Consider the following 72,089-nt stretch of genomic DNA (forward strand, 5'->3'; position numbering starts at 1 on the left):
ACAGCCGTGATTTCCGGCGATATAGTCGCGATTTCCGATCGATTTGTTGAACCCTAAAATCGATTTCCTTAACCCTAAATGGAATTTGTGCGATTTCCGGCGATACAGCCCACATTTCTGATCGAAACTGCAAACTTTGACACCAAATTCAATCCAAAACCATGGCTGACACTCACAATAAGGAGGAAAACCCAACGCCACTTCGAATCCTAGATTCCGGTGGTGCAAGCAGTTTAATGGCTACTCCGGTGGATCATTTGATTAGTGAAGGTGGTACACACGCAGAGGAGATGCCGGTGGCACAAGAACAGAGGAAAAAACCGACAAACGGTTCTAAAGACGAGGTTTCAGGCGAGAATTCAGGCCAAGAGGAGGATTCCAGCGAGAATTCAGGCTAGGAGGAGGATTCTTGCTAGAATTCAGGCCAGGAGGAGTCGTCTGAGGATTCAGGCGACGAGGAGGAGGCCGACGAAGAAAGGATACGTTGTTTGGGAATATTGCTTGTTTTGTCGCTTAAGCGATTAATCTGTTATACTCATGATCGCACTCATGATCGCTTAAGCGATCATAAGTGTTTACTCTTGGTCGCTTAAGCGATTTCAGATCGCTTAAGCGATCTTGTCGAGGCAGAATCACATATAGTAAGCGATCTTTTGAATTTCTTAAGAGATTCTCAATTTACTCTTGGTCGCTTAAGCGATCTTGCACGAGGCAGAGTAAGATCTCTTAAGCGATCCGAAATCGCTTAAGCGACTACAGTGGTAATTTTTTGTTGCTGATATTAGTTGTTTTGGTTTATTTTTGTTGCTGACATTTTGTTTATATCGATTGTGCAGATTCTGCTGACCGTAAACTGTAGAGACTACGAGTTGGAGCCTATAAGTGAGAAGGTACCCTACTTCCCTGCAAGGGTAACAGTGAGGTCGAGTTGAGATGTTTTTGACAGAATAAGGGTCATTTTAGTTGGAATGAGGCGTGGTGAAAAAGATTTTGGTCGCACTTGTTTCGGTCAGTTTTTAAGAATGGGAACAAATTGGAAAAAAGGCATTTTGGGGGCAGGGAGTGCATTACATGTTGATGCACTCAGTGAAATGCAACAAAAAAAATGAAATGTGGTTCTTGGTGGATGGAAAGCAACTATAGTTTGGGATGATGGAGTATGCCTTGGTGACAGGCTTAGGATGTGGGGAAGTGCCAAATAAGGCAGAGGCAGACGCAATAAGGATGAGTCTAGGAGCCATAAGGTTTCGTAAGAAGGTTTTGCAGGGGGCAAAGTCTATTACAGGACACATTTTGGAGGAGAGGCTACAAATAGTTCGGTTTAATGATGGAGAGAAGATAAAAGTGTGCTTGCTATTGTTTTTACATTCTATCTTATTGGCTGCTGACTCAACAAAAGCTGTTGAGAAAGATTGGTTGTTGTTTGCAAGCGACTTTGAGTTCTTTAATTATTATCCATAGGGACGGATATCATTTGAGCGAACCATCAAGAGCCTGAAAAAACCAGACATGGCATTAAAACATGCTGAATGGGGCGGGAAGGCTAAACCAAGCACATATAATTTGTTTAGCTTCCCATGGGCCATGCAGGTAAATATTAATAGCTCTCTGTTATATTTTTTTATAATATATATGTTTGAATTATGATATGGACTGTTTTTTTACAATGTAGGCTTGGATGTACGAGGTCATCCCTGTTTTCGCTAAGGCGGGGGAAGGCAACAGTTTGGATGTACAACAACAATTTCCTAGGATGTTGCGGTGGCATGTCCAGAACTGTAACCATTCGGATTACGGCCAAATAGAGATTGAGATTCAAGCGGCTAGGTTAAGATTAAAGGATTAAGTTTTTGCATATGTAGTTGCTTTTTGATTTTGCTTCAATTTGATTGATTTTGTTTCTTATTGCAGGGAGTCGTCCGTCCCTTTCTCACCGCTATTGGGGATGAAGCGGAAGATGACTATATCACATCTTTCAAAGCAATGGCTGATGGAAGGGATGAACGGATAGACCGCTTGATGTGGGACCTAAAAGGGGTCATGCATGTGACAGCAGTTACAAGGCCATTGCTTGACAACATCGTTGATGCCGAGGAGGATTATGAAGCTCCAATTGGCGGGAGGCCCGAGGATGAGGAGGAGAAGAGGGAGGAAGAGGTTCGTATGCCTCTACAAACCGGTACAACAAGTACCGCTTTGCCGAGACATCGGCGTCGGGAGAATGAGGTTGATGACCTCATAAACGGCCTGTTTGAGAGTTTTACAACAGCCGTTTATGCAAGGTTTGACAAGATGGAAGAGTGCATAAAAAAGGTGGAGGAGAAAGTGGATAAGCTAGGAGGGAAAGTTGGTACAGTGGATGAGGAAGTTGGTACAATGGAGGAGGAAGTTGTTGGAGAATTAAAGGCGGTTGAAGTGCAAACTGGCTTGAAAAGAGAGAGCCAAAAGAGCAAGTTTGTGAAATCGCCTTACATGGTAGTGACATAGGTAAAGAAGAAGAAAATTAAGAAACAAATGGAGGAAGAACCAGAAATGGAGGAGGTTGAGGAGGTTGGTGGAGGAAGTGGGGCTGTGATAATGGAGGAGGGCGAGGTGGGGGCGAAGGAAGTGGGGATGTAAAAATGGAGGAACCGGGAGGAAGTGGGCAAGGGAAATTGGACTCAAATGTTGATTTGTATAGGCCAATAGAGGAAAAGAAAAAACTCTTCTATGCCTATTACAATGGATCAGGAAGTAATAGCCATATAAAGTGTAAGACAGGGGATTATCCCTGAATGGTTTCAGAAGTTGTTGACGATAGGCACGTGGCTTGAGGACTCGGTGAGTTATTTTCGCTTAATTTTCCTTATTTTTGCCTATGTTTTCCATACTTATCTTGTTGTTTTTATTTGATGCAGCACATCGATAAGATATTGGCACTGATGAGGCTACGACAAACTACTGATGGTGATCTGTTGTATCCCAACTGTGCCGTTACCGATGTGGCGTTTGGCCAAACGCTTGTTTCGGCATATCGCACTTTAATTAAAAATGTCGTTGCTAGTGGTGCAGCAAAAAGACCGAAGCGAAAAAGATTGGCCTTAGTACAATTGGACTGCATCCTTGATGATTTTCATTTTGATGATAGAATTATGCAGTATATATGGGGGGATCGGCCCAAATATGGCCACGGTTGGGCCTTTGTTAAAAGAGTGTACTGCACCATCCTCGTCAAACAAATGCACTGGATAGCAGTCGTTGTGCATCTAAAGGAGGGGTTGCTAAAGGTCCTTGACTGCAACCCCACTATTTTTCGAGACAAGCAGTTGGAAGTGGAGTTACATAATACAATTGTTCTATAAGTTTATTCTAATGCTAATGTCTTCTTCCTATTGTAGTGCTGAATGTAGGGCATATGCCCTGAAATTTATTGAGTTCGACATGACCAATAGCCCGATGGACGGGTTGAATGATGAAACAATGAGAGACTGTCGGGAGGGCTGGGCTGTCGATTGCTTCCATGGGCAGATAGATTCATTTTGAGTGAGCAGAACCCAATAAAAAGGTATGAAAGTTGGACTTTGAATTTTGTAGTTTATGTGATGTTGATGTTGATACTTGGGTTGTGGTGCCAAACAATGATCCGAGACAGGTTGTTGGCAAACAGAATTCGAAAACTTCTCAAAGACTGGTTGGCAGGAGGAGGCATCTATAATAAAGGGATTGTGCAAAGGTGTTAGTGACATTAAACTCTTTGGCATCAAAAAGTAAATTAAAGGCAGTGTATAGGAAAGTGTAAAGAATTTACTATGTATGGTGTGATCATTGTAAAGAATTGGATTTGACATTTGGGAGATATTTTTGTTTGTCCATATAAGATATCTCATTAGCAGTTTGAATTTACTATGTATGGTGTGATCATTTGCTGCAACCAAGTTGGATAATGGTTTTTCAGCATTTTGTTTCATTTTTGTGTATCACTACAACGTGTGATGTACTGGTGTGATTATTTGATTCACCACAGTTGGGGGTAATGGTTAGCTTGTCCAAATATTTTGATATTTGCCGCATCCCATGCCTATTTTTTATTTTGTGTTTCGATAAACAAGTTACATTGATGTCTCTTATATTTTGATTTGTGATGAATTAGATTGATATAAATTACTTAATTTTGTGATACAAATTCTTTTCAGATTTGGGAGGGAAATAAGTTATGTACAAATGTTTCCCAATCACAGTCATTTCGAAATTAACTTAAAGACAGGCATGGTACCAAACAATTACGTATATGACCGACCACATATATCTCTTAAACGACCAAGACTTTTCCAGAAATGATCATTTAAGCGATCTCAAATCGCTTAAGCGACCAAGAGTCTATTACGAAGCATCGCTTAAGCGATACATATGATCACTTAAGCGATTACCCATCTGGGCAGATGTTCATTCTGCCTCGAAAAATATTGCTTAAGCGATCCCAAATCGCTTAAGCGACAGAGACTCGTTTAGGAAGAATCACTTAAGCGATACATAAGATCGCTTAAGCGATAATAGATCTGGGCATATATTCATTCTGCCTCGGATAAGATCGCTTAAGCGACCAAGAGTATTTTAATCGACCAAATCTATTTTACGCGATCTGCCTCGGATAAGATCGCTTAAGCGACCAAGAGTACTTTAATCGACCAGATCTATTTTACGCGATCTGCCTCGGATAAGATCACTTACGCGATCTAAGATTGCTTAAGCGACCAGGAGTAAAAGCAAAGAATCGCTTAAGCAATACAGAATGATCGTTAATCAACCAGAGTAAAAGCAAAGAATCGCTTAAGCGATACAGACGGATCTCTTAACCAACTATGTAAATACAGAGGATCGCTTAAGTGATACTATGTATTCAGATATTATTTATTGTATTTCAGAGCATCGGTTAACCGATTAACGCTATGCTAAACATATAGGGTTTGCAAAGGTGTTCAATGGACTATGACCGTTATTATATTTATATTAAACATATAGTTCTTTTACGTCAGTATGAAACATGTAAGGTGTAGATTCTTTACGTCTATGCTAAACATATAGGGTTTACGATTCGTTCAGTGGACTATGACCGTTATTATATTTATATTAAACATATAGTTCTTTTACGTCAGCATGAAACATATAAAGTGTTGAATGTTTACGTCTATACTAAACATATAGGGTTTACGATTCGTTCAGTGGACTATGACTGTTATTATATTTATATTAAACATATAGCTCTTTTATGTTTGTATGAAACATGTAAGGTATAGATTGTTTACGTCTATGCTAAACATATAGGGTTTACGATTCATTTAGTGGACTATGACCCTTATTATATTTATATTAAACATATAGTTTTTTTACGTCAGTATGAAACATGTAAGGTGTAGACTGTTTATGTCTATGCTAAACATATAGGGTTTACGATTCGTTTAGTGAACTATGACCGTTATTATATTTATATTAAACATATAGTTCTTTTACGTTAGTATGAAACATATAAGGTGTAGAATGTTTACGTCTATGCTAAACATATAGGGTTTACGATTCGTTTAGTGGACTATGACCGTTATTATATTTATATTAAACATATAGTTCTTTTACGTCAGTATGAAACATGTAAGGTGTAGACTGTTTACGTCTATGCTAAACATATAGGGTTTATGATTCGTTCAGTGGACTATGACCGTTATTATATTTATATTAAACATATTTATTTGTTTAATTATTTAAGAAATATGTGTATTTTTTTAATAAATTTTAGACCCATTAACTGAATTAATTTCATTAATACCGCCTAAAAAAGTTTAAAAAGTAACAAAAACACCCCCACCCACCCAACTTCCCAGATTTCGGTACCACCGACAGCTACAAACGACTGAAAATTGTCAGTAATTCACAGATGTGACATTTTTTGGCCAGATCCACTGTGGATCTGACCGGAAAAGGCCATATCTGGCCGTCATTGACTTTCAAAGAAATGGTCGATGTTGACGGTCAACGACTGCCAAATCTTGGGCATCGTTGACTGAAAACGATGGCCACATATTTGGCCATTGTAGACGGCCAGATGTCGACTTTTTCGTCCATCGACGGCCAGATCTGGCCGTGATCTGGCATTTTCTGGCCACATCCGTGGTCGATCTGGCCGGAAAAGGCCATATCGACGCCCTATTAGCCTGATCCGAATGCTATGTGGTGTAACGCCCTTTCCCGATAGGATTCCGGCGGTGGTGGCCGGAATTTAGGAAGTTAGGTAGGTGACGGTTATTTGTTAAATTTTAAAATTTGTCGTTGGTCGATTAAGCGATCGTACTAAAAAGAACTTCGTTTACATAGGGTCATTTAAGCGATTGTACTAAAAAGAACTTCGTTTATACAGGGTTGCTTAAGCGATCGTAGATATCGCTTAAGCGATTCTTTTCTTTTTCACTTGGTCGATTAAGCGATCGTGGATCGCTTAAGCAATCATGTGATTGGCAGAATCAAATCTGCCTAGGTGCATGATTGCTTAAGCGATCCGAGATATCGCTTAAACGATTGTTGTCTTTTTGTCTTGGTCGATTAAGTGATCGTGGATCGCTTAAGCGATCTGTGATATCGATTAAGTGATCTGTGATATCGCTTAAGCGATCCTGTTTGAAAAACCCTTTGTCGTTTAAGTGATATACTTAGTCGCTTAAGCGATCATGGGCAATATATACTTTTCCAGCTTTTCTCCTGAATTTTGACAAACTAAAATTACCAACACGTATTAATTCCATACTTTCTCCTCAATTTGACAACCTCATTCCAAACTAAAATCACCAACAAATATTTAGGCCATGTAACAAGAAATATAAAGAATGATTTATTAAAGGTAACAATAAAATTTATAACATCAATAATTGAAAACAATAACTCATCAACGGTTGCCCTTCGCAATTCCCTGAATTTCATCCTTCTTCGAACCTAATTTTCTGGATCTACATGTGATTACTTCTGACAACTGCTTCTCTTGTGGCTAGGTTGCTTGTAAATTGAGCACTTATTCATCTTCCGGGGAACCTCAGAGGCTGATGGAATATGCTTAAATCTTTTTCTCCCCTTTACTGTCTTCTTGAATGGCGGATGGATGATAATGTCAGCCAACTTTGGCGGCACTACCCACTGCTCTTCTGGAGGCACTGGATATATTGTTTTTGAATAAGCTAACATGTAGTGATCTGCCATATAGAGAGAGGAAAAAAGTTCCATGTAAATTCTTGAACCAAAATCCGGCTTCCGTTGGTGCTTCAGTGCTGCTAGTGCATGAGGACAAGGTAAACGTTGAATGTCAAGCACTTTACAACTGCAAGTTTTATTAACAAGGTTAACTAGGGCATCCAGACGATAGCCATGCGTGGTGAACTCTTGAGCATTAAAAGGATAGGCAAACAGTGCATTTGATAGTTCCATACGTTCTCGCAATAATTTTTCAGCTGACGGAACAAGAGTTATAGTAAAATTATCTGACTCTGTACGACGCTCATGGAACCACCATGACAATGTCCTCTGGATTGCATCAAAAAGTGCAATTATTGGAAACTCTATTTCTATTAACAACTTCAAATTTATGGACTCCGCTATATTCGTGGTCATGACATCAAACCTTCTTCTAAGAAAGTAAGCTCTACTCCATCGCACGAAACCAACATCATGCTTAAGATACTTAGCAACTCTATCATCCTTGATTCGGATTTGCTGGAAGTGCTCCTCGAACTCATCAACCCGATAAGCTTTTGCTGCCATGTAGCATGTCTGAAGGAGGTCAGCACACTTAAACTTTTATTTTATGTTCTCACCAAGGTGCCTCATACAGAATCCGTGATGTGCTTGACGGTAAATAGTGGAAATCTCCTTCTTTATAGAGTTGTGCCTATCAGATATTATGTACAACTCGTCACTGTCAGCCACTATCATACGTAATTACCAAAAAAACCAAGACCACGACTCGTCATTCTCATAGTCAACCATACACCATGAAAGGGTATGTGTGATTCTCACTGTCCTATGCAGTGGCCATCAACAATGTACCTTCATACTTTCCCGTCAGAAAGCAACCATCAACAGCCAACATCTTTCTCATGTTTACAAAACCCCTTATAGCAGAACCATAAGCAACAAAAAAATATTTAAACATTATATTCATGTTCCACTTTAAAGCCGTCTTGCTACCTTGGTTTGTCAACTCAAGCATATAACAGTACACTTCTAATACTACATACCCGTGCTCCGACGTGCCCCTCACAAAATCTTATGCATGTTATCTCCCTTTCCAACATTTCCAATAACTAATAGCACATCCCAACTCTGTGCGCACAAGTCTCTGAATGTCTTTAGGAGATGGACTTTTCCCTTCAATGAATCGACTTTTGACAAATTATCCAATAACATCAGCAGACGTTTGTCGATGCTCACCTGAAATGTGTCCCAAACCACATGTGTGCTCTCAGGTATGTGTGCTAAGAATAAATTTTCCCGACTCTGCCAACCTTCTACAATAAACCCGCCACTTGCACTTTCGGTCACGACATGCAACCGTCACAGCCAATGAATTTGACTTTTTGTGATGAACTCAAAATTACCTCTCATGGCAACAAGTTTTAGCTTCCTCACCACTTCCTTTTTGTTGTCAAATAAATACCCTATGCGCAACTCCGATCCATCCGTAACAACATGAGCTGATTCACTACTACCTCCAATTGCCCCCTCTGAACCTGCATAAACGACCATATTGTTCTCTTTCTCACAATCTACGCCTTCTGCATCATCTGTATTTAAAGGAATCTCTACATATGTGGGAACATGTACGGGGTCCTCCTCCTCAACATTTTCATTATGCCCCCCATCACCAACCTCTTCTACAATGTCCTCCTCACCATTCAATTCACCGTCTACTCTTGATTTTTCAACTAACAAATCAATGGCCTCGTAGTTCAAATTAAAACCAGGCAAATCTCCGCCTACTTCCTCGTTATCCCCTTCCTTTGAACCAACTTCCAACGGTTTTTCTACAAAAGAAACTCTTAAAATCGGCCTCAAACCATTATCGGCCACATCAATCATATATAACTTCACACTTTCGTCCGACTTTAATATAGTAGGAGGTACCTTATAATGTTCAAGAACTCTACTTAAAACATACTTCACAACTATATCACTACGTGAGCAACTCAAATGACATCTTCTAATTATTTTATCAATCAGCTCATCAAAACTAACCTTTGTGCTCACAACAATTGGTATAACTTCTTTGCTCTTCCCAATCCACTTCCAGCTACTTTCTTCCTCCACCCACTCACCAAAATATTCAACACCCAAAACAACTTGTCCCATGTGTGATAATAGCCAACTACCTGTAATGCAAGAAAAAAAATATTCTTAAATGTTGTACTAAGGGTTCAAATATTTTAAAAAGAATCTGCACAGTCGCTTATATGTTCAGCTGTATCGCTTAAACGATCTTATGCCACATACCGGATCGCTTAAGTGATCTATCTGCTGCATTACCAAACCTATAAGATCGCTTAAGCGATACACCAGATCGCTTAAGCGATCCATCGTACCCATAACATATTTTTGGTCATCTCCACCTATAATCGATCAATCATACCCAGAACAAATTTTCTACAAATTTCACTCCCTTCAACTTGCATTACGTCAAACACAACCCAACAACCTAAACAACAAAATCAAAATCATAACCCAAATGCTATCCATTATTAAATCTTTGTAAATCTAAATATAAAATGTAAAGAGGAGGTACACATACTTACACGAAATGTCAGGAGGAGGAGGAAAAGGATCTTTGGCGGAGAAGATGTTAATGGTGGAGGAAGAAGAAAGTGTTAATGGCGGAGGAACAAGAAGATATACAGGAATGAGGAAGAAGAAGATGTAGACGAAGGAGGAAGAAGAAGATACAGACGAAGAAGAAGATGCAGACAAAGCTAAGAAGAAACAACAACCAAGGTGGAGATGCGTTAATGGCGGGAGGAAGAAGAAGGTGTTTGGGTTTGTTTGCAAGAATTTCAGGTTTTTGGAAATATAGTATAATTTTTAAAAGATTACATAATACTTCTTTAATCCTAATTAAGCACTAATCAAGTTTAATTACCCTTAATCAATAATATAGCTATTTAGTTAAAACTTTAAAACTTGATAGCCTTTTAATTAAATTCAAACTTGAGAGGTTGTTTTTTAATAAACTACCGCCTCAAATTCTCATCATATAGAGAAAAAAAAAAAAAAAAAAGACATGAACCATGAGGCTTGGAAGGTGTATGCAACTAACTGTTGTTTGCTTGACAAGTTCTTGTTTCTTGCTGGCATTACATGCAATAATCTAACTTGAAAAATTGAATTATGTACTTCGACAATGGCCTTGCACAATCAACCAAAAATGTTAACAAATGACTAAAATAAAGAGGAAGAAAATATACTCTTGTTTGCTTGATAGATTCTTGTTTCTTACTGGCATAATGTACAAGAGAGATGATGAAGGGCAAGCCCTGCAGGGCTGGCTACGTGTGGACAACCCTATAATATGCAGGGCAAGCCCCCAGCCCCCTTATTCCGCTCTCTTTGCCAACAAAAGCTATCCAACCTGCCATAAACAACCTCCCTAAGGCCTCCATTTGCTTCTCCGGTCCTCTGGAAACCCAAAACACCCACTCCTCTGATGCTCTCCAACTGCTTGACAAAATGCAACAATGACCCTAACAACAAACACCAACCAAATATCCCTAAATTGGCACCAACAACAAATAATTTCATAAAATATATAGATTATTACATGTTCTTCCTCTTCTTCCACCTTCTCGCTAGAATATGCGCTGGCATCCTCCTCTTCATTTTCAATTTCAAATCTTGTCGTCCCTTCTTCTATCAGCGGGATGTCTTATGTCAACGTCATCTCCTCTACCGACGGGGTATCCTCTGCCGGTAGAGCAACTTCAGTCATCGGAAGTTACTGCACCGCAACCTCTTTTTCTCCATTTTTGGTAAACCTAGTGGTGTCTGCAATTTGGGGAGTGAATGGGTTTTTTCGGTTTCTTTCAGGATCTCAATCATTGTAACTAAACTGGGAATGACAAGGAATGGCAAAAATGAAAAGAGCAAAGAAATTGAGAAATGGTAGAACAATGGAAGAAAAAACGAGAGAGAGGAAGGTGCTTGAATCGTGTTTTGAGAAAGAGAAACTGAGAGGAATGTGTTTTGCCTTTTAAATTTTAAACAAATTTCTTTTTATTATACTTTAACCCACAAACGTTTAAATCTTTTCACCCTAACCTTTTTTTTTTTTTTTTTTTTTTTGCTGCTTTAATTACGCTTAAGTGTGCTAGGTCAGATTTCCTTTTCAAGGTTATATTTCAATTCCAAACTTGGGAAGGCATATCAGTTAAATTTCCTCGGAATTTGACATTGCTTTTTTTGCAGGTCTGGCAATTTGTCTATTAATGGTTCAAAAACTTTGAAGCAACGAAGGGAGGAAGAAAGGAAGGCATCTAAAGCTAGTGGAGATACAAAAGCATGGAATAGATTTGGCTGTGTTTCTTTAGCAGCAGAAAGTGTATTTAGTTAGAAAGGGTTGGTAGGATCCATTGAATCTTTAGAGTAGGGATTGAAAGTGTATTTAGTTTAGACAAAATGCATGTTTTGGTAGGTTGTTATTTTGGGAACTGCTGGAACTATCATTTTCCAGATTTCTTTATTGTATTTGCTTCTTGTTAATCAATATAATTTCCTCAGTTTTTCTCTTAATTGATTGTTTGGTGAGTAAGGATCTTGGTTGACAAAATTTTAGGTTGTTGTTTTATCAGTTTTTCTCTTAATTTGTTGGACACTTATTGGTGAATCAGAAAACAATTTTTATTAATGAATCAGAAAAAAATTTTAATGGTTTTGATAAGTACGTTATGAGATTATCAAATTAGCCTTGGTCGCTTAAGCAATAAAGGCTATCGCTTAAGAGATCAAGGCTTATCTATATTGGATCGCTTAAGCGAGAGCTGACATCACTTATGCGATCGTGTACTTAAGGATTATATAGACACAAATTAGTCTTGGTTGCTTAAGTGACGTGGGCTATCGCTTAAGGGATCAAGGCTTATATATGCTGGATCGCTTAAGCAAGAGTTGCATCGCTTAAACGATCGTGTACTTGAGGATTATTTAAACACAAATTAGCTTTGGTCGTTTAAACGATGTGGGCTATCGCTTAAGCGATCAAGGCTTATCTATGTTGTATCGCTTAAGCAAGAGTTGACATCACTTAGGCAATCGTGTACTTGAGGATTATTTAGACACAAATTAGCCTTGGTTGCTTAAGCGATGTGAGCTATCGCTTAAGTGATCAAGGCTTATATATGCTGGATTGCTTAAGCGAAAGCTACATCACGTAAGTGATTGTAAACTTGAGAATTACTGACACAAATAGCCTTGGTCGCTTAAGGGATGTGGGCTATCGCTTAAGCAATCAATGATTATCTATGCTGGATCGCTTAAGCGAGAGCTAACATCACTTAAGCGATCATGTACTTGAGGATTATTTAGACACAAATTAGCCTTAGTCGCTTAAGCAATGTGGGCTATCACTTAAGCGATCAAGGCTTATATATGCTGGATCGCTTAAGCAAGAGATGCATCGCTTAAGCGATCGTGTACTTAAGGATTATTTAGACACAAATTAGCCTTGGTCGCTTAAGCGATCCAGTATAATCTATATTGGATCGCTTAAGCGAGAGTTGACATCGCTTAAGCGATCGTGTATTTGAAGATTATTTAGACACAAATTAGCCTTGGTCGCTTAAGTGATGTGGGCTATCGCTTAAGCGACCAAGGCTTATATACACTAAATCGCTTAAGTGAGAGCTGCATCACTTAAGCGATCGTGTACTTGAGGGTTATTTGGACACAAATTAGCCTTGGTCGCTTAAGCAATGTGGGCTATCGCTTAAGCGATCAAGGTTTATATATACTGGATCGCTTAAATGAGAGATGGATCGCTTAAATGAGAGATGCATCGCTTAAATGAGAGATGCATCGCTTAAGCAATCTTGTTTTTTATATGGATTATTTGACAACCCCATATTAAGTAATGTTAATGTTAACTTGGGACGTTCACAACATCACAAGATTCGGGCAAAAAAAAGCAAATTAGCCTTGATCGCTTAAGCGATATCGGTTATTAACACATATTAAGGCCATTTATGGAGGATTATTTGACAACTTAATTCCATCAACACATATAAGGCCATTTAAGAAGATTATTACCGTTAATTTAAATCTCGGACGTTCACAACATCAAAACATAATAGCTACAATATATGACTAACACCTATAATACATGGAGAAATGTCATAGCACACTAGTGTGACACGTTAGTAGAAACGTACCTCATTTCACAAATATGTAATTGAGAAGGATATAATTTCTCACTCAAACGTTCACAATATCAAAAGATTGAGGAGAAAAAAAGCAAATTGGCCTTGGTCGTTTAAATGACGTAGGCTATCGCTTAAGCGATCATGACTTATCCATGTCGGATCACTGAAGCGAGAACTGACATCGCTTAAGCGATTGTGTATTTAAGAAGGATTATTCTAAGTACAAAAGCAAATTACCCTTGATCGCTTAAGCGATGTCAGCTCTCGCTTAAGCGATCCTGTACAGATAAGTCGTGATCACTTAAGCGATAGCCTACGTCACTTAAGCGACCAAGGCCAATTTTCTTTGTACTTGACTATTCCTTCTCAAATTTAAGATCGCTTAAGTGATGTCAATTCTCACATAGCTGACGTCGCTTAAGCGACCAAGGCCAATTTTCCTCGTACTTGACTATTCCTTCTCAAATTCAAGATCGCTTAAGGGATGTTAGCTCTCGCTTAAGCGATCCTATACAGATAAGCCGTGATCGCTTAAGCAATAACCAACATCAGTTAAGCGACCAAGGCTAATTTTATTTATACTTGACTTTTCCTTCTCAAATTCAAGAAAATTAGCTTAAACAATGTCATCACTTGCTTAAGCGATCATATATTGATAACATCTCAATATTGAATGAATTTATATGCACAATAACATCTCAATATTGAATTAATTTAGTAGCATAATAACAACTCAATATTGAATGAATTTAGTAGCACAATATGAGCAACAATTAAGTAACTAGAAGCATCGTTACTAGCATCTATTCAAAACTTCAAACAAAAAGATATCCAATTGTCAACGTAAAAAATTGGAAACAACAAAGCATTAACAAGTCCATGAGATGAAAAAGGTAATCTCATAAAGTACTCATCAAAACCATTAAAATTATTTTATGATTCACTAATAAGTCTTCAACGGTTGGCCTTGGCAACTCTCTCGATTTCATCCTTCTTCTTGATGGTGTGGAAATACAAGGATATAAAATTAGTTTAATGCACCACAAAATATTGACATACAACCAAGAGAAACTAGTGAACAAGTAAACGGAACAGCATCTAGCCACTCACCAAAATATTCAACACCCAAAACAACTTATCCCATGTCTAATAATATTCAAGTGCCTATAATGTAAGAAAAAAATAAATTATGAACCGATATATTAAAGGTTAACAGATTTTAAAAAACATCCGCAAAGTCGCTTAAACGATCTGGTGTATCGCTTATTAGATCGCTTAAGCGATCTGGTATAAATAAGTCTGATCACTTAAGTGATCTACTACCATATACCCGATCACTTAAGCGATCTGCTACCATATACCAGACTTATACCAGATCGCTTAAGCGATCTACTGCTATATACCAAACTTATACCAAATCGCTTAAGCGATCTACTGCTATATATCAAACTTATACAAGATTGCTTAAACAATCAATTAGCTCCAGAATACATTTTCAGTCATCTCCACCTATAATCGGTGGTACCACCCCCAACTACCCACAATGCAAGAAAATCATCAACAAATCTCACTCCTTTCAACTTGCATCAAACACAACCCAAGAACCTAAACCACTAAATCGAAATCATAACCCAAACCCAATCCATCATTAAATCTTTGTAAATAGAAATATAAAATGCAAAGAGAAGATACACATACCTGAACGAAATGTCAGGAGGAGGAAGAGGTGGATCTTTGGCAAAGAAGATGTTAATGTCGGAGGATGAAGAAGGTATTAATGGCGGAGCATGAAGAAGGTGTTAATGGTGGAGGATGAAGAAGATGTAGACGAAGAGGAAGATCTTCAGTTTTGCTAAGAAGATACAACAACCAGGGGAGGGCAGTTCCGATGCATTAATGGCGGGAGGGAAGAGGAAAATGAATTTGTTTTGGGTTTGGGTTTGTTTGCAACAATTTCGGGGGTTTTGGGAACATAGTATAATTTTTAAAAGATTAGATAATAATTCATTAACCCTAATTAAAACATGATTAGTGCTTAATCATGTTTAATTACTCTTAATAAAATATAAGGCTATTTAGTCAAGAGTTTGAAAATTGAAACTTGATAGCCTTTTAATTAAATTTAAACTCAATATGGTCTTTTAATCAAAAGCCCTAAGTTTTAGTCGAATTTTTTTGAACAAAACTGTTCACTTTAGGCTTAGGGTTTTGTTTTTGCAATTTTTTTAATTTATGTTTTTTTTAATAATTAAAATGTGGGTACCCGCAGGCATTACCTGGCCCACCCGCTCTTTTACGGGCAGATCGGGTATGGGTAAACTTCATACGGGTAATTTATACTATTATCTATACTCGCTCGTTTGGATCGGGTACCCGTGAACCCGCAAGTACGGGTAGCACTTTGCTAAGTCTAGGCACAGGCCAAGATCATGGGGTCGGACCCGAGCCAAGGTGTACCCAGTCTCGGCCCGACCCATTGTCATCTATAGCTGTGAACTATATCTTTTCCACTAATCCCGTAAAAGTGGTTCGTTTTTTTTTTTAATCAATTCTAAGTTGAGACTAAAGGTCTTGAACATTGATCCGGCAAAACAATTCAAACGATAAAAGTAGTAAATTTTTGCATAAGGGTGATGACGGATGATATGAGGGGTTTGTTTGAAAAAAAAATTATTAAATAATTCCCCAAAAATAATTAAAAGAGTTGTACATGTTAGAACTACACAGGATAAACTAAAACAAATAAATGAAAAATGTTTTTAATATTAAAAGAGCTATTTTTAGTTTATTACTCTAATTAAAAGTTTAAATGTTAATTTAAAAAGTAACCCAATACAAATTGAACATGTTAATAATACTTTTTTTTTTGATAGAAAATACAATAAAAATAATATATAATTTAATATTGAGCATAACAAAAATTACTTTCAAAAACGATTTTTCAGCAATTTTTTTTCCAAAAACGATTTTTCATCAATTTTTTTTTCAAAAACAATCGCTCGAAGTGATGATATGTCATTATATGTAACATATAGTTTGAAATTAAAAAGTAAAGATTGCATTTAAAAATTACTCAAAAATTCTCATAATAACTCCTAAAATTTTAATAAGAATTAATGACATTATTCTCCTCAAGGTATTGGTATAACAACAAAAATCTTCTTGAAATTTTCAAAATAACATATCACAAGTTTTCTTATTATTAAGTTTTAAGCATTAAAATAAACAGTGAAAGGGCAATTTGGTAATATTTATTAACTCATAGGGGCTGTTTGAATCGTATAATGTTTTATTATAGGGGAATATTATATTAACGGAAAAAAAGATCACCTTGAAGATTACTAGGAATATTTAGAAAATATGTTTGGTTGGTTCAAATAAATTGGTGAATAATATGTTTGATTGGGAGGATAAATGGGTAAATATGTTACATAGATTACTAAATTGACCTCCTTTTTAAATATTAATATAATAGTATTTTTTATTATTATTTTTTGAACCACTTTTTTAACCCCATACATTTGAAATTTTGCTAAAACAACCCCAACCATATAAAACCTTAATTTGTAGCAAAATCACCCCCATCCACCCCAAGCCATTGCCGGCAACCAACTACCACCGCCGGTCGCCACTGGCAATTGACAAAATGGCGCACGACTGGCCATATATGGCCAATCGTGCGCCGATAAAGTTAGAATGGCCAGAAAACAGCCAGATCTATGGCTATTTCACAGCCACATCTTTAACCGTGAAATGGTCATAGAAACGTCAGATTAGATCCATGGCTGGAAAAGGCCTTACCGGCGGTCGGCGATGGTGAGTCACGACCGACGGTGGTCTTAGGTGAGTGAGGGTATTTTGTTAACGTTTAAACTTTTTTGTGGCTTGGATGTTTTAGCTAATTTCTCAAATGTAGGGGGGCTAGGGAATTGTTATTTGGTAGACATTTGAGGACTGTCCGAGATGGTTTTTAATTAAGGGCAAAATGGGTTAAAAAGTTAGATTACCTCGATAATGTTTTAATAACACCCCCTAATAAGATAATAAGATTACCTCTCACATTACCAACAGTAAAGACTATTTGCAATAAAAGATTACCATAATATTTTTTTACTTGCAAATCTAACACCGAAATCTTGCAAAATAAATGAAGATTACCCCTGTTATCTTATGTACCCCAGATCCAAACGGCCCCATATAGTGTAAAGTTTTACCACTCCCTAACAATTCATTAACGATAAGAAAATTTCTATTATTTTAGAAACCTAAAAAAGATACTTGTTATTATATGATACCTCGGGGTATTAATTGTTAACCCATATGCTTTTTAATAATAGAGCATACTTAAAATTGGGGTTTAACTGTAAAAGATCACTTTAGGCCCAGCCCATTAAAAAAAAAAAAAAAATTAAAAAAGAAAAGAAAAGAAAATTTGTCACACTACGTCGTTTTTGGGAACATAAACGAACCCTACTTACCCTCTTCATTCTTCACTCTAATTCACTTGCTGCCGTCACTCCTGTTCAGCCCTGTCCACCGTCGCCACCGGGAACCGCCGCCGCGCCACTTGGTAATTTTTCTTCTGTAAAGTGTCTCTTATGTTTTCTTTTTCCGGGATATTTTTTTTGCAAAGAAAAGGGTACACAAATTCGTATTTATTTATGTTTTTAAAATTTTTCTACTTCGTTTGGAAATAGACGTTTCTTGTTGTAAAGCTTTGAATTCCATGAACCGCGGCATTGGAGAATTTATTATTTTTTTATTGAAGTTTCTAGATTTGGTTACTGGGTATAGTGTTTTAATAGTGCCTAAGTAGAGTAAGTATCTCAGAATTTGATATTATGCTTTTGAAAATTTTAATTTCAGATCTGGTTTTATGTTGAGGGCTCAAACTGAACTATTGAAAGTTGTTTTGATGAATAAATTCTGTGTGGGGATCAAGTAAATGAGATGGTTAGGGTTTACTAAGTTGGTTTTATTNGTATGTAAGCACATCAATGGGTTAGGCGATTAAGCAGGCCCCCATAGTGCGAGTCATAAGGGAAATTATTGGCCGGCCCCCATAAAACGAACAATATGTTTGTGCAAATTTAGCACCTTCATGATATTGAGGCTCCTCACTCTCAACTGAAACCAACAACACAACTGAAGACCTGTCTCCCATAAATGAAAAACTTTATATAAATAATTGTTTATTCAAAACCTTGGATATTTGATTCAGTAAAGTAATTAAAAAACTTTAATTAATACAGTATTGTAATATGAATACTAGCAATTTTATTCATTTATTACAGAAATGAGTAGTGTGATGTGGTGGGCAAAGGAGTTTCTTCGTTGTTTGACATGAATTTTATTGATTCATTCATGATAGTGCTTGTGGTAGTTCTGGTGTTGATGAGTATGATGGTTGTGATGGTGGGAGAGGATGCCAGACTCTGGGGTGGAAGGAGGATTCATTAGAGACAACAAGGATAATTAAGGTATTAATTATTAACTTTGACTGATGGAAAGAGGTCATGAACAACACCTAGTTTCTGTCTTTAAGGATGTGTCAATAATATTCGTATCACTGTTATCACACACCATTGTGAAATTCAATGTAAATTTCCAACAATTGTATTTCTACTTATAATGAAAAATTATTTAACTTTATCCTTTTTCAGTCAAATTTTGGTAACTGGCAGTGAAACAAAGGAAAATTTAAATATTTTTCTTAACCTTTCGATTTAGCATATTATATTTATTATCATTAATAAAGATCAACAATGCTACAGACATCGGGATTTTTACACCGAAATTTTGTACCGGCCTACGTGTCTCCTGACTTAGACCATTCAAGCATTTAACGTTATTAATTTTTTTTTTAAATATAAAAATTTTAAAAAAATTCTGGAATGGACGGGCGTCCATAAGGAATGGACAGGCGTCCCTACTCTAATGGACGCCCGTCCATAAGGAATGGACGACCGTCCATTAAGTATGGAAAAAAAAATAAGTATGGAAAAAAAATAAAAAATTTAAAAAAAATCTAGAATGGACGCCGGTCCATAAGAAATGGACGAGCGTCCCTACTCTAATGGACGCCCGTCCATAAAGAATGGACGAACGTCCCTACTCTAATGGACATCCATCCATAAGAAATGGACGATCGTCCATTAAGTATGGACGGCTGTCCATATTTAATGGACGAGTGTCCATACTTAATTAACTCTTTTTTCTTTTGGCTGGGAACATGTCGCCAACTCTTTTTGACTTTTCCTTTTCCTTTTTTTTTTTTTTTTTCTTTTTTCTAAAAACTAGTAAAGAATATGGCATACTATTTATGTACAAATTATACATGGGTTGTGCGAAAGCTCCACCTGGCAGAGAAAAGAAGCTCCACCTATTTCGGTACAATTTTTTCGGTGAATATAGCATTTTTCAATAAAGATAACCGTTGCAGAGTTAAGACTTCAATCTGACCCGCGATTAACTCATTAAATAGGAGTTTGAGATACAATGTATTGTGCATGTGTCGAAATCAAGTCTCTCTTTCTAGATTTTGATTATTGATTTGGTAATAATTCTAGAATGTTGACTATTCATTTGGTAATAATTCTAGAATGTTGACTATTCATTTGGTAATAACCATATTAAATCATGATATATTCGGAATAATTGAGATGAACAGCATTTTATAACTCAACACTTGTATAATTTACCATTAATTTTAAATTATATAATCACGCAACATGATTTCCTTCCATAATTGAAAATAGAATAGTCAATGTACAACATGGATCTCTTTCACATACCTTTTCGAATTCATATTTATATCGAAAGTTAACAATTGAATCTAAATTTTCCCATTAAAGGCAATATTATTTTTCTGGTTGGTTGCTTAAACTATCAAACTCAACAATTTGAAAAAGGGTTAATAAAAAAATCCCCCTCAAGTATAATTAAGTAACAAAAATCTCCTAGTAGTTAGAGAAATAATAGAAATCTCCCTACCCTTAAATTTTTTGGTGTCAAAATAAACGATAAAGGGTTAATTAAGTATATATTCACTAACCCATGATGTCATAAATTTTTAACGCTAACTAACAATAAAGAGATTTTTATTATTTGTAAAATCTCAAAATGGCCAGACTTGTAATTTGAATAGACCTGATGGAGGTCGAGATCAATGTCTTTATTATTTTACTTTCCAATTGAGATAATATACAATCTTCTAATCATTAATACTCAAGTACAATCCCTGTGATGATGTCTTAACATTAATTTTTCACATGTTTAAATTTGAAAACCTCTTGTGAGTTGTGATTTCATAATTTCCTTCCATAATTGAAAATCCAATACTCAATAAATACATCTCTTTCATGTACCTCTTCCAAACTCAAATCTTGATGCCATGGCAACCCTAATTTCTAAGAAACCATCCCCTTCAGAGATCTCCATCAACTCAGCTTCTTCTCATGAAAAAGAATCACCTGAACCAAACCAACCCAAATCAGATTTTGATCTTTTGTTTAATCAAAAGGCTAATGCTAAAGATGATTCAATTAGTGGATCTGAAGTCGAACTAAAACTCTTTAGCGTTGGTTCTTCATTTCAAGCCAACGAGTTGTTATCAACCATACGTAACAAAAAGCAACCAAAACAAAGAGGCTTCTCGTGCAACTTTTGCAACAAAAACTTTTCCACATCACAGGCCTTGGGGGGACATCAAAATGCACATAAACAAGAGCGTGCAATAGCGAAACGACGTAAGGAGATGGACATGGGTGCTTTAGGGCATCATCATCATTTCTCTTATTATCCTTTTTCAACTTTAAACCATCAAGTTCCTCTTTATGGATCCTATAATAGATCATCTCTTGGGGTTAGTGTGCAGTCTCCGAGGATTCGAAGGCCAGCGGCGGCGGTTTTTCCATGGGTCCCACTCCGGGATCGATTTGGCAATGGACAAGTCTTGATGAATTCAAGGCTAGATTACGAAAATCGCAGGCAGCAGGGTTTGATGCAGGCTCAAAAGGGTTCAAGCATTGCGGCGAATAAACCTCCCACTAGTGGTGACTCTCTGAAGGGAGAGAGTCCATTACAAAGTGATCATAAGGACGATCATTCATCAAAACTTGATTTATCTCTCAAGCTTTAGATAATTTATTTTTGTTAAAAGTATATATTTTGATTGTTATTCTTAGGACTTGCTTTCTTTGATTTACAACTTTGGTGGGTTCAAGCATTATGCAAAGAAAAAAAGCCTCTCTCATAAATGGTGACTATGCAAGGGAAACTATTTCCATTATTACTAAATAATGATAGTCAGGATTCATCATTGATGAGGACTTGATTTGTCTCTTAAGCTTTAGATAATCGTTGTTATATTTTAGATTATTACAAGTATTTTAATTTTAATTTTAACTTTTATCTTCTGTTTTATGTTTTATAATTAATTTAACCTTCATTTCCTGGCATTTGGTGCATGTGATTTTAATTGGTCCTTAATGCAGAAAAAAAAGAACAAAATGTCACAACCGCACTAATTATACTAATTTTGATTAGACTTCAATATTTCGTTTCAATTAATTTTAGAACTAGTTATACCAATTTTGACTAGACTCGAATATTTCATTTTAANTCTTAAGCTTTAGATAATCGTTGTTATATTTTAGATTATTACAAGTATTTTAATTTTAATTTTAACTTTTATCTTCTGTTTTATGTTTTATAATTAATTTAACCATCATTTCCTGGCATTTGGTGCATGTGATTTTAATTGGTCCTTAATGCAGAAAAAAAGAACAAAATGTCACAACCGCACTAATTATACTAATTTTGATTAGACTTCAATATTTCGTTTCAATTAATTTTAGAACTAGTTATACCAATTTTGACTAGACTCGAATATTTCATTTTAATACTTCTTTCTTTATGAGGTTTGGGTATCGATCCTTCTTTAAAACTAGAAGTATACTATAAATATCAGCCATGCCAATAAACATCCAGCAGCCAGGAAATTACAGCAAAATAAAGAGCAAATTCTGGACTAAAAGTTAAGCAGCAAAAGTAATAAACATTAAGAAATATTCTTTTATAACATTTTTATTAAATATATTTTTCATAACATTCTAGCAGCATTATATGCTAATTTGTCATCAATTAAATCTTTCTATATCTAGGTATACAATTAAGATCAACTTCAATTATATTTAATATGAAAATCTGTTCAATACATATTTATATTCAAATTTCAGTAGTATAATAATGAAATATCAAAAAAATTAAAAATTAAATAAAAGCGTAACTAAAGAACTTAAAATTTAATATAAAGGCAGTTTATAGATTGAAACTTAAATAATAAAATGAAATTTAAAAATTCATTTTGACAAAGAAATAGAGGGAAGGATATTTCAAAAATATAAAATTATGTATTTGGTAATTGTTTTATCAAATTAAAAAAAATAATAATAATTTGGGTGTTATACAATAAAAAAATTTCAAAACGCTATCTCCGCCAGTGCATGCAATGCAAAAAATACTTGTACATTATCTTTCATATTATATATATTCTAAAAGATAACATCAAATAGTCATAAATAAAAGGTAAAAATAATTACAGTGCTTTTAATTAAGAAGATACGTAATAGTCCAATGATTTGTTTATCTGTCAAAAGGAACAATTGTATAAACCCCCCAGTTTTGTCGATTTATGATGCTACCATACATATGAAAAATAGGAGGATATGCCCTATTCTGTTAATATTTTCTAACAAATTTTTGTCAAGTATTAAAATTAATTTTTTTACCCTTTGGCTAAAATATAATGGTTACCCACGTGGTGCAAAATATATAAAATTCCGCTTTCCACACTCAAGGCCGCAACAACATTTTTTGTATGAGTAAAAATCAATTAGCCCCATATAGTTTTGGGAAATGTTTGGGTAACTATTACCATTTTAATCAATTCAACCCCAATCATTTAAGAAATTAATCAGTTACCCCCTAAAATCCTAAGACCATCTCCAACCCATTGCACCAAATTGGTGCAACTTTCACACCAAATTGGTGTGATTTTTGGTGGTAAAACACTATTGCATCTCCAACCCATTACCAAATATTACACTAAAAAGAATATTCTTTATAATATTCTCTTTCTTTTCTTTTATGTAATAGCCAACAATTAATCTATTTATTCTTATTATATATATATATATATATATATATATATATATATATATATATTATATATATAATATATAATATTAATTAAATATTGTGAATGATATTTGAGTTGCCTCGATTGAAAATAGCAGCGAGTTATCGATTTTCTTCTTGAATAGTTTCAATACTGTTTGAAACTTCTTCATCATTTTCCTTTTTAATTTTGGTTTCTTCACCCCAATGGGTCATTCAGTTGAACTACCCCAATATCTTCATCATTTATGTTAGAGAATATGACGACATGTCACAAGAAACCGATTGGAGAGACTTTGAAGTGGGAGTTATAAATCTAAAAAGCTTGAAGGATAATACATTTTTTGAATTAGCCACAAATTTCAAAAGCTTGAATGGACAATACATCTTTTTAATAAACCACAAATCTCAAAAGCTTGAATGGACAATACATCTTTTGAATAAGCCACAAATCTCAAAAGCTTGAATGGACAATAAATCTTTTTGAATACCACAAATCTCAAAAGCTTGAATATATAAATACATCTTTTGAATTATTATTTTTTATCTAGAATATATTTTTTCAACTATAAAAGCTCACACCAAATCATTCAACTAATATATCTACAAAGATGAATTTCAATTTTGGAGGTCCATCTCATTATCATCTTCTAATTCGTCATCATTTTCCGACAATGAAATTGATGCGAGAAATTGATGAATGATCTTGAAGCAATTGATGTAGAGCAAGAGCAATCCTTCGCATGAGAGCTACAACAACCTCATATTCTTCACTATCTCAATCAACAGAACAACCAGGTGATCTGTAAAGGATCAATTCCTGGTCATAGAGTCACCAATCGCAACCAGGAACATGTGATTGCAATCTGTTCAAACGATTATTTTGCCAAGAATCCACGGTTTAATGATTCCATATTCACCGACGATTTTGAATGTCTCGAATTTATTCTATTGTATGTGATCATGTAAAAGGTCATGATAACTACTTTGTACAATGAAGGATGGCTCGTAGGCTCAGATTGTCTGCTTTTCAAAAATAACAGTTGTATTCCGAATGTTGGCGTATGGTCTACCAGCAGATGCTACTAATGAGTATATTAAAATAGGCGAGTCTACAACCATTGAAAGTTTGAAAAGATTTTGTCGTGCTGTTGTTGAGGTATTTGCAGAACGATATCTAAGATCACCTAATGCTAATGAGTGGCAAGGCTACTTTATATTGGTGAAAAACGTGGTTTTCCAGGAATGTTGGGTAGTTTTGATTGTATGCAAGGAAGTGAAAAAATTGTCAACAGTTAGGCAGGACAATATGCTGGTCGTAGTGGATCTCCAACTATTATTCTTGAGGTTGTAACTAATTATGATCTTTGGATATAACATGCATTTTTTGGTTTGCCAGGTTCCAACTGACATTAATGTATTGGAGGCATCTCATTTGTTTGCCAACCTAACTAATGTATTGCTCTCCTGCTCATTATAGCATTCAAGGAAAAGATTAGAATATGGGTTATTATTTGCTGATGTATATACCCAAAGTGGTCTACTCTCGTACAAGCTATTTACAATCCCGTGGTCCCAAATTTTTTTTTTTTTTTTTTTTTTTTTTGCAATAAAACAAGAAGGATGTAGAAAAGATGTGGAACGTGTGTTTGGAGTTCTTCAATGCGGTTTGCAATTGTGGCAGGACCGACACGTTTTTGGGATAAAAATGTATTACTGATATAATGACTGCGTGTATTATTATGCACAACATGATAATCGAGGATGATCGTAATGTTGATGCATCGATTGAGAATCAGATGGAAGCGCCAACTCCGAAGTTGAAATGTCGTTGATGAAAATGTTCGATTTCAAAATTTTCTTGCTCGACATAGACAAATCAAGAACACAGAGGCTCACCATGCTCTTTGAAATGCATTAATTGATCATTTGTGGAAAGAATATACTAATTCAGAAAATTAAATTACTATAATATGGAATTTTACTTTTGTGTTGTTTTTTTTTTTTTTTTATATCATTTTATATTATATATAATATTTTTCTATATTAATATATATTATTTAATTAAATAAATGCTAACTTTTTAAATTAGTTAATTTTCAAAGTAATTATTATTTAATAAAAATATCATTCTCATATTTAATTAATATTACAAAAATATGATTGAAATAGATTAATTGTTGCTTATCAACAAAAGAAAAAGAAAGATAATATTCTAAAAAATTTCTTTTAATATAATATTTATATAATAAATTAAAAATATAATAATATTTACATCAAAAATCACATAAATTTGATGTAAAACTTACAACAATTTGAAACAATAGGTTGGAGATGGCATAAACACCATTAACCTCTGTTTAGGGAGGACATTTACCCGCCTCGATCCAATAGTGCAAGGATTCCCCAAAACTGTCAGGGCCAGAGAGCCCATGTCCAATGACATTCCGCCTCGAGGAAGTGGGTCATATCCCCCTCGTCCCGGGCCCGCATTATTATCATCTGTATCATTGCTGATCCTAGATAAGAAAGAATGACAATAAGAAATCTTTTTGGGAAATTGACAGAAGGGTTGTTTCGCCGCTCCCATTGCACATCACTATCATCTACATATCCATCTATCATGCAATTAATCTAAAAAAACAAATATACAAAAAAATCTCATACTTTATATTCAATTAACAAAATCATTCACTGAAGCAATAGTTATTGAAACTCTCTTAAATGTGGGACTGTTTTAATGGGATGATATCATCATCTTTTATTGGATTTGGTGAAGCAATCTCATATTTATATTGATGAATCGCGTGGTAACGTTATTAAAAACATAATTTGCTGAGATTCTCTACATATAAATATTTCTGTCATATATTAAATAATTTGGTGAGATTCTCCTCATATGAATTTGGGTCCTTTTTTTATTTTTTAATAATTTGGTGAGATTTTCTGCATATATTATTCTTTGAAATTTTATCCTAATCAATAGTCAATACAAATAGTTGGTCAAGGACTGTATATTCATTTGCCACATTAAAATATTTAGATAACTTTTATTTCTTAATTTTCACACGATTAAATCTACCTTAAGAAATTAAATTTCCAAGTAAAAAAAGAAAATAAAATCGATTGAAGTTACACACTTGATAATAAGTCATGGATGATCAAATGAAAATTTGCAACTCCAAACTGTAAAAATAAAGAAAAAAAAATGAGATTGCAGGAAGAATTGATGAACTAACGAACGCCTATCTTTGAAAGTCAAGTTGATCAGAAATTGCTATGACTTGTTTGTTGCTGCTGGGCTCAAATTCAAATGGGCTTCAACTAATTCAAAATTAGGCTAATTTAACAATCTGAATCCGGGACAGGGTGGGTTGGGCCGGGGATGGGAGTAACCACATCCTCGGGGCTAAGCCGGGCTTGGCCTGGGGATTCCCTGACATCCCAGTCACAAGCACGAGTTGGGATATATGAGGGTACCCCTTCTTTTTCTTTTGTTCTATCTTGCCTACATTTTCTTCTTTCCCAGGCCCGCCCCCACCTTTTTTTTTTTTTGGCTTTTTCCCCCTCATTTTTCTTCCTCCATTCTTCTCCCAACATTTTTCTTTTTTCAAATCTGCCACAACAAAAACTATTTCCACAATGTAAAATGTAAAAGCACCTATTGTTTGCTTTTTAGAGTTGTTTGTTGGGATTTTTTAGAGGAAGATTTTGTGTGGAATGTCGTTAGACTCTATAACGAATTTCAATGATAGGGAATATTGACTCATCTTTGGTTTCGCCATGTGGAACTTATGCTGCCATGCTCATTGCATGGTTCTTGACTTGCTGAGGTGGCGTCATGCGCCTTTTATCTTATCACCATTATGTAATTATTTTTTTCCCATGTCTATTATTATGGAGAAGAATGTTACATACAAAAACCAAAATTTAAAATTGAAATTGTAAGGCTGAATGAAAGCCACATGTTTTCTTTTCCGTTCTTCTTCTCTCATTCTCTCCTCTTTCTTTCCTGATGAGTTTTCTTTCTCATTTTCTTCTCTTTCTTTCCTATTTTTTCCCTTTCATTCTTAGTTCTTTCTTTCCTTAATGTTCTCTTTCTCAGATCCGAACCAAAGCCATAACAAAAGTTTGCAATCCCATTGTCGCAACATCTCCATGGCCACTGCTACAGCAGCTCCGACAGCCATCAATGTAGCAGCTCGCGATCTAGACAATAGTGGCGCCACCGTGAGCAAATCTCGGCTCCTGTGGCGCCGTCGTGAGCAGATCTCTTAGAGATTCTTGTGACAGTAGATTTGATACTCTCTGTAGACTTTATGGATTTGAAAATAGCTTAATGGATTTTGTGATGAATTTCGGTGAATGGTTTTAATTATGTGGTGGTTGTTGATTTGTAATTGATTCTTAGTTTTGGGTGGAAGAGAATTTGTAAAGTTTTCTATGATGGGTGAGAAATTTGTTTGGACGGAGAGAAAACTGAAGACCTTTTGTGTTAGAAGGCAATTTTGATGAGAATTGTTTTTAGGGAGGCTTTCTTTGGTGATAAAAAAAAAAAATGTTACTCGAAATGTTATTCTTGATCGTTAATCCCTCATTTATTAATATATTCATTATTTATCAACATTAATCATTTTACCGTTAATTGACAATTCAAATTGCGCTGTCTCCTGGCACCATTTCCTCTCTTCATTTCTTCTCTTCCTTTCTCTTTCATTGTGACTTAGACGCATATAAAACTATTTTCCTCATTTCTTCAATTGATCTTGAAGACCTGTTTAAGCGTAATTTCCTCTCTTTTCTTTCTTTCTTTCATTTTTGTTTTGTTCTTAATTTGACTTTAAGTTTATTTTGTTTTGAAACCCTAATTCTTGCTGTTTGTTATTCTGCAAGAAGTTGAAAATTGTAAAATTTGCCAATCCTGATCAATATTTAAGACCCATTTAACGTAATTTCCTCTCTCTTTTCTTTTCTTTTCTTTCATTTTTTTGTTCTTAATTGTTGGCTTGAAAACCCTAATTCTTGGTTTTTCAATTTTGTAGTTTATTCTGCAGGAGGTTGCAAATCGTATAATTCGCTAGCCCTGATCGATCTTGAAGACCTATTTAATGTTATTTCCTCCCATTCTTCTTTTCTTTTGTTCTTAATTTGATTTTTAAATTATTTTCTTTTAGTTGGCTTGAAACCCTAATTCTTGTTGTTTCAATTTGTTTTTCTGCAAGAAGTTGCAAGTTGTAAAAGCCATTTGTCCTGATTGAACTTGAAGACCTATTAAATATAATTCCCCCTTTTCTTTTTTCCTTCTTCTTTTGTTCTTAATTTGACATTTTGAGTTGGCTTGAAAACCCTAATTCTTTGTATTGTGATGATCATAAGAGGTCTGGTCTGGATGCTATCTTTGATATATATTCAACTTTGCAAGATGATGATGCAAGAACAAACAAGTTAGATGTGAGCTTTCCCATGCATTTAACTGGATTTCAAGAAAGGTCNAATGTTATTTCCTCCCATTCTTCTTTTCTTTTGTTCTTAATTTGATTTTTAAATTATTTTCTTTTAGTTGGCTTGAAACCCTGATTCTTGTTGTTTCAATTTTGTTTTTTCTGCAAGAAGTTGCAAGTTGTAAAAGCCATTTGTCCTGATTGAACTTGAAGACCTATTAAATATAATTTCCTCCCCCTTTTCTTTCTTTCCTTCTTCTTCTTTTGTTCTTAATTTGACATTTTGAGTTGGCTTGAAAACCCTAATTCTTTGTATTGTGATGATCATAAGAGGTCTGGTCTGGATGCTATCTTTGATATATATTCAACTTTGCAAGATGATGATGCAAGAACAAACAAGTTAGATGTGAGCTTTCCCATGCATTCAACTGGATTTCAAGAAAGCTCTGTTCTCAAATCGAGAATGCAGTTAATTTATTTCTTATATCATGCAATTAATTTATTTTTTATCTTATAATTTGGTTACCCCTTGTAAATGCCTGCCCAAAGTTTGAAGATCAATGCAATATAGGGAGTTCCCTTTGTTTGGACTGGTGTCCCAATTTGGCCTTGCATTTTATAGAAATAGTTGATTATCTTGAAGAGGAGAATTATCCCCCAATTAGGAGATGGCTTGCTCTGAATTTCAGGCCGTTTAGCACATGAATTTTCTGTAATCAAGTCTTTTATGGCACAGTTGTCTTAGTTTATGGCTGCATCAATGAGGTTGTTATTGGCAAGACATGATAATATCTAGTTTATTTGACATCTGATTTTAAAAAAAAAAAAAAGGTCTCAAGTGTTGCAGTATTTACTAGTGGTCTTCCTATTGTGAAGCATTTGTTATACTGAACAGTTGTAATTCTTCTTTTCTCCTAGTGGTTTGAGGGTGACTACACCGTTTTGGATATGATGTTTCTTGTCATGTCCTAGACCAATTCTGAGTGCACTTGTTGTGTCCTAGACCAATTCTGATTGCTTGAGATGTTTGCTTTAACAGGGATACAGTGAAGCATAGTTGAAAGAATGTGTGGAGGAAAATGCAGCATTAAACGTGTGGCCGAGACATCCCCATACATTTGATATCCTCTTTACTGATGCTTGGTGTGCCCTTCTCGTAAATCATTTAGAGGAAGCAATGCCTTTTCAAAAATTGAAGTGGTTTGTTTAACTGGTTTTTAAAATATTATTCAATGGGGAGTACTACTGTATCATGGCTTGCTTCAAAAGTTTCTTTAATTATTAGAGCTAGTTAGAATTATAAACTTAAGTTGCTAGAGCGTTTTGTATTGTATTGAGCTTAGTTTTGAAGCATGAGTCTTCTCAACCCATATCCATGAGGCATTTACTCCAATTTTTTGGATGAGCTGGGGTTCAAAATTAGTAATATAAATAGTTATTTCATGCTCTCGCCAACACTTTTGTTACTAAATTTCAACCATTTTGATGCTATGCGTAGAGGATTTTGAAGAAGGCAGTATTATTATGCGTAGAGGATTTTGAAGAAGGTGGTATAAATAATACTCTCAGTGGGTGGCTTTTGCTATTGTACAATCTATAATCCTAGGTGTAAAGTCCGTTGTAGTGGTATATCTATTCCAGAACAGGAATGTTGATTGTTAAAGGTGTCATTCTCGGCAGCTCAAAATTCTTGTTGCCGTTGTGCACCTATTTTAGTCTGACTTTACTTGAATATTGAGAGTTTTGAGAGAAAACAGAGAGAAAAACAAAGAGAAGGTTCTGAAAAATTCGCGTTTTAATTACTTTGTTTTGTACAGTAAGTGCACTTTTTATAGTGCTCATAACAGTAGCTAACACATAACAGTAGCTAACTAACTCAGTCTATAGGTTACTTAACTAATCATTTTCTAACTCTTACTAACATCCTCCCTTAAACTGGACTACTCTAAACTACATTTAACATTTGTTAACATCCTTCTGTAGACAGAACAACTTTGGACTACACCAACTCTTGCTAATATCCTACCGTAAACTGGACTTGGGTGATGAACAACATCCTTCAGTGGAACTGAGCAATTCGTGGCTGAAGCAATAGTTCAACAAGTAACTATAGTGCAGAGACAGCTTTTAACCGAGTAATTTAAGTCAACCAAATAAACTGAGCATAATTCTGTAGGAGCAGCTTCCAATTTGAATCAACCACATAAAGCTAAAGCAATTCGTAGCTGAAGTAACCTCAAGTAAGGCACAAGTAATCCTGAGCAAAACTGAATTCAACCAAGCAAAAGAACTTGATACTCAAGTAAGGCACAAAAAATCTGAGCAAAACTGAATTCAATCCAAGCAAAAGAACTTGATACTACAGCATAAGCAAAATGAACTTGATACTGCAGGAGTAGGGTTCTGGAAGAGCAGCTTCCAAGAAGCCATTCAAAATTAGAGAACACCAACTAATCAGCAACTAAACAGGCTAGGCTTCAATTCTGGAGGAAATTTAACTGATATGCTTTCCCAAGTTTCAAATTGAGAATATAACCATGAAAAGGTTTTTGATTTTTTTTTTTTTTTTTTTTTTTTGTTGTTGTTTTAAAAATCTGACCTGACACACTTAAGCGGAATTAAAGCAACAAAAAGGGTTAGAGTGAAAAGATTTAAATGTTTGTGGGTTAAAGATAATAAAAAGAAGTTGGTTTAAAATTTGAAAGACAAAACACATTCCTCTCAGTTTCTCTTTCTCAAAACACGATTCACACACCTTCCTCTCTCTCATTTTTTCTTCCAATTTTCTACTATTTCTCAATTTCTTTGCTCTTTGCAATTTTTCCATTCTTTGCCATTCCCGGTTAAGTTACAATGGCTGAGATCCTCAAAAAAAGGGAAAAAAACCCATCCACTCCCCAAATTGTAGGCAACACTAGGTCTACCAAAAATGGAGAAGAAGAGGTTGCGGTGGAGCAACTTCCGATGACTGAAGTTGCTCCACCGGCAAAGGATACCCTGCCAGTAGAAGAGACGGCGCTAACAGAAGACATCCCGCCAACAAAAGAAGGGACGACAAGATTCGAAATTGAAAATGAAGAGGAGGACGCCATCACAAATTCCAGCGAGGAGGTGGAAGAAGAGGAAGAATAGGTAATAATCTATATATTTTATGAAATTATTGGTTGTTGGTGCTAATTTAGGGATATTTGGTTGGTGTTTGTTGTTAAGGTCATTGTTGCATTTTGTTGAGCAGTTGGAGAGCATCACAGGAGTGGGTGTTTTGGGCTTCTAGAGGACTAGGGAAGCAAAGGGAGGCCATAAGGAGGTTGTTTGTGGCAAGTTGGATGGTTTTTGTTGGCAAAGAGAGTGGAATAGGGGGGCTGGGGGCTTGCCTTGCATATTACAGGGTTGTCCACGCACAGCCAGCCTTGTAAGGCTTACCCTTCATCATCTCTCTTGTACTTTATGCCAGCAAGAAATAAGAATCTGTCAAGCAAACAATAGTAGATTTTCTTCCTCTTTATTTTAGTCATTTGATAACATTTTTGGTTGCAAGGCCATTGTAGAAGTACATAATTCAATTTTGCAAGGTAGATTATTGCATGTAATGCCAGCAAGAAACAAGAACCTGTCAAGCAAACAAGAGTTAGTTGCATACTCCTTCCAAGCCTCATGGTTCATGTCTTTTTTCGTCTATCATGATGAGGAATTTGACATTGCTTTTTTTGCAGGTCTGGCGATTTGTCTATTAATGGTTCAAAAACTTTGAAGCAATTAAGGGATAAAGAAAGGAAGGCATCTGAAGCTAGTGGAGATACAAAAGCATGGAACATATTTGGCTATGTTTTTTTAGTAGCAGAAAGTGTATTTAGTTAGAAAAGGTTGGCAGGATCCATTGAATCTTTAGAGTTGGGACTAAAAGTGTATTTAGTTGAGACAAAATGCATGTTTTGGCAGGTTGTTATTTAGGGAACTGCTAGAACTATCATTTTCCAGATTTCTTTATTGTATTTGCTTCTTGTTAATCAATATAATTTCCTTAGTTTTTCTCTTAATTGATTGTTTGGTGAGTGAGGATCTTGGTTGACAAATTTTTAGGCTGCTGTTTTATCAGTTTTTCTCTTAATTTGTTGAACACTTATTAGTGAATTAGAAAACAATTTTTATTAGTGAATCATAAAGCAATTTTAATGGTTTTGCTGAGTACTTTATGAGATTATCAAATTAGCCTTGGTCACTTAAGCGATAAAGGCTATCGCTTAAGCAACCAAGGTTTGTCTATACTAGATCGCTTAAGCGAGAACTAACATCACTTATGCGATCGTGTACTTAAGGATTATATAGACACAAATTAGCCGTGGTCGCTTAAGCGATGTGGGCTATCGCTTAAGCGATCAAGGCTTATATATATTGGATCGCTTAAGCGAGAGCTGCATCGCTTAAGCGATCGTGTACTCAAGATTATTTAGACACAAATTAGCCTTGGTCACTTAAGCGATGTGGGCTATCGCTTAAGCGATCAAGGCTTATATATATTGGATCGCTTAAGCGAGAGCTGCATCGCTTAAGCGATCGTGTACTCAAGATTATTTAGACACAAATTAGCCTTGGTCACTTAAGCGATGTGGGCTATCGCTTAAGCGATCCAACATAAGCGATCAAGGCTTATCTATGTTGGATCACTTAAGCGAGAGTTGACATCGCTTAGGCGATCGTGTACTTAAGGATTATTTAGACACAAATTAGCCTTGGTCATTTAAGCGATGTGGGCTATCGTTTAAGTGATCAAGGCTTATATATGCTGCATCGCTTAAGCGATTATATACTTGAGGATTATTGACACAGATTAGCCTTGGTCGCTTAAGCGATATAGGCTATCGCTTAAGCGACCAAGGCTTATATACGTTGGATCGCTTAAGCGAGAGTTGCATCGCTTAAGCGATTGTGTACTTGAGGGTTATTTAGACACAAATTAGCCTTGGTCGCTTAAGCGATGTGGGCTATTGCTTAACCGATCAAGGCTTATATATATTGGATCGTTTAAATGAGAGATGCATCGCTTAAGCAATCTTGTTTTTTATATGGATTATTTGACAACCTCATATTAAGTTGTTAGAGTAGATGCCCTAGAGCCAATCAATTATTGTAGAATTGACTCTTTGTAATAATGTTCATTAATCAATAAAAGGCATTTTATTCTATATCGCGTAAATCATTATTATTGCANTGAAATGTTACCAGTAGATCCACAACAGAGAGCCAACATTGATCTCTTAGACTATTGGAGAGCCAGAAAATGTATTTTTCCGGTATTATCAAGACTTGCCTTGGATGTTTTCGCTGTTCCTATCTCAACTGTCTCATCCGAACAAACATTTAGTGCAAGTGGAAGAATTTTAAATGAAAGGAGGACTAAACTTACACCACAAATGATTGAAGTCCTCACATGTCTTCGAGATTGGGCACGGTCGCGCCATCAAGGTCAATACGAGGTTGTCGATGATATTTTAATAGAATCATTTCAATTTTGTAATATAAATGATACGGATGAGGGAGGTCCTAGTGAACCCCAAAATTAGTTGTTTTGTAAATTGTAACTTGTAAATTAATTGTCAATTATTGCACTCTTTTTTCCTTACCAAGTTTTTATCCTATTGGGTTTTTCTTGGTGAGGTTTTTAACGAGGCAATAATTATTGTAATTTCTTATTTTATTTTTTAATAAATGAATAAATTTAATTATTCTTATATTACAATTTTAATGTATTAAAATTGAATTAATATTTGGAATGTTAACAAAAAAGAATTAATTTAATTTAATTATTGATATTTGAAAAGAAATTAACAATTAACTAAAAACAATTACATTTATAAATTGTTAATTATTCATTTCAAAAGTTAATTAAACATTTAAACTTAAATAAAATAAAACAAAACAAAATTAAAAAAATAAAATAAAATCAAAAAGCGAGTTAACCTGGCCCAACCCGCGCCCAACCCGGCAGGTTAGGGTTGGCGGTCTGGGTTGGGCCAGCCAATTCTCTAATATTGGCGGGCCTAACCCGGCCCGCCAATGTCACCGGGCGGGTCAGGACCGACCCGCCATTTGCAGCAACCTACCGCGGGCCGGGCAGGTTGCTTTTCCATCACTAATTTAGACACAAATTAGCTTTGGTCGCTTAAGTGATGTGGGCTATCGCATAAGCGATCAAGACTTATATATATTGGATCGCTTAAATGAGAGATGCATCGCTTAAGCAATCTTGTTTTTTATATTGATTATTTGACAACCCCATATTAAGAAACATTAATGTTAACTTGGGACATTCACAAAATCACAAGATTCGGGAGAAAAGAAGCAAATTATCCTTGATTGCTTAAGCGACATCGATTATTAACACATATTAAAGCCATTTATGGAGGATTATTTGACAACCTAATTCCATCAACACATATTAAGGCCATTTAAGAAGATTATTACTGTTAATTTAAACCTCGGATGTTCACAACATCAAAATATAATAGTTACGATATATGACTAACAACCCTATGATACATGGAGAAATGTCATAGCACACTAGTGTGAGACGTTAGTAGAAATGTACCTCATTTCACAAATATGTATTTGAGAAGGATATAGTTTCTCACTCATTCCACATTACGGAATATAATTTCTTACTCAAACGTTCACAATATCAAAAGATTGAGGAGAAAAGAAGTAAATTGGCCTTGGTCGCTTAAGCGATCACGACTTATTTATATTAGATCGCTTAAACGAGAGCTGACATCGCTCAAGCGATTGTGTATTTGAGAAGGATTATTCTAAGTACAAAACAAATTACCCTTGATCACTTAAGCGATGTCAACTCTCGCTTAAGCGATCCTATACAGATATGTCGTGATCGCTTAAGTGACCAAGGCCAATTTTCTTTGTACTTAACTATTCCTTCTCAAATTCAAGATCGCTTAAGCGATGTCAGTTCTCGCTTAAACGATCTTATACAGATAAGTCGTGATTGCTTAAGTGACCAAGGCCAATTTTCTTCGTACTTGATTATTCCTTCTCAAATTCAAGATCGCTTAAGCGATGTCAACTCTCGCTTAAGCAATCATGTATAGATAAGTAGTGATTGCTTAAGCGATAGCCAACGTCGCTTAAGCGACCAAGGCTAATTTTATTTGTACTTGACATTTCCTTCTCAAATTCAAGAAAAGCGATCCTATATTGATAACATGTCAATATTGAATGAATTTATATGCACAATAATATCTCAATATTGAATTAATTTAGTAGCACAATAACTACTCAATATTGAATGTATTTAGTAGCACAATAAGAGCAACAATTAAGTAACTAGAAGCATCCTTACTATCATCTATTCGAAACTTCAAACAAAAAGATATCCAATTGTCAACATAAAAAATTGAAAACAACAAAGCATTCATAACAAGTCCATGAGACGAAAAAGGTAATCTCATAAAGTACTTATCAAAACCATTAAAATTGTTTTATGATTCACTAATAAGTCTTCAATGGTTGGCCTTGGCAACTCTCTCAATTTCATCATTCTTATTGATGGCATAGTTGAAAATACAAGGATATAAAATCAGTTTAATGCACTACAAAAGATTGACATACAGCCAAGAGAAACTAGTGAACAAGTAAACGAAACAGCATCTAGCCACTCACCAAAATATTCAACACTCAAAACAACTTGTCCCATGTCTAATAATAGCCAAGTGCCTATAATGCAAGAACAAAAATTATTAACCGATATATTAAGGGTTGACAGATTTTAAAAAAGATCTGTAGAGTCACTTAAGCGATCTAGTGTATCGCTTACTGGATCGCTTAAACGATTTAGTATAAATAAACTTGATCGCTTAAGCGATCTGCTGCCATATACCTGATTGCTTAAGCAATTTGTTGCCATATACCAGACTTATACCAGATTGCTTAAGCAATATACCAGATCGCTTAAGCGATCTGCTACTATATACCAGACTTATATCAGATCACTTAAGCAATATACCAGATCGCTTAAGTGATCCATTAGCTCCAGAATACATTTTCAGTCATTGTCACCTATAATCGGTGCTACCACCCCCAACTACCCACAATGCAAGAAAATCATCAACAAATCTCACTCCTTTCAACTTGCCTTACATCAAACACAACCCAAGAACCTAAACCACTAAATCAAAATCATAAACCAAACCCAATCTATCATTAAATCTTTGTAAAAAGAAATATAAAATGCAAAGAGGAGATACACATACCTGGATGAAATGTCAAGAAGAGAAAGAGGCTGATCTTTGGCAGAGAAGATGTTAATGGAGGAGGAAGAAGAAAGTGGTAATGGTGGAGGAAGAAGAAAGCATTAATGGTGAAGGAAGAAGAAGATGTAAAGGAAGAAGAAGAAGAAGATGTAGATGAAGCTTAGAAGAAACAACAACTGGGGAGGGATGCGTTAATGGCGGGAGGAAGAAGAAGAAGGTGTTTGGGTTTGTTTGCAAGAATTTCGGCTCTTTGGGGACATATTATAATTTTTAAAAGATTACACAATACTTCATTAATCTTAATTAACCACTAATCATGTTTAATTAACCTTAATCAATAATAAGATTATTTACTTAACACTTTCAAACTACATGACCTTTTAATTAAATTTGAACTTGATTTGACCTTTTAACAAAATGCCCCAACAGCTTAAAGGTACATTTTTTTCTTTTCTTGTTTCTTTCACTCAACTTAAACCTACATGTATATGTTTTAAGTAAACTCAGTGGCTCTTGTGGTGGGTGAAATGTTTTGAATGGACCTATGGAACATTTGTACTCTTGGTGTATTTTGTGTAAGATTTTAAACTTTAGGAGTTTTATTGATTTTTAGATAACTAAAGAATGTTTATTTATTTACCTTTTGGATACAAATCATATGATTGTGATATAACTAGTTTGCTTCTTTCCACGGCATAAACCCACTTGTGTGTGTTGAACTAGATTTTTAACTAAATTCCGTGGATTTGGTGGTAGCTGAATGAAATGAGAAATACATGTTGAGGTTGTTTGTATTAGTTTTTAACTTTTAAGGGTTTCGTTGTTTTTTGAAATCATTATGAGGGCTTTTTTGAATTATCCATGGATAGTTATTTGTCGAGACTTTTGGATTCAGATCATAATATCATATGATTTAATGGTAGTCATGGATCGTTGAATAAACCCCATCAGTTTCAGAAACAAGAGAAATTACTCTTATGATATGTTTGTACTTTCAACTTTCTAGGGTGGATTTTGTTGTTTATAAAACTTTGGAGATTATATTTAGTTGGAATTAGTTAGAGGGTATATTGTACTTATCGTGGATAGCTATTTCTGTAGCCTTTTGGATAGATCATATGATTAAGATATGATAAAGACACACTATTTATGTTGTAGACCTCTCATCAAAATTTTGCAATGGAATATGTAGCTACTTGAATTGACGTACCTTGCATTATTGGCAACTGAGTATTCGAACTAGTTTATAATCCTTGGATTGTCCCAACCAAGTAAGTATGTTTCGAGTGAAGGATGTTCATGTAAAGCTGAAAAGCAAATCCGTAAGGTGTAGGAACTCTTAATTGTGATTTACAAAGCACATAGTAACTGATTTCCTCTCCTATTTGAACAGTAACAAATTTCCAGTCTCTCTAACTTTGATCTTTATTGTAAATTATAGACAAATTAAGTGTTCAGACAAGAATCTGGTTTGTATTTGGGTCTATATCACAGTGTTATTCTTCTGTCCATCTGATCTGAATCATTTTTTTGACTGCAATATCAACCTGAAGTACTCAGCTTTCGTGCCCTGATGTACTCAGCTTTCGTGCTCTGAGTTTTTTGCTTACTTGATATTCTACGGAGGTAGTCATGGACTTACACACTCCTTTTGTCCTTCCAAAGCATTGGAATCGTTTATGGCGCTCCTTTACATGTCTTTGGGACACTTTCTACAAAAAGGGATCATCCTTCACATGCTTTCAAATCAGAGGAGACTGTATATGAACTCTTCTCCTTTATTTTCTGGACTCTGACCGTTGTTTCGTTACTGAAGTATGTCCTCATTGTATTGAAGGCTGATGATGATGGAGAAGGTAACGGCTTTTGGTCGCTATCTATGTGGCAAACAAATTGCAAGGCGGCATGAGGAAGAAAATTTCAATACCTTGAGATATTTGGCATGTCATTATCAAATTATTCTACCATTCTGCTTCAAATATCCTTATTAGAGAATTATACAAATTTTATGGCATTAGGAATCAGCAATCGACTTTGAAAAATGGGAAAAGCTCTAAAATTATATTAAAAAAATTCTACCATATTCAAAGATACTGAAAGTATACTTCCTCGTACAAGAAAGAAGAATTCTCCTGATGTACAAAAAGACAAGATGACATTCCTATACTTACTTATCAAACAAAGTGAGGAAGTAGGAACATATCCCTCAAATACATAATACGAGCAAATTTACATCCTTGATAATGAAAAACTGAAATACAACTATGTATGGAAAAGGTATTCAAGTATTCAAATGCCCTGGTCCCCCATCAGCAATCAGTAACATAATGACATTGTATCAGGTATTCAAGTCTATTGGTTTCCAGAAAAATAGAAGACTACAACATGCAATCACTACTAAAGAACTTCAGCAAACAGAATATGCCACAGATATATCTAACTTGTCAAGACATGCCCTGTAGAAGGACAACAAGTATTCGATGATTGACGAAAATACAGTCGGAAAACAATGATATAATATTATTTGAGCAAACACCAAGTAGGATGTTAAAGTTCTAGCTTCATGCTTTGAAAGAACTTGGGTAAATGAGCATTTAATCAAACAAAAAATGTCTATTTCCTCAATGGCTATCTTAAAATTTTCCTTCAGGGTTAAACACCTAGCTGCAGATATTTGCAAAAACAATCAAGTGTCATCTTTACCTCATGGCATTATACTCTCAGAATATCCAGAGCTCATTGCAAAAATAAGACTTAAAAATAATTAGAGGAATAAGAATTCAGGTGACCAATGACAAATTGAAATAAGCAAAAAAACGTAAAAATAATATAAAGGGTTACATATGTCAAGACTTATGATCGCAAGATGGAACATATAAAGATACCAAAAAGGCCTATGGGTACTTATAAAGGTCAAGACTAGAAGACCAGATCATAGGCTGCAAGCCTGCAAAACTCTCTGCCTCGTTAATTCCACCAAACCATTAGCTTCCTCCATCTTCCCCACCTTGCAAAGCCCACTTATCATTGTACTAAACATCACCACATCAGGCTGCAAACCTCTCTGACTCATCAATTCCAATAACCTATTTGCTTCCTCCAGCTTCGCCTCCTTGCAAAGCTCACTTATCAATGTGGTATACGTCACCACATCAAGCTGCAAACCTCCTTGGCTCATCAATTCCAACAACCCATTAGCTTCGTCCATCTTCCCCTCCTTGCAAAGCCAATTTATCATTGTATTAAAAGTCACAACATTAGGCTGCAAACCTCTTTGAATCATAAATTCCAACAACCCATTGGCTTCTCTATCTTCCCCTCCTTGCAAAGCCCATTTACCATTGTATTAAATGTCACCACATCAGGCTGCAAACCTCTTTGACCCATCAATTCCAACAACCGATTTGCTTCCTCTGTCTTCCCCTCCTTGAAAAGCCCGCTTATCATTGTATTAAAAGTCACCACATCTGGCTGCAGACCTCTTTGACTCATCAATTCCAAAAACCCATTAGCTTCCTCCAGCTTCCCCTCTTTGCAAAGCCCACTTATCAATGTGACTCATCAATTCCAACAACCCATTAATTTCAATCACACGGTCCTTGTTGTAACCGATATCAAAGCGAATATGCTTGAAAAGGCAATATTTGCACTCGCTGGGTTCTTTCCCTTCCTTGTTGACCTTCCCGATGAAACCCCAAATGGGTAAGTCATCATAGTACATCTGGACCTTCTTGACAGCAACCGGGCTGCTTCCTCCTTTATGAGCTTTTTCTTCCACACAAATTCAGAATCTTTATCACGTAAGAAGTCAACCTGGTAGGGAGCACTGACTAATTGATTCCCATTCAATGCTTCACCAAGAGCTTCCTTCTTCTCTTTCAGAGAGCTGCAAAAGGTATGGTAAAACCAAAATTTTCCATAACAAAATCTCACATATACATCAAAGAAAAACTCCAGATAAATAACTGCAAACCTGGCAAGCAAAAGGGAAGATTAAAATAGCGATAGGTTTCACTGCAGCCAAAAAAACAAAACACATTAAACCTATAATGCTTCACCTTTAAAGTTTAAACTTCAAATGAATCTCCAAAAGAAAAAGTCACTTTATCGTGCAGAGCTAAAGAATGCGAAAGCATCACACAACATCACTGATCTGCAAAATGAATCAGTAACGATAGACACAAATCCAGTAACATCACCCGGATTTTAAATAGGTAAGCTTCAAATTCTCCGATCATTTCACCTCATAATATAAATAAATAAATTTTTTTAACTGATTTAACTGACTTTGACGGTACCGTTTATTAACATACCATACTCAAAGATTCACAGATGATTGAGAAAGGAAAACTAGGGTTCATGTATTAAGATTAGAAAAATGTTATCCTTACAAAGACCCATACAAAGAGAACTACAAAGTGACATCATCCAGAAGAAAAAAACAAAGAAAAAACGGAAAGAGAGAGAGAGAGAGAGAGAGAGAGAGAAATCATAAAAATCAAGGGTGAGGATTGTCTTTGTATGTCCCCTTTGTATGTGTCATTGTAAAACTAGCATTGCTCTTAAGATTAACCAAAGAAAAAGGGAGTAAAGTTAAATATATACACAACTAAGCAAAAGTACTAAACTACCCTTAAGAATAAGTAAAAAGTACATATAAATCCTAACACCGTTTACTAACACAAACTATTTCATGTAAATACAAAACAACCCTTAAACACCTTCTCCTAGGCACTAATTATTTTTCAATTTTTCCAAAAATTGGTTCGTGAACAATTTTTCTTCTTCATTTTTTTTTTTTAATGTTTTAGAAAACCTTAGACAAAAAACAACACACTTCCTTTCTTTAATATCATTAATATAAACATTACACATATCCTATAATACATTTGAGAATCCCATGAGTAATCTTTTATATAATCAAACTGTTCATCCCAGTAATCCTTAAAACAAAAAAATACCAAAAACAGAAAACAAATTTATACCTCAAATATTGCAGCTATTAATTGTCCACACACTTGACTTCAGTTTAAGCTTCTCATTCTGAAAGAGCCTTGTCTATTAGACCTATGGCTGGTCTCATGTTTCTATTGTCTTCCACACCAGACATGCCAATTTCAACAAAATTTTCGCAGCTGATTCATGTAAAAGAACTTCCAAATTGTGCTGGCTTCAGCCTAAAATGTTTCTTCTCCTCAATATATATCTCCTAGTCTCCTCACGACAACCGCCCTTTCATCAACCAAAACACCCTGCTTAGATGCTTCAAACTGGAAATCATATATGAAAAACTTCAGTGAAATTAAGATCAAATCCTTAGAAATCAACTCTTGAAACCATGACCAATGTTCTAGAGTTGCACTTTTATATTGCTTTCTTTTGATTGATGGATATTCTTGATCAGCCTTGGCCAATATTAAACTTATCAAATTATCCCATCACACTGCTTCACATATCCTCATTGGAGAATTCTAAAAATCTTATGGCATTAGAAACCTTAAACAGGCTCTCAATGATTGGAACATAAATGAGCAATCAACTTTGAAAAATAGGAAAAAGATTAAAAAGATAGAAACTCTAAAATTATATAAAAAATTATACCATAATTAAAGATACCCAAAGTATATTTCCCCATGCAAGAAAAAAGAATTCTCCTGATGTACAACAAGACGAGATGATGAGATTCCTGTACTACCTTATAAAAAAAAAAGGAGGAACGAATCCCTAAAGTACATAATACGTTTAAATTTACATTCTTGATAATGAAAAACTGAAATAGAAATTCATATGGGAAAGGAAAATCATACTTCATACATCACCAACAACATGAATTTAATTCCAACGTAAACAGATTGAGCGAGCTGATATGGGTTGGAATTTCTAAGGCTATGATTGCCATGTGTGCCTCAAATGTAGAAGGGCATGTCCCAAGATTTACTTCAAGCAACTGAGCTACAAAGTCAATGAAGCCCTGGTCCCCCATCATCCATTAGCGACAAATTGCAAAAATAAGAGTTAAAATAATTAGAGGAATCATAATTCAGGTCAGCAATAACAAATTGAAATAAGCAAAAAACACTTAAAAAGACAATAAAGGGGTATATGTCAAGACATATGATTGAAGGATGCTACATATAAACATACCAAATCAGACTATGGGTACTCATAAAGGTCAAGACAAAAAGATCAAATCATAGGCTGCAAACCCCTTTGACGCATCAATTCCAACAACACATTAGCTTCCTCCATTTTCCCCTCCTTGCAAAGCCCATTTATCATTGTAGTAAACATTGCCACATTTGACCGCAAACCTCTTTGAATCATAATTTCTAACAACCCATTAGCTTCCTTCGCCTTCCCCTCCTTCCAATGCCCGCTTATCATTGTAGTAAACGTGAACACATTAGGCTGCATACCTCTTGATCATCAATTCCAAAACCCCTAACTTCCTCCATCTCCCTCCTTGCAAAGCCCATTTATCATTGTATTAAAGTCACCACATTAGGCTGCAAACCTCTTTGATTCATCAATTCCAACAACCCATTAGCTTCCTCTTCCCCTCCTTGCAAGCCCATTTATCATTGTATAAAAGTCACCACATTAGGCTGCAATATCTTTGACTCATCAATTCCAACAACCCATTAGCTTCCTCTGTCTTCCCTCCTTGCAAAGCCCATTTATCATTGATAAAGTCACCACATTAGGCTCAAACCTCTTTGAATCATCAATTCCATCAACCCTTAGCTTCCTCCATCTTCCCCTCCTTGCAAGCCCATTTATCATTGCATTAAAAGTCACCACTTAGGCTGCAAACCTATTGACTCATCAATTCCACAACCATTAGCTTCCTCCATCTCCCCTCCCTGCAAAGCCATTTATCATTGTATAAAGTCACCACATTAAGCTGCAAACCTCTTTGAATCTAATTCCATCAAGCCATTAGCTTCCTCATCTTCCCCTCCTGCAAAGCCCACTTATCACTGTAGTAAAGTCACCACATCAGGCTGCAACCTTTTGACTCATCATTCCACAACCCATTAGCTTCCCCCTTCCCTCCTTGCAAAGCCATTATCATTGTATTAAAAGTCACCAATTAGGCTGCAACCTCTGATTCATCAATTCCAACAACCTATCGCTTCCTCCATCTTCCCCTCCTGCAAAGCCATATCATTGCATTAAAGTCCACATTAGGCTGCAAACCTCTTTGATCATCAATTCCACAACCTTAGCTCCTCCATCTTCCCCTCCTTGCAAAGCCCATTATCATTGATTAAAAGTCACCAATTAGGCTGCAAACCTCGATTCATCAATTCAACACCCATTAGCTTCCTCATCTTCCCTCCTTGCAAAGCCCATTATCATTGATTAAAAGTCACCACATCAGGCTGCAAACCTCTTTGATCATCAATTCAACAACCCATTAGCTTCCTCCATCTTCCCCTCCTGCAAGCCCATTTATCATTGTATTAAAAGTACACACATTAGGCTGCAAACCTTTGACTCATCAATTCCAACAACCCATTAGCTTCCTCCATCTTCCCTCCTTCAAAGCCATTTATTGTAGTAAATGTCACACATCAGGCTGCAAACCTCTTGATCATCATTCCAACAACCATAGTTCCTCATCTTCCCCCTCGCAAACCCTTATTCATATAGTAATGTCACCACATCAGGTGCAAACCTCTTTGAATCATCAATTCAACAACCCATTGCCTCTCATCTTCCCCCCTTGCAAAGCCCATTTATCATTGTATTAAAAGTCACCAAATTAGGCTGCAAACCTCTTGATTCATCAATTCAACAAACATTAGTTCTCCTCTCCCCTCCTTGCAAAGCCCACTATCATTATGTCACGTCACAATAGGCTGCAAACCTCTTTGATCACAATTCAACAACCCATTAGCTCTCCTCCATCTTCCCCTCCTGCAAAGCCCATCTATCATTGTATTAAAAGTACCACATTAGGCTGCAAACCTTTTGACTCATCATTTCCACAACCCATTAGGTTCCTCATCTTCCCTCCTCAAAGCCTTTATCATTGTATAAAATCACCACATCAGGCGCAAACCCTTGACTAATCTATCAACAACCCATTAGCTTCCCTATCTTCCTTCCTTGCAAAGCCCATTATCATTGTAGAAGTCACCACATTAGGCTGCAAACTCTTTGACTCATCCATTCCAACAACCATTAGCTCTCCATTTCCCCTCCTTGCAAAGCCCACTATCATTGTAGTGCAGTCACCACATCAGGCTGCAAACTCTTTGACTCATCAATCCAACAACCATTAGCTTCCTCCATCTTCCCTCCTTGCAAGCCCATTTATCATTGTAGTAAAAGTCACCCCATAGGCTGCAAACCTCTTTGACTCATCAATTAACAATCATTGCTTTATCCATCTTCCCCTCCTTGCAAAGCCCTTATCCTTGTATTAAAAGTCACCAATTAGGCTGCAAACCTCTTTGATCATCAATTCCAACAACCCATTAGCTTCCTCATTCCCTTCTTGCAATGCCATTTTCATTGAATTAAAAGTCAACATCAGGTGCAAACCTCTTTGAATCACATTCCAACCCATTAGCTTCCTCATCTTCCCTCCTGCAAAACCCACTTAATCTGTATTATATCTCAATAAATTAGGCTGCAAACCTTGATCCACCATCTCATTAAACAAATCTCTCAGCCTCTTCCAAATTTCCACAAAACACAAAAGTAAATTAGAGGTGCAACAACCACATTTGGCTTATTCCTCTATCTCATTTCCGAAAAAATTCTTAGCCATATTACCAACCCATCTTTGCAAAGAAAATTGACAATACTACCATAGAAACAATATCTGCCAACCCAAACACATCCATTTTCGACAAACTCGTAGCCTCCAAACTCCTATTCCAAACACAAACTTTAATCAAAGAATTAAAAGTTACCAGATCTGGGCTAAAACCCCAGCTCAAAATCCTCCAAAAAACAACAAAACCATCACAACCGACCACATTACAAAAACAATTAATCAAATATTCAAAGTAATTTAAATCTGGCAACACACCAATTGAACCCAGTCGTTTGTATAGTAAAATAACGTCTTATAAAACTTCTTCTTAGCAAGAGCACAACAATCGGTTGAATGTGAAATAGGTGGTTTGGGTTGCATATGATCATTAAACAAAGAAATAGCTGCTTCAGCAAGATGATTACTTGTTTACAGTCTTTTAGAAGGAATATACGAGCCTCGCTACACTCTTCAACGTTATATACTGAATCTTGTGGTATAGTTGTAGTCACTTTACTTGAATTTGATAAAGATGAGATTTGGTTTCAGAAGAAGAAGAACAACAACGAAGAAAGGTTTTGGACACCATTTGAGTAGCGTGTTTTGAGGATTATCTAGGGTTCTAACAGGCTGTCTTTGTGGTAAATCGAGAAAATTTAGCTGTCCGGTCATCCCAAGTATCTATTTAAGAAAATGGCCTTGAAACTGTTCATCAAATTTTTTTTAATTTAGAGAAGATGATGTGGCATAGTTAGGATTAATTAAACACGTAAAATGGGTTAAATGAAAGATTGAAACATATGTGGGCCGAATCAGAAATAATGAAGTTTTAAAATTTGAAATTTCGCAAAACAAGCCCACATAACTATTCACCTCGCTTAATCGAATTCATCAGTTCAAAAAGCGATTTCTTGAACGAAAGGGAGACGCGATTTTTTCCAATCGAACACCAATTGATTTGCACCCTAAATCAATTTTTGAACCCTAAACCAAATACACGTCGTGATTTTCGGTGATTAGTCGCGATTTTCGATCGATTTGTTGAACCCTAAATCGATTTCCTTAACCGTAAACGAAAACTGTGCCATTCCGGCGATACAGTCCAGATTTTCGATCGCGAAACTGCAAACTTTGACACCAAATTCAATCCAAAATCATGAGTGACACTGACAATGAGGAGGGAAGCCCAACACCACTTCGAATCCTAGATTCCGGTGGTGCAAGCAGTTCAATGGCTCTCGGTGGATATCTGACCAGTGAAGGTGGTCCACGCGTAGAGGAGACGCCGGCGGCACAAGAACAGAGGGAAGAACCAGCAAAGGGGTCTGAAGACGAGGAGTCAGGCGAGAATTCAGGCTAGAAGGAGGATTCCGGAGAGAATTTAGGCCAGGAGTGGGGTTCCGGCGAGAATTTAGGCCAGGAGAGTGAGGCCAGAGGATCCAGGCGATGAGGGGGAAGGCCGGCGAAGATAGGGTATGTAGTTGGGTTGCTTGTAATTTCGCTTAAGTGATCATTTGATCGCTTAAGCGATTATTCTGTTTTACTCGTGATGCAGCAGCAATGATCGCTTAAGCGATAAAAAGATTGCTTAAGCGATCTGAGGTCTGGGCAGATGATTCTGCCAGACCTAAGATCGCTTAAGCGATCATGAGTGTTTTACTCTTGTCGCTTAAGCGATCTTAGGTCTGGGCAGAATCACAGATATTAAGAGATTCTAGTAACTTTTGGTCGCTTAAGCGATTTAAAATCGCTTAAGCGATCTTGCATGAGACAGTAAAGATCTCTTACGTCGCCAGACGCTTAAGTGACTACAGTGGTTTTGGTATTTTTTGTTGATGACATTTTATTATATCGATTGTGCAGATTGTGCGAACCGTAAACGTAGAGAGTACAAGTTGGAGCCTATAAGTGAGAAGGTACCTACTTCCGCCAAGGGTGACGGTGAGGTCGAGCTGGGAGGTTTTGACAGAATAAGGGCCATTTTAGCTGAATGAGCATGGTGAAAGAGATTTTGGTGGCACTGTTTCGGTCAGTTTTTAAGAATCGGAACAAAGTGGAAAAAGTCATTTTGGGGGAGGGAGTGCATCACGTTGATGCACCCAGTAAAATGCAACAAAAAATGAAATGTGGTTCGTGGTGGAGGGGAAGCACATACGGTTTGGTATGATGGAGTATGCGTTGGTGACGGGCTTAGGATGCGGGAAAGTGCCAACTAAGCGGGAGGCAGACGCAGTAAGGACGAGTGCGGGAGCCATAAACTTTTGTAAAAAGGTTTTGAAAGGGCAAGTCTATTACAGGAAAAGTTTAGAGAAGAGGCTATATACAGGCGGTTTATGATGCAGAGAAGATAAAAAGGGCTTGATATGTTTTTACATTCTATCTTATTGGCTGGTGGACTCAACAAAAGCTGTTGAGAAAGATTGGTTGCTGTTTGTAAGCAACTTGGAGTTCTTTAATTCTTATCCGTGGGGACGGAATCATTTGAGCGAACCATCAAGAGCTTGAAAAAACCGACATGGCGTTAAAGCATACCGAATGGGGCGGGAAGGCTAAACCAAGCACGTATAATGTTGGCTTCCCATGGGCAATGCTTGTAAATATTAATAGCTCTGTTGATATTTTATATATATGTGTTTGAATAATGACATGGATGTGTTTTTACAATGTAGGCTTGGATGTAGAGGCCATCCCTGTCCTCGCTAAGGCAGGGGGGAGGAGCACAATGTGAATGTGCAACAGCAATTTCCTAGGATTTTGCGGTGGCATGTCGAGAGCTGTAACCATTGGGATTTGGCCAATTAGAGATTGAGATTCAAGCAGCTGGGGTAAGATTGAAGGATTAAGCTTTTGAATATGCAATTGCTTTTTTTTATTTGCTTCAATCTGATGATTTTTATTTCTTATTGTAGGGAGTTTGCGTCCCTTTTGACGCTATGGGGATGAAGCGGAAGGGACTATGTCACATCTTTCAGAGCAATGGAGGAGATGAAAGGGTGAACAGATAGACCGCCTGATGCGGGACCAAAGGGGTCACGCATGTGATGGCAGTTGCAGGGCCATTGTGACAATGTCATTGATGCTGAGGATAATGAAGCTCGGGGGGCCGGGCGAGGATGAGGAGGAAAGAGGGAGGAAGAGGTTCGTATGCCTCAGCAAATGGTACAACAAGTACCGCTTTGCCGAGACATCGGCGTAGGGAGATGAGGTTGTTGACCTCAAACGGCCTGTTTGAGAGTTTTAAAACAGCCGTTTATGTAAGGCTTGAGAAGATGGAAGAAGAAACAATGAAAAGGGTGGAGAAGAAAGTGGATAAGGTGGGAGGGAAAGTAGGTACAATGGAGGCGAAGTTGGTAGAATGGAGGAGAAATTGGTGGAGAATTAAAGGCGGTTGAAGTGAAAACTGGCTTGAAAAGAGAGAGCCGAAAAGAGCAAGTTTGTGAATCACCCTTACATGGTAGTGGACACAGGTAAAGAAGAAGGAAAATGAAGAAACAAATGGAGGAACAACCAGAAAAGGGAGGAGGTTGAGGAGGTTGGTGGTGGAAGTGGGGCGGTGCGGTGATAATGGAGGAGGGGGGAGTTGGAGGCAAAGGAAGCGGGGATGTAAAAATGGAGGAAGGGGGAGGGAGTGGGGAAGGGAAATTGGACTCAAATGTTGATTTGTATGGCCAATAGAGGAAAAGAGAAAACTCTTTTAGCCTATTACAATGGATCGGGAAGTGATGGCCATATAAAGTGTAAGACAGGGGATTACCCGAGAATGGTTTCAGAAGTTGTTGACGATGGGGGAGTGGCTTGAGGAGCTTGGTGAGTATTTTCACTTAATTTTCCTTATTTTGCCTGTTTTTCATACTTATCTGTTGTTTTTATTGATGCAGCACACGATGAGATATTGGCACTGATGAGGCTACGACAGACTAGTGATGGTGATTGTTGTATCCCGACTGTGCTATCACCGATGTGGCATTTGGGCAAACGCTTGTTCGGCATATCGGTCTTTAATTAAAAATGCGTTGCTAGTGGTATAGCAAAGGGACCGAAGCAGGAAAACGATTGGCCGCACAACAGTCGGACTGCATCCCTGTGATTTCTGGTTGATGACAGGATTATGCAGTACGTAAGGGGGGATCGGCCCAAATATGGCCCCAGTTGGGCCTGTTAAAAGAGTGGCTGCATCATCCTCGTCAAACAGATGCACTGGATAGCAGTCGTTGCGCATCTCGAGGAGGGGTGTCTGAAGACCTTGACTGCAACCCAACCATTTGTTAAGACAAGCAGTTGGAGGTTGAGTGGAGCCACTGTCCCAGGTTTCCGTGGCTGTTGCATGACAGCGGGGATGTTGGGCAGTTGGGTGACAGGTACTAACCGGAAAGTGGCCAATTCAGCGCTCTACCTGCCCAATAAATGAGTCAAGGAGAAATTTGTTTAAAACTAACTTACATAATACAATTGTTCTATAAGTTTATTATAATGCTAATGTCTTTCTCCTATTGTAGCGCTGAATGTGGGGGATATGCCCTGAAATTTATTCAGTTCGACATGACCAACAGCCCGATGGACAGCTTGATGACAAAACAATGAGAGATGTCAGGAGCGCTGGGCTATCCACTGCTCCTGGGCAGATGGATCTGTTTTGAGTGACCAGAACCCAATCAAAGGGTATGAAAGTTGGACGCTGAATTTTGTAGTTTATGTGATGTGATGTTCATACTGGGTTTTTGAGTTGAGTGTTGTGATAAATGTTATATTATCAATAAGGGTTATATACATGTCATTTCAATGGTGTTTTGAGTGTGTATTTGTGTCAGAACTGCTTATTTATTGTTTCTCATTGGCTTGGCTATTTCTAATTCATGCCTTTCTCATATTATGGTGTTTACACTGCAGGTCACTAAGATGGAAGGTGCAATCTCCACAGAGAAAGTCAACCGAGGAACCCATATTAGCGCCCTTGTAGATACATCTTGAATTTGTTGGATGCTAGTGCAGAGCCAGAAAGCATCGGGAAGAAGAATGATGCTGTGGGCATCTTTTCAGACATGAGACTGCCCGATACATTACTGTGGATTCTAAACTCTTTGGCATCAAAAAACAAATTAAAGGCAGGTGTATGGAAATTGTAAATATTTATATGTATGGTGTGTCATTGTAAAGAATTGGATCTGATATTGGGATATATTTTTGTTGTCCATATAAGATAATTCATCAGCAGTTTCAATTATATGATGGGGTGTCCATATAAGATATTTTGTTGTCCACATATCTCTCTAAAATGACCAAGACTTTTCCAGAAACGATCGCTTAAGCGATCTTAATCGCTTAAGCGACCAAGGTCTGGGCGAGAGGTCATTTTAGAAAGAATCGCTTAAGCGATACGCAAGGTCGCTTAAGCGATCAGTTGGGCAGATGTCATTCTGCCTCGGAAAGATCGCTTAAGGATCATAAATCGCTTAAGCGACCATATGTCTTTTAGAATAATCGCTTAAGCGATCATAGTCTGGGCAGATAGCATTCGCGCTCGGAAAAGATCGCTTAAGCGACCATGTTTTCTTTTAGGAAGAATCGTTAAGCGATATAATGGGTCGCTTAAGCGATCAATGCTGGTAGTTGTCATTCTGCCCGGAAAAGATCGCTTAAGCGATCGTTTGTGCACCTGTTCCATTGATCTTTATTAAAACATATAGTTCTTTTACACGTCAGATGAAACAACTATAGGGTTACGATTCGTTCAGAGACCTGTGTCGTTATTACACTTTATATAAAACATATAGTTCCTTACACGTCAGTATGAAACCTATAGGGTTTACGATTCGTTTAGAGCAACTGTTTCCGTTATTTAATTTATAAAAAATATAGTTCTTTTACATGTCAGTATGAAACTATAGGGTTTACGATTCGTTTCAGAGCACCTGTTCCGTTATACATTTATATAAAACATATAGTTCTTTTAACGTCAGTATGAAACTATAGGGTTTACGATTCGTTCAGAGCACCTGTTCGTTATTACATTTATATAAAACATATAGTTCTTTACAGTCAGTATGAAAACTATAGGGTTTACGATTCGTCAGAGCACCTGTTCCGTTATTACATTTATATAAACATATAGTTCTTTTACACATCAGTATGAAACCTATAGGGTTTACGATTCGTTCAGAGCAACTGTTTCGTTATTACATTATATAAAACAATGGGGTTTATGATTCGTTCAGTATATTTTTATATTGTTTGCTTATTATTTAGGAAATATTAGTATATTTTAATTATTTTGACCATTAAGTGAATTAATTCATTAATCCAAGAAAAAGTTTAAAAATTAACAAAAAACACCCTATACCACCTAACTTCCGATTCTGGCTACCGCCGACAGCAACGAACGACCGAAAATGGCCAGTAATGGCCAGTTGTGACCTTTTCCGGCAGATCCACGTGGTGTGGGGAAAAGGGCCACATCTTCGTCATGGACTTTCAATGAAATGTCCGACTTTGAGTCAACGACGGCCAAATGTTGGCCATCGTTGACCGCAAAGACGACCATAATTGGCGTTGCAGACGGCAAGCTCTGGAATTTTTGTTCGTCTACAGCCAGTTCTACGGATCTCTGGCCTTTTCTGGCAACATCCGTGGTCGATTGGCCGGGAAAAGGCCATATAAAGGCCCTATCGGCCAGATCTGACCACCGTGCATCGTAAAGCCTTTCCTGGTCAAATTTGACTCCGGTGGCAAGAATTGGCCACGTGGGTAGGTAGAGGTGTATCTGTTAAATTAAAAAACCATTGCAAAAGAATCGCTTAGCGATACAATGGATCTCTTAAGTGATCATGTGATTGGCAGAAGCAAATCGCCTAGATGCATGATCGCTTAAGCGATCCGTGATAATCGCTTAAGCGATATTGCTTTTTCCTGGTCGATTAAGCGATCGTGGATCGCTAAGTGATCATGCACCTGGCAGAATCAATCAGTCCAGGTGCACGATCGCTTAAGGATCTCTGTACGCTAAGCGATCCTTTACGAAAACACTTGTCGCTTACGCGAGACACTTAGTCGCTTAAGCGACGTGGGCAATATGTACATTGCATCCTTCTCCCTGATTTTGACAAACTAAAATTACCAACACGTATTAATTCCTATTTTCCTCAACGGTGACAGCTAATCCAAACTAAAACACCAACAAATATTTGAACATGTAATAAGATACACACTATAAAGGATATTTATTAAAGGAACAATAAATTTAAAAACATCAATAATTTCATCCTTCTTCGAATCGAACCTAATTACTTCTGTCAACCTCTGCGTTCTCCTTGTGACAGGTTTGCTTGCAAATTGAGCCTTCTTATTCATCTTCCGGGGAACCTCAAAGGCTGATGGAATACGCTTAACCTTTATCCCTCTTTGGTGTCTTCTTCAATGGCGGCTGGAGGAATGTCAGCCACCTCTGGCGGCACTACCCACTGCTCTTCTGGAGGCACCGGAATATCGTTTCTGATATGCTAGCATGTTAGTGATCTGTCATATAGAAGGGAGCAAGTTCCATGTAATTCTTGAACAAATCCGGCTTCCGTTGGTGTTCAGTGTGCTAGTGCATGAGGACAAGGTAAATGTTGAATGTCAAGCACTTACAGCTGCAAGTGTTTGTAACAAGGTTAACGAGGGGGTACGGCACATAGCCGGCACAGTAAACTCTTGGCATTAAGGGAATAGGCAAACAGTGCATTTGACAGTTCCATATGTTCTCGCCATATTTTTTAGTTGACGGAACAGGTTGTGTAAAATTTCTGACTCCTTCGACGCTCATGGAAACCACGCGACAGTGTCCTTTGGATTGCATCAAAAAGTGCAACTACCGGAACCTTCTTTATTAACAACTTCGATTATGGACTCAGCTATGTTCGGTCATGACATCAAACCTTCTTCCAGGAAGTAAGCTCTACTCCATTTCTCGAAACCAACATCATGCTAAGATACTTAGGCAACTCTAACATCTTGATTCGGATTGCTGGAAGGCTCCCGAATCATCAACCCGATAGCTTTTGCTGCCATGTGTATGTCTGAAGGAGGCCAGCACACTTAAACTTTTGTTTATGTTCTCACCAAGGTGCTCATACGAAATCCGTGATGTGCTTGACGGTAAATAGTGGCAATCCCCTTCTTTATAGAGTGTGCCTATCGATTATGCACAACTCGTCACTGTCAGGCACTATCGTACGTAACTGTGAAAAAAACCAAGTCCACGGTCGTCATTCTCAGAGTCAACCACACACATGCAACAGGATATGTGTGATTCTGCTGTCCTGTGCAGTGGCCACCAACAATGTACCTCCACTTTCCCGTCAAAGAAAGAACCATCAAAAGCCAACACTTCTCATGTTTACAAAACCCTTATAGCAGCACCATAAGCAATAAAAAATATTAAAATAAATTCCGGTCCCACTTCAAAGCCATCTTGCTACCTTGGTTGTCAACTCAGAGCATATAACGGTACGCTTCTATACTGTGTACCCGTGCTCCGGCGTGCCCCTCACAAAAACTTGTGCATGGTCTACCTTTAGCATTCCGTAACTAACAGCACATCCCAACCTGTGGCACAAGTCTCTGAATGTCTTTAGGAGATGGACTTTCCCTTCGACGAACCGACCTTTGAAAAATTTCCAATAACATCAGCGGAGCTTGTCGTGCTCACCTGAAATATGTCCCAAACCACATGTGTGCTCACGGGTATAGTGCTAAGAATAAATTTTCACTCCGCCAACCTTCTACAATAAACCCGCCACTTGCACTTTCGGTCACGACATGCAACCGTCACAGCACATGAATTTGACTTTTTGGTGTGAACAAAATTACTTTCCACAGCAACAATTTAGCTTCTCACCACTCCTCTGTTGTCAAATAAATACCCTATGCGCAGTCCGATCCATCCGGAAAATATGAGCTGATCCACTATCCAATTTCCCCCTTGAACCTGCATAAAGGCACATATGTTCTCTTCCTCACATATACACCTCTGCATAATCTGTATTTAAAGGATCTCTACATTCGTGGGGAACATTACGGGGTCCTCCTCTCAAACATTTCATTCTGCCCCAATCACCCACCTTTCTATAGTGTCCTCTCACCACCCAAATTCACCGTCTACTCTTGATTTTTCACTAAAATCAATTGCCCTCGTAGTTCAAATTAAAACCAGGCCAAATCTCTGCGCTACATCCTGTTATCCCCTTCCTTGAACCAACTTCCAAGGTTTTTCTACAAAGAACCCTTAAAACGGCCCAAACAACTTCGGCCAATCAATCCTATAAGTTTACACTTTCATCCGACTTTAATAAAGCAGGAGGTATCTTATAATTTTCAGGAGCATGCTAAAACATACGTTCACAACTATTCACTAAGCGAGCAACTCAAATTACCTCTTCTAATTATTTCATCAATTAACTCATCAAAACTAACGTGCTCAAAGCAATTGGTATAACTCTTGCTTCTTCCCATTCCACTTCACTACTTTCTTCCCCACCCACACCAAAATATTCAACACCAAACAACTTTTCCCATGTAGTAATAATAGAAAAACCTGTAACGCACGAAAAACATATTTTAAATGCTGTACTGAAGGGTTCAAATATTAAAAAGAATCTGCACATTCACATATTTGGTTATGGATCGCTTGAATGATCATGGTATTATATGGATCGCTAAGCTACACTTGATCGCTTAAACGATACAGTATAAATAACCATGATCGCTTAAGCGACTTATGCCATTTACTGATCGCTAAGCGATCTTGATCCATACAACAGACTTTAACCAGGATCGCTTTAGCGATCTTATGACATACCTGAGCTGATAAGCGACTCTATTAGGCTGGCATTACCAGACATACCAGAGTCGCTTAAGGCATAACCAGATCGCTTAAGCGATTCCATAGTGCCCAAGAACCACATCAAGTCGAATCTCCAACCTACAACGATCACATCATCCATGAATAAATACCCAGAACAAATTTTCACACAAATTTCACATCCTTGCAACTTGATTACACAAACACAAACCAAACAACCTAAACAAACTAAATCAAAAATCCTAACCAAACCCCATCTATTATACATCTTTGTTAAATTAAAATAAAATGTAATAACAAGGAGATACACTACTTAGACGACAGAATGCAGGGGGAGGAGGGAGGAGGGGGATCTTTGCACGGGAGAAGATGTAATGGTGGAGGAAAGAGTAAGTGGTTAATGGCGGAGACAGAAGATATAGCAGGACATGAGGAAAGAGAAGATGACAGGAAGGAGGAAGAAGAGAAGATTGTGAGGAGAAGAAAGAGCAGATGTGACGAAGCAAGAAGAAGAGAAGAGAGCTGAGGTAGAGATGCGTTAATGGACAGGAGGAAAAGGAAGAAGAAGGTTTTTGGGTTTATTTGCAACAATTTCGGGTTTGTGGAAATTTAGATAATTTTGAAAAGATTACATTAATCCTAATTAAGCACTAATTACCCTTAATCAATAATATGGCTATTTAATTAACATTTTAAAACTTGATAGCCTTTTAATTAAATGTAAACTTCAAATGTCTTTTTAATAAACTGCCCCGGTTAAATCATACAATCTCACAGGAAATGAGTGTGGGATGAAATGTATTTGTCTGAAACCTGTAGGGTTTACATGTAATTATCCAGACACCGAGGGCGTGTTAAACGAAGCAAAATTATTAAGCCTTTCACTCCCTCTCTCATTCTCTCTTTAATCTAATGACACGTATTCGTCTTTACACTTTATCTTATTTTTAAACCATATTTGCTATATTATATTACAACATTGCCATTTTCTTCTCTTTTCTTTATGTCATTTGCTCGTGTTTAAACGAATTAACATACAGTAGTGTATATTAAAGGATGAACACGGGTAATGGATAGAACCAGAATCGGAGGATAGAATCAGAATTAGAACCAGAACTGGTACTGTGCAGGTAGGTTCCGATTCCAATTTTTTGGAACCGATACTGTGCGATTCCGGTTCCGGTTTTTGTGTGTGGAGGAACTGGAACCGGAACCGGAAAAAAGGGTACCCTGTTTGGAACCTGTAGGGGGTATCCAGTTTGGAACCGATTTTTGGAACTTGTTTTGGAACCTGTTTGGAACCTGTTTGGTATCTATTTTGGAACCTGTTTGGAACCTGTTTTGGAACCTGTTTTGGAACTTGTTTTAGAACCTGTTTAGAACCTGTTTTGAAACTTGGACTACAATGAAATATTTGTGAAATGTGAATAATGGAGGGTTTCTATTATTTTACATATAAAAAAATTTAAAATAGAAAAAGTTAAATTTTTAGAATAACCTAATTAAATAAATATACGAATACAATTATACTTATTACATATAAATGAACCACCATATTAAAAGGCTTTAATATATTATATACGGTTTAAATATTAAGTCTTGATTAATTAGTGTGAATAGATGGAATTATGGATCCAATACTCCACAAGTGGTTTTATATTTTTAATGTTTTAAAAGGATTTATTTTTGATAAAAATAGTATATTGATTGAGTAATTGATAATATATTTAGTTATTTACTTCAATTATCTAAGTTCTAAGTTATTATTATAACAAATTAGTAATTAATTAATTATATATTGATACATTTGATAAAGTATTAATAAATTGTACTTGACTAGTAAAACTATCACTACTATAATTATATTACACTCATATAGTTAAATGATTACTTAATTAATTGTATGTTTTTATAACAATTTACTTATTTATATTATAACTTAATTTATTAGCATGACATTTAATTGATTAGATACTTAATTAATTTGACTTATAAGCGTATAAACATTTAGTTATTACTTACTTAAATATTAGAAATTATTAATTACGCATTACTTATAGATGTTATAGTATGAAATTGACTTAGTCACAATTAGAACATTTGTAAACTTTAAACTCATATTAGGAACCATAAATTACTTATCTTAGTTGGCCGATAGTTTGTCCTCTCGAGCGTTCAAGTCGTCAGGTTGATTAATACCGGTGGCAACTAGAACATCTTATGTCGGCTGAATAATTTTTTCAAATCCTAAACAAATAGTTTGAGCTGGCACAAATGTGTTCCGATACGCTGCCAATCATTTTAGAAACATAAAAAAAAATCAATATGATATGGATCTAAATTCCAACCCGAAATGCCATGTTCTGCCCCATGTGAATGAGATTATTATATACTTACTAATGACCATTTAGTCTTTCCCAGCGTATTTCCAAGAGCACACAATCAGAGATATAATCCATCCTAAATAAAAATTTAATTATCATTCTACAACTATATTATGTATCTATAATCCCCAAGCGACCTCTCTATAATCGCCATTTTGCTCCATGGTAGATTGCCACATAGTCGATCTTAAGTAGTTCTATTAATATATGATTTCCCATGTAGGACAGATTCATGTTAGTCCCCTTACACTCACATAAACAAATAACAAGTAAATGTGGCATCCACAAAGGCTTCAATAAATACTTGCTTATATGTATGAATCTATTAATTAGTATATTAATAGCACAACATAGCTTGGGACACACCATCAACAGGCTCTAATTAAAAAATAATAGGTCGATTTCCATGCGTTAGCCTTAGCCATTCACCCTTAAATATTATTCACAATTAGTAGTGACATCCAACCCAAGGTTCGTCAAGAAAACTTATTGTTATATGGCTGTAAAGCCTTGTTTTTATATTAGTAATACTATCACACATTAGTCTCCTTCACATTCACCCTTACGCGTCGGAAAGTCTCATGCCGAAGACAGTTTGTTTAGTTTGTATGGTTTGTTGATATTGTTTTTTTGTATAATGGATCTGTTATGGTCTAAGGGCCTTTATCTTGTTTCTGCTAGTTGATTTCCATGTTGTCTTTTGATGGTGTTGTTCTTTAATTTTTTTAAAGGTAATTTATACACTTTTGAGACCATTGGCGGGGATCTTGGTACCCTACTGGGTCAAGTTATAATTAAAGATGGTAGACTTATTCATCGAGCAGGCATTTGTCGGTTTTTATTAATTTGTTATTTATTGTGGACTTGTCGGGTTTATTTTCGTAGTACTACAGAACCTAGCGAAGAGGTTAGTGTAAGAGGCATGGATTTCAATTGCAGCTGAGAAGAGCAAACTTTTAGTCGGTACCAAGATGCGTTGCACAATGTGTTAGAGGATGAGGTTTGTGCGAGAAGCAAGGTTTTTGGAATCAGGTTAGCAAGGAGAAAGGATAGAGATAATAGAGCGTTATTTAGAATTGGAATTCTTTTAGGTCTTTAGTTCTGCTTAAGAAAACGGTATAAACATGCAGGACATTCCCATGGACTGGCGTAATGAAATATTTGTACAAGATTTACTTGAGGACTAAGAAAGGAACTTGGAGGTTAGTTACTTATTTTTCCCTTCGTTTCTTTAAGCAATGTTGATATGGGAGTTGAAGAGATATGGGGTTCAGTTTTGCCGAATTATGTTTTTGGCCGTCAAGAAATTTGAGGAATCATCGCTCAAGGAAAAGATAATGTACATGAAAAATATATATTTTTTTTCTCAGTTTTCTCAGACCCAATATGAGTTGAGAATTAATTCTTTTTCAGTAATTATTATTTGATATTGCTTGAGTTGTAAACGGATTATTACGTATTTGCGGAATATGGGTTAAACTTTAACAACATTGGCTCCAATTAAGGTACTAATTTGCATTATAAGTATTGTTTTTTTTTTTCTGGTAACATGTTTAAATGATTTTTTGATGTGATTTGTTAATTAAAGTGATCTGAAATTCCAAGGATTAGTTTGTTAAATTCTTGTCATGGACACCTTTGTTTTTTTCCTAGTTTTTGGTTGGTACATCCTTTGTTCAGGATTTTGTTCTTCGTTCTATTTATCTTCAGGTTTCACCACTATACCAGGATGGTTGGGAATTGTGGTGAATCCCATACGAGCTTTATGTGAAGCTCTCTATCGATCCCTACATGGATTCTCATGGTTTGCATTTTCTTAAACGATTCTCAACAAAGCTCCCTTCAAATCACAAAGGGAAATTTAACTCCAGCACTTTTTAATTTTCTGTGTTAAAAAAATAACAATTTTCCTTACCAGCGTTTTGATAACTTCAGTTTTTTGATAGTCAAATGTGGCTCTTCGTAATCTGTAATGATGGTAAATGACTCAAATTAGTCATTGACTCTGTGCTCTGTGAATCAAGTAAACGAGAGTCAATTTGGCTATATTGAAAATTTATTTGTATCTCAGGTTTCGCCAGTAATGCTCATGGGCACACTTCATCACTGGGGCCCCTCAGACGAAAATACCCAGTTCCATGGCATATGTATCTACAAGTACATTTTTAGTTGTGGGGATGTACTCTTTTACCTTAGCAGTGTCACAAACTTCCACCCACACAGTTCATGTATGATTGGTTGTTTATAATGGTATCGAGTGCTTCTATCGATGGATATGTTCTTGGTAATTTGCAACGAAGCAATCTTTAACACAATCGGATACTAAACCACACACGGTGAATATTTGTGCTAAGCTTTTGTGTTTGTTTCTTAATTGAAAAATTGTGACTTTATCTGGTATGATCTATCCTTCATCTGTGACTTTGTAGTTCCGGAAATCCCTTTAATTGTTTTATTATTATTTATTGTTGCAATTGGTGACTTTGTAAGAACAGAATACGCATTTTTACATCTATAGAGACACTGAGTTTCCAATTTCCGAGTGTTGTGGTTTAAAATTCAGACATTAGATTAATTCTGATGCCCTAGACCAAGGCCCTGATTTCAGTCATAGACTCATAAAATCTCACAGGGGGTCCAATTCTGTGCAAATATCATAGGTTTAGCGTCGTTAAAACACATATAACGTGATTTGATCTTTTAAAGCTACTGGGATACATTGCGCTACAATTTTAGTGTTGCGGCTTGTTGCACAAATATTGTGTGTAGTGCACTGTGATAGATTTTGGTAATCAGTATTTTGTGAAATTTTGGTTGTTTTGAAAGATTGACAATGCATAATAACCTTACCGAAAGAGAAGAAATCCATCGGAGTAGAAAACAAAGGTTTTTATTTCAACAAATTTGGGTGTGAGATGGTGTAAATAACTTTACAAATTAAGGTTAGTTTTGGATATTACCGTACATGGAGAAATAGCTATAACAATGTTAATGAAGTTACATTTGACTGATAATTCTTTGCAGTGGATAGTGGGCTTCTTGAGCTTTGGCATTGAGGTGGAGGTTTGTGTGCATCAAGAATTAGTAGTATTGTCCCCATGGCACATTTTCCTGTCTCGGTCACATATGGGTTGGCCGGTGGACGTAGAGAAAGTCTTTTGGAGAAACTGACATTTTTACCACAGAAGGAGAGAATTGTATCGTGAAACGTTAGCTTAGGATACTCCATTGCTGCTTTGTTTATAGTTCGAGTCAGGATCAGTGATTAAGCCCCTCGCGTATGTTATTATACATATTCGACGACTATTTCACCTCCAAAGAGTACGGTCCATGTTCCACCAAACCTAAACTCACAGTCACTCAGAAATTGCCTTGCTTGGTCTTCTTTGATGACACAGAGAGAACAAATGAATGGCTATTCGATGATTGCAGAAATTAGAGATTTAATATTATGATGAATGTAGAGTTAGATCTGGTGATGTTACATATGTTTTTGTGCTAAAGTAGGAAAGTTGTTTTTTTTTGGAAGTTAAGTGATAGATATATAGCTTAAATTTTTGGTACTGTAATTTACTAAAAAGAGTTAAACGATTTTTGGTGCAATTAATATGAGAAGACTTGGCCAAGAACTTCAATTTATTCTATTATTTCAGAAAGAAACAAAAGAAGAAAGAAGGTCAAGAACAAGAGTTTGTTTATGGTGTAAATGGGTGGAATACAATACTAGAACCTGTTCATATCTTTACACCAACATTAAATATATATATTAAATTTAATACTCATTATTTGTATATAATATTTTTATTATTTATTCTTTAATTATCAATTCACATAAAATTAACTTCAATACAAATAATTTATGCCAGACAAACAATTAAATAATAATCTAAAAAAAATTCTATAAAACATACCGCCAACGCGCGGGCTTTTATCTAGTTTTTAATAAAAATCATAGGTCGTCCCTATCAAATCATCTAGCTTTCCCTCTCTTCCAATTGCTCAAATAAATACCAAGTACAACACACAAAACAAAAGAAACAGTTGATACTTTGGTTGTAAAACATCAAGAACACAAAACCAACTTCCCACTTTTTTTTTTTTTCCCTAATTTTTTAAAAATTTATTTTTCATAGATTCATCGCTACCCATATCTCGTTCTCATATAACATTCATTCTTTTTTTTTTTTTCTTCTATAGTCTTTATAACTTTAGGTCGAGTTTTTATAACGATTTGGATATTTTGATTTTTACACTATCTGAAAACTAATGGATCAAGATCATTGATTTGTGATATAACTAGTTTGCTTCTTTCTACTAGATAAACCCACTTGTGTGTGTTGAAAAGTTATTTAGCTTAATATCGTGCTTTGGTGGTAGCTGAATGACATGTGTAAATATGCTTGTACTTTGTTCGGTGGTGTTGTTGGGTTAGTTGTTAACTTTTAAGGGTTTTAGAAAGGTTTTGAGATAATTTATGCAACGTTTTCTTTGTTTAGTGGAGTCTTGTGGATTTACTCTCAATATTGATGAGGAGGTTAGTTCATTAACACTTTTATTATATTAAGACGAATCATCCTCAATTGTACTGACTGTTGATTGGGTTCTGATTTAACTACACTAAGTATTCATTCGCAAATACCAACAAACCCTAAACAACCGTCTTCCTCATTTAAAAAAGTCTAAAACCATACTACTATTATATCATTAATATCTATAATATATGATATATATTTTGCTTAAACATTTGCAAATCCATGAGTAATCTTTTTATAAATCAAATGTTCATCTAAATCCTTAAACAAAAAATAAAAAAAAACAGAAAAACAAATTATACCTCAATATTGCAGCTATTAATTTCCACAATTGACTTCAGTAGCTTCTCATTCTGAAGAGCCTTGACTATGATCCCATGGTCTCTCAGTTCTATTTCTTATACCAACATGCAATTTCAACAAAATTTTGCAGCTAGTTCATGTAAAGAGCTTCCAATTGTGCACTTCAGCCTAAAAGTTCTTCTCCTCACTTATATCTCCTAGTCTTCACAACGACCGCCTTTCATCACTAAAACACCTGCTTAATGCTTCACACCGGAAACTCATAGAACAACTTCGTGAAATTGAGATCAAATCCTGAGAATCAAATCCTTAGAAATCAACCTGAACCACTATAGTATTAGTTATTATTTGCATTTTTCTTTGATTGATGGATATTCTTGATAACCTTGGTCAAGTAAAACTTATCAATTCCAAAAACTCATTGTAGTGAACGTCCAACATCAGGCTACAACTCCTGACTCATCAATTTCAAAAACCCATTAGCTTCCTCCACTTCCCACCTTGCAAAGCCTATATCATTGTAGTAACGTCACCAATTAGGCTGCAAACCTCTTGACTCATCAATTCAAACAACCATTGCTTCCTCCATCTTCCCCCTTGCAAAGCCTTATCTTGTATTAAGTCACCACATCAGGCTGCAAACCCTCTGACTCATCAATTCCAAAAACATTAGCTTCCTCCATCTTCCCCTTGCAAAGCCCATATCATTATCTTGATTAAAAGCACCAATCAGGCTGCAAAACTCTTTGACTCATCAATGTTTTGAAACAACCTATTGAACTCCTATTCTCCAAACACAATCCTTTAATCAAAGAAGTCAAAGTCACAACATTTGGGCCAAAACCCAACCTCAAAATCCTCCTAAAAACAACAAAACCATCACATACTCTACCCACATTACAAAAACAATTAATTAAAATATTCAAAGTAATAAAATCCGGCAACAACCCAATTGAACCCACTTTCTTGTACAGCAAAATAATGTCTTCGTAAAACTTTTTCTTACTAAGAGCTCCAAACAACTGGTTGAATGAAGAAATCGGTGGTTTGGGTTGCATATGAATTATTAAACAAAAGAAATAGCGTGCTTCATCGAGAAAGATAATACCTTCTTTACAATCTTTTTGAAGGAATTTATCAAGCCTCACTACCTCTTCAAAGTTATGTATTGAATCTTTTGGTATAATTGTAGTCACTTTACATGAATTTGTCAATAAAGATGAGAATTTGGTTTCACAAGAAGAACAAAAACGACAAAGAAACGTTTTGGAGGCCATTTGAGTAGCAGCGTTTGTGGATTATCTAGGGTTCAAAGTGGCTTAGTCTTTTGTGGGTGTACATTTAAATAATACAGTCTCACCGGAAATGAGAGTGGGATAAAATGTATTTATCTGAAACCTATAGGGTTCGCATGTAATTATACAGACACTTAAGCCTATAACTCCCTCTCTCATTGTCTCTTTACTCTTCAACTTTTTTTTAAACCATATTTGGTATATTATATTACAACATTGCCATTTTCTCTCTTTTCTTTATGCTATTTGCTCATGTTTTCAACATACAATATTTGTTTTTAGTAGAGGTGGGCAGGGACCAGTCCCAAGTAGGCCCGGGCCTGAGCCCATTTGGGACTGGTCCCAAATGGGACCAGTCGCTCATGGGCCTGGGACCCATGAGCAAAATGAGGACCCAGACCGGTCCTATGGGCCTGGACAATTTTTTTCCCCCCTGATCTTTTTTTATTTTTTGGGGAGAAACAAAATTTTGTTGGGGGTTTTTAGGATTTTTCAGGGGTAGATTAGTAAGTTTCTAAAAATTTAATTAATTTTAAAAAATAATAAATTAATTAATTAATTAATAGTTAATTTTAATTTTTAATATAAATTCACGTTTCACACATTCACCCTTCACAAATAAACAATTAAATAATTTTTTTAATTAAACTATTCATTTTCATCGTCAACCATATTTACATTATTCAAATCTGTATTCCTAGAGAGTTCGAGTAGTTCAGGATCTTCAGGGTACTGTTGTAGTCTTCTTTCTGCATGAGTGCAATCTCATAAACATGTTATCACTTTAATCATCTCATCGGTTAAAGAACATCTTCTATCTTCAACAATCCGACCACTCATTGAAAATGTTGACTCGGATGCAATTGTAGAAACCGACATAGATAAAATGTCACGTGCCATTTTGGCTACAATGGGGAATCGACATTCATGTTGGTTCCACCACTGAAGAATATCTGTATCATGTTGTTTCTTCATCGTCATAAAGGACAAGTTCACTTGTAGGTAGTGATTTAGCTCATTTGGTTTATCTATGTATGAGCTGGAGCTACTACTTCCGCCATGTTTGGTGTGCTATCGTAGGCACCCAGAATTAAAACCTAAAAATACACGTAGTAGTGTAAGCAAGGGTCGATCCCACGAAGAGTGTCTAGCCGAATTTTCGCTGATGTGAATAAGGCTGTGGCGGGTTTTTGTAAAAACAGAAAACGTTTCCTAGAAAAGAAAACAACTCAAATCGAAATCAATTAAAATGACGAAACTTGGTCTCCGTCAACATCCACCATCGGAATCTTACAACTGATCATTCTTATAAATGGCAAACCTTGACCTTGTTTGAAGCTACTTGGGAAGCTTATGACCTCATCAACCTCTAGTTTCCCTCTTTTCCACCTTGAGGACAAGTGGCTCTTTATGGGGGTGGGGGGGGGGTGGGGGGGGTTGGTAGTATTGAAGAGGCCCCCTATCAATAAGGTTTATCAATACAAGGGGAACAAGGGCAAAGGGTGTGAGACGTGTTAACAACAGTAAGGTTGTCTCTAAAGTTGTTATGCCTAGAATTTCAGTTAGGGAAAATGCAAGTGCAGTAGAGTACATGGCAGTAATATGGTAAAGGTCACCTGTATATTAAGGCAGTTAGAATAAGGAATATCAGATCATATTTTTCTCTAAAAGGGTGTCAAGAGGCCCCTAGCTCCTCTAGATTGCTAGGACTTTCCTTTCTTGTGTTCTTTGATTTGCATTAGATCTGATTATCGCTCATCAAACTGTTCAATCTTCATCAATATATGTGTTGTTTACATAGTTGCTCTTGATTTTGTGGATGTGTTTGTGTGTATTTTTTATTGAGTTTGCTGGGGTCCCATCAGTTAACTAAATCAAATGCTTAACCATAGTCAACATACCTCCACCACCACTCTGGTCCTCAGCAGCCAGTTGGAAGTGGGTCAACGCAACTGTAATGAAAGCAGTGACTATCAATAGAATAATAAAGATGAGATAAACAAGAGATTTATATAGTGTAAATCTGTACCCCATACACTGGCAAACATATAGTAACTTCATGAATGGAGAAACCCTGCCATTGCCATCTGTGCAATTGCCCCTGGGTACCACGGCAATGGTGGAATCTTTCTGGTCTAAATAAAAAAACCAATGGATCCCCAAATACTGAGAGTACTTGTCCATCCTCTTCTCAAATGGGATGTTGTCTCATTCCATTTCAACAGTATATAAATTCTACTCTACTGTCTTGGTCAGCAGGATATTTGGTCACAGCGGACATAATTTCAATCACATGGTCCCTTGTAACCGATATCAAGTGATATGCTTGAAAAGGCACATATTTGCACTCGCTGGGTTTTCTTTCCTTCCTGGTTGACCTTCCCTATGAAACCCCAAATGGGTAAGTCATCATAGTACATCTGGAAGTGTAATCCTTCTTGACAGCAGATTGAAACCGCGCTACTTCCTCCTTCATGAACTTTTTCTTTCCACACAAATTCAAATCTTTATCATGTAAGAAGTCAGACTGGTAGGGAGCACTGACTAATCGATTCCCATTCACCACTTCAACAAAGCTTTCCTTCTTCTCTTTCAGAGAGCTGCAAAAGGTATGGTAAAAACCAAAATTTTCCATACAGAATCTCACATATACATCAAAGAAAACTCCAGATAATAACTGCAAACCTGGCAACAAAGGGAAATTAAAAGTAGGATAGGTTTCACTGCGCCAAAAAAACAAAACACTAAACCTATAATGCTTCACCTTTAAAGTTTACACTTCAAATGAATCTCCAAAAGAAAAAGTCACTTTCACACCACATCACTGATCTGCAAAATGAATCAGTAACGATAGACACAATCCAGTAACATCACCCGGATTTAAATGTAATCTTCAAATTATCCGATCATTTCGCCTCATAATAAATAAATAAATTTCTTTAACTGATCAATAAAAAAGTCGTTCAACTATAACTGCACAAAACAACTTGATTTAACTGACTTTGACGGTACCGTTTATTAACATACCATACTCAAAGATTTAAGAGATTCAAAGAAGATTGAGAAAGGAAAACTAAGGTTCATGTATTAAGATTAGCCAAGAACAAGAGTAAATTAAATATATACACAACTAAGCAAAAGTAATAAACTACCCCTTAAGAATAAGTAAAAAGTCCATAAAATCCTAACCTGTTTACTAACCAAACTATTTCATTAAATACAAAACAACCCTTAAGCACCTACTCCTAGACCTAAATTTTTTCAATTTTTTTCCAAAAATTGTTTTGTCTACAAATTTTCTTCTTCATTTTTTTTTTTTTTTTAATGTTTTATAGAAAACCTTAGACAAAAACAAACACACTTCCTTTCTTTAATATCATTAATATAACATTACACATATCCTATAATACATTTGCAAATCCATGAGTAATCTTTTATATAATCAACTGTTCATCTCAGTAATCCTTAAAACAAAAAAAAAAAAAAAAATACAAAACAGAAAACAAATTTATACCTCAAATATTGCAGCTATTAATTTTCCACACAATTGACTTCAGTTTAAGCTTCTCATTCTAAGAGCCTTGACTAGTATATCCATGGCTGGTCTCATGTTTCTATGGTCTTCCACACAGACATGCCAATTTCAACAAACAATTTTTGTAGCTAGTTCATGTAAAAGAGCTTCCAATTGTGCTGACTTCAGCCTAAAATGTTTCTTCTCTCCTTAATAATACTCCTAGTCTCCTCACAACAACCGCCCTTTCATCACTAAAACCCCTCTTATGCTTCACACCGGAAATCATATATGAAAACTTCAATGAATTGAGATCAATCCTTAGAAATCAACTCTTGAAACCATGGCCAATGTTCTAGTTGTTGGCATTTTATATTGCTTTCTTTTGATTGATGGATATTCTGATCACCTTGGCCAATGTTAAACTTATCAAAAAAAAATTTACATTTGGTTTGGATCAAGAAAATTCAGTACCTTGAGAGCTTTGCATGTCATATTATCAAATACATACCCATCACACTGCTTCACATATCCTCATTGAGAATCTAAAATCTTATGGCATCAGAAACCTTAATAGGCTCTGATGTTGGAACATAAAATAAGCAATCGCCTTTGAAAATAGGAAAAAGTTAAAAAGATAGAAACTCTAAAATTTTATAAAAAATTATACCATATTCAAAGATACCAAAGTATATTTCCCCATACCAAGAAAGAAAATTCTCCTGATGTACACCAAGACGAGATGATGAGATTCCTATAACTACCTTATTAAAAAAAAAAAGAGGAACGAATCCCTAAATACATGATACATTTAAATTATCTTCTTGATAGTGAAAAACTGAAATAGAACTTCATATGGGAAAGGAAATCTACTTTCATACATCACCAACAACATGAATTATTCGAACGTAAACAGATTAAGCGAGCTGATATGGGTTGGAATTTCTAAGGCTATGATTGCCATGTGTGCCTTAGATACAGAAGGGCATGTCCTAGATTTACTTCAAGCAAATGAGCAACAAGTCAATGAGCCCTGTGTCCCCCCATCATCCATCATGACAAATTGCAAAAATAAGAGTTAAAATAATTAGAGGAATCAAATTCAGGTGAGCAAACAATTGAAATAAGTAAAACACTTAAAAAGACAATAAAGGGGTATATGTCAGACATATGATCGAAGGATGCTACATATAAACTACCAAATCAGCCTATGGGTACTCATAAAGGTTAGACAAAAAGATCAAATCATAGGCGCAAACCCCTTTGACGCATCATTCCAACAACCCATTAGCTTCCTCCATCTTCCCCTCCTTACAAAGCCCATTTATCATGTAGTAACATTACCACATTAGGCTGCAAACCTCTTTGAATCATAATTTCCAACAACCCATTAGCTTCCTCCGTCTTCCCCTCCTTCCAAAGCCTACTTATCATTGAGTACACGTCAACACATTAGGCTGCTAACCTCTTATTCATCAATTCCAACAACCCCTTTGCTTCCTCCATCTTCCCTCCTTGCAAAGCCCATTTATCATTGTATTAAAGTCACCACATTAGGTTGCAAAACCTCTTTGATTCATCATTCCAACAACCCATTAGCTTCCTCCATCTCCCCTCCTTGCAAAGCCCATTTCATTGTATAAAAGTCACCAAATTAGTGTGCAACCTCTTTGATCACAATCTTCCAACACCCCATTAGCTTCCTCTGTCTTCCCTCCTTGCAAAGCCCATTTATCATTGTATAAAATCACCACAGCAGGCTGCAAACCTATTGAATCATTAATTCCATCACCCATTAGCTTCCTCTACTTCCCCTCCTTGCAAGCCCATTTATCTTGCATTAAAAGCAACCCCATTAGGCGCAAACCTATTTGACTCCAATTCCAACAACCCTTAGCTTCCTCCATCCTTTTCTCCTTGCAAAGCCCATTTATCTTGTAGTAAAATCACCACATTAAGCTACAACCCCTTTGACTCATCAATTCCATCAAGCCATTAGCTCCTCCATCTTCCCCTCCTTGCAAAGCCTACTATCATTGTATAAACGTCACCCCATCAGGCTGCAAACCTATTTGACTCATCATTCCAAAACATTAGCGTCCTCCACTTCCTCTCCTTGGAAAGCCCATTTATCATTGTAGTAAACCCCACATCAGGCTGCAAACCCCTTTGACTCATTAATTCCAACAATCCATTAGCTTTATCCATCTTCCCCCTCCTTGCAAACCCATTTATCAATGTATTAAAGTCACCAAATTAGGCTGCAAACCTCTTTGCTTCATCAATTCAAACAACCCATTAGCTCTTCCATCTCCCCACCTTGCAAAGCCCACTTATCATTGTAGTGAACGTCACCACATAGGCTGCAAACCTCTTTGACTCATCAATTCCATCAACCCATTTGCTTCCCCATCTTCCCCTCGTTGCAAAGCCTGCTTATCATTGTATTAAACGTCACCACATCAGGCTGCAAACCTCTTTGACTCATCATTCCACAACCTATAACTTTCCTCCATCTTCCCTTCCCTGCAAAGCCCATTATCATTATATTAAATGTCACCACATTAGGCCGCAAACCTCTTTGAATCATCAATTCCTCACCCATTAGCTTCCTCTACCTTCCCTGTCTGACACAACCCATTAATCAAGGTAAAATACGTAATCACATTAGGCATAACCCCACAACACAAGCCTTTTCCCTTGGTTTCTTTTGCACATGTAAAAGAGTGGCTAGCTTGTTTTTTGGGAAGGAATCAAGAGGGATGTTCAAGAATTTGTGAAGAGATGCACTGTTTGCCAACTCAATAAACATTCAACCCTTAAACCACCAGGCCTTCTCCAACCCCTACCCATTCCCACTCAGGTATTTGAGGATATTAGCATGGATTTCATTGGAGGGCTACCTAAGTCTTCGGGGCACGATACTATTCTTGTAGTGGTCGATAGACTTACCAAATATAGCCGCTTCATCCGTCTTTACCATCCCTATAATGCTAAAAAGGTGGCTACTATTTTTCTATCCGAAATTGTAAGGCTCTATGGTTTTCCAAAATCGATTGTTTCTGACAGAGACAGGATCTTCATTAGCCAATTTTGGCAAGAACTCTTCAAGGCTTCAGGTACTACGCTAAAATTCAGTTCCGCCTACCACCCATAAACAGATGGCCAAACAGAGGTAGTGAATAGATGTGTGGAGGCCTACTTGAGGTGCTTTTGTAGCTCTAAACCCAAGCACTGGTCTCGTTGGCTTTCTTGAGAAGAATTTTGGTACAATACGACGTACCACAGTTCCACACGAATGACCCATTTTAAGGCTCTCTACGGCGGGGATCCTCATACTCTACTCAAGTTCACAGATTGCCCATCAGCGGTAGAGGACGTGAATCACCAGATGTTTGAGCGTAACTTCATCTTGGAGGAGCTTAAACATAATTTATCCGTCGCGCAAAGGAATATGAAAGAGAGTGTAGATGTACACCGCCGCGATGTGACTTTCCAACCTAGGGATCATGTGTTTTTGAAGCTCCAGCCCTATAGGTTTAAGTCCTTGGCCACGAAACAAAATGAGAAGCTTAGTTCCCGTTTTTATAGCCCTTTTCCCGTCGTAGAACGAATTGGACAGGTTGCCTATAGGCTGGATTTGCCTTCTTCTGCTCGCATTCACCCGGTTTTCCATGTGTCTCAGCTCAAGGGTAGCCTGCATGACTCCGTTCCCATCTAGCCGCTTCCCCATGGCCTCACCGAGGACTTGGAACTCACTGTCCAGCCCGAATCTGTTCTAGCAGTCCGCTCTCTAATGGATGGTACCAAAGAGGTGNACCACATTAGGCTGCAAACCTATTTGACTCATCAATTCCAGCAACCTATACGCTTCCTCCATCCTCCCCTCCCTGCAAAGCCCATTTATCATTGTATTAAATGTCACCACATTAAGCTGCAAACCTCTTTGAATCATTAATTCCATCAAGCCATTAGCTTCCTCCATCTTCCCCTCCTTGCAAAGCCCACTTATCACTGTAGTAAATGTCACCACATCAGGCTGCAAACCTTTTTTACTCATCAGTTCCATCAACCCATTAGCTTCCTCCACCTTCCCCACCTTGCAAAGCCCACTTATCATTGTATTAAAAGTCACCAAATTAGGCTGCAACCCTCCCTGATTC

At 36.5% G+C, this 72,089-nt stretch overlaps 1 protein-coding gene and 1 long non-coding RNA gene across 2 annotated transcripts; both read left to right on the forward strand.

Moving 5' to 3' along the window:
- Positions 1-20,805: 20,805 nt before the first annotated feature.
- LOC116137882 (zinc finger protein 3-like) lies at positions 20,806-21,681 on the forward strand. The gene has a single exon (XM_031423583.1). It carries the CDS (start codon positions 20,806-20,808, stop codon positions 21,550-21,552), a length of 747 nt encoding a protein of 248 aa, XP_031279443.1. The 3' UTR covers positions 21,553-21,681.
- Positions 21,682-27,519: 5,838 nt separating this feature from the next.
- LOC116137900 lies at positions 27,520-30,819 on the forward strand. The gene is made up of 3 exons (XR_004129245.1): positions 27,520-28,539; positions 28,634-29,080; positions 30,072-30,819. It is a non-coding gene; the product is annotated as an uncharacterized LOC116137900 (long non-coding RNA).
- The last annotated feature ends 41,270 nt before the right edge of the window (positions 30,820-72,089 follow it).

Source organism: Pistacia vera, unplaced genomic scaffold (genome assembly GCF_008641045.1).
Source record: "Pistacia vera cultivar Batoury unplaced genomic scaffold, PisVer_v2 Contig337, whole genome shotgun sequence".
Taxonomy (NCBI): Eukaryota; Viridiplantae; Streptophyta; class Magnoliopsida; order Sapindales; family Anacardiaceae; genus Pistacia; species Pistacia vera.

Excerpts from the sequence above, each read along its gene's own strand:
- LOC116137882 (XM_031423583.1), top strand. The coding sequence starts at position 20,806 with ATGGCAACCCTAATTTCTAAGAAACCATCCCCTTCAGAGATCTCCATC.